At 38.8% G+C, this 72089-nt stretch overlaps 2 protein-coding genes across 4 annotated transcripts in view; both read left to right on the forward strand.

Annotated features, from left to right (window-relative positions):
- The first annotated feature begins 14171 nt into the window (after nucleotides 1-14171).
- LOC111159911 (eukaryotic translation initiation factor 3 subunit J-like) lies at nucleotides 14172-15904 on the forward strand. 2 transcript variants are annotated; one of them, XM_022522591.1, is made up of 2 exons: nucleotides 14173-14580; nucleotides 14722-15904. In XM_022522591.1, exons 1-2 carry the CDS (start codon nucleotides 14175-14177, stop codon nucleotides 14946-14948), a joined length of 633 nt encoding a protein of 210 aa, XP_022378299.1. In that variant the 5' UTR covers nucleotides 14173-14174; the 3' UTR covers nucleotides 14949-15904. The 2 variants fall into 2 exon arrangements, with proteins under 2 accessions (XP_022378298.1, XP_022378299.1); XM_022522590.1 differs by having other exon boundaries at nucleotides 14172-15904.
- Nucleotides 15905-66626: 50722 nt separating this feature from the next.
- Nucleotides 66627-72089, forward strand: part of LOC111159906 (zinc finger MYM-type containing 5) — a 36453-nt gene continuing 30990 nt past the window's right edge. For both annotated transcript variants that reach the window (XM_022522582.1, XM_022522583.1), the window contains exon 1: nucleotides 66627-66814. The gene's annotated coding sequence lies outside the window, so the exon portion shown is untranslated. The remainder of the gene's footprint in view (nucleotides 66815-72089) is intronic.

The following is a 72089-nucleotide window of genomic DNA, read 5'->3' on the forward strand; positions in this document are numbered from 1 at the left end:
AAGCCCCAACTGGGCTCCGCCATTCGGCCGAGGGGATAGCCCTTGATTCCAGCGTCTGCGCCTGAGGGGCCTTTGGAGGACGGGTGCCACGGTGGAGAGACCCAGACGCCGCTCCCCGCCTCCATCAACCAAGATGGAGGAAGCTGCTGGCTCCCCTGGAGCTGGGCTCCCGCCTGTTGGAGGGGCTGGAGCCTCCCCTCGGTGTGTCCTTCGGCGCTGCCGTCGTCCTCCTCCGCAGCCTCTTTCGGTTGCCCTCCCCCAGCCTCTACCCAGCCTCTCCAGTGCCTTCCACCACCTCCTGGTCCTCAACGGTTGATGGAGACTCCACTCCACAGTCGGCTCAATCGCTTCGCCCAACCAGGGCCCGCCCGATTGCGGGGAGCGAGCGAAGGTGCGGAGTGTTGCGGCGCGCCCCGGGGCGTGCCGGGGAAAGCCACATCGACGGTGGGGCTTCTCTTTTGTTCATCGTCTACACCTAGTCTTTGGCGCACGTCATGGTGCTGTGCAATTTCCAAGATTCCATGTAAAGATGAAAGTGAGGCCTCTCTCTTCTCACCCTAGCGGTTGTTAGTGGCATTACACTTGATGGTGTTGGGGAAAGAAATGGATGGATAAATGAGATTCCTCAATTTCATGGTTATCTAACACCACTGCCTATTAAGAAATAGACGTGTGAGGTTACAACTTAAAGTTTTAGACGATGATGAACATGAGGTTTTTAATGAATTAATCAACTCAGTAAAAACTGATATTGAACGGTTTTAGATGCCGCTTACACAATGTAATCCAGTAGAAGTTGAGATTCATTCATTCACTATGACTTAAAAAATCAAATAATCCTACCACCTAGAGCTAAATGCAATAAATATACTACTTTTTGTTTAAGTTGAAGAATATCCAACATGTATTTCAATGAGTTTTCTCAGAATGGTATTTTTCAGTAGATATTTTATTTCACAACAAAATTTTGTCAGTATTCTAATCCAATATCCTTGTAAGACTTTGTATTACACAGTACTGTTTTACAGTGACTTTTTTTTTTTTAAGGATTTTATTTATTCATCTGAGAGAGAAAGCACAATCAGGTGGAGCCCAGAGGGAGAGGGAGAAGCAGACTCCCCGCTGAGCAGGGAGCCTGACTCAGGGTTCCATCCCAGGACTCTGAGATCATGACCTGAGCCAAAGGTAGTCACTTAACTGAATGAGCCATCCAGATGCCCCTTACATTGACGTTTTTGATGTCACTATCTTCACAACAGAAATCTCCTCTATTACCAAATGCAGGGCAACATTGTAATAATTCTGTGAAAACTTGGACCATCCCTTTTTTCATCATATACCACAGCAGTAGGTATTGCACCTTGAATTTATAGTTGGAAGGCTTGAATAGAGATACTTCCCAATAAGCTCTGTCATAGACTTAAATGCTAAATCAGATTTCCACATGTTGTTCAGTTTGAGGAAGTTTTATGCTGCTATCGATTCCCTGGCATTATTGCCATTTTATAATAGATTAACAAGAATAATAATTACAGTAGAATACATTATTCACATTTTGTATCCCTTCTTTTAAGTCTTTGTCCTGGAAGAAAATGTTCACTGGGTTCCCTGCCTAATACCAGGGAGAAATCTAGTTGAGAGGTAAGAATGGGTAAAAAACAAGCCATATTTTTGTCATAATTTAAATAAAAATTACACTTTATTTTATACAAAAGTACTTAAAAAATAAGTATTTGGATGTTTATACCAGTATTATTCATAATTTCCATAAAGGTGTAAACAACCCAAATGTCCATTAATTGATGAATGTATAAACCAAAAGTGGTATATCTATATAATGAAATATTTTTTATTATTCATCCATAACAAGGAATGAAGTTCTGGTCCATACCATAACATGGATGAAACTTGTAGGCATTATTCCAAGAGAAATAATCAAAAAAGACCATTTTTTGATGACTGATTATGTGAATTGTCCAGGCTAAGCAAATGTATAGAGACAGAAAGTAGATTATTGGTTGCCTTGGCCTTGGGAGGTGGGAAGAGAATGGAGAAATAAAAATTGGCTAAAATTGGCTGTAGTGATGGTTGGACAACTCTGAATACAATCAAAACACTGAATCATTCACTTTAAGTGGGAGAACTGTATGGTACGGAATTATAACTCAATAAAGCTGTTATTAAAAATGTGTGTCTGTGTGTGTGTCTGTGAATAACCATAGTTATTCAGTACTAATCACAAAAGCATACTAAGCATTACAGGAAGGCAACATAAACAGAGCAGAAGACATAAACATGAGCAGAAGACCTGCATTTCAAATACTTGTTTGGCCACTCAAAACCTTGAGCAAGTTACCTTCTCTCTGAGCCTCAGTATAGTCACTTATAAAGTAATGCAGCACTATTTTAAGGACCAAATAACTTATGTGCAAGTAATTTTAGAATGTTAGAATTTGTTGGGGCTCCTGGGTAGCTTAGTCATTAAGTGGCCGACTCTTGGTTTTGGCTCAGGTCATGATCTCAGGGTCATGGTTTCAGTGTGGTGAGATCAAGCCCCACCTTGGGCTCTACTTTCAGTGCAGAGTGGTGTCTGCTGAAGATTCTCTCCCTCTTCCTCTTTGCCTCTTTCTCACCTTCTCCCTTGTCCTCTGCCCCTCCCCTTCCACCCTTCCCTCCCTGCTCCTCCACCCCACCTTGTGCTCTCTCTCTAAAATAAATAAATCTTTTTTAAAAATGTTAGAAGTTGCTAAAAAAGTATATCTTGAAAGTTCTTCTCACAAGAAAAACAAATGTGTAACTGTGTGGTCATGATATTAACTAGACGTATTATGATCATTTATTTCTTTCTGTACATATAAAATTACACTATATATAGTATAATTTTATTTTTATATTTATTTATATATAATATATATGTTATATAGTATAATTTCATTTATGTATAATTTTATTTTATATAATATATAAAAATAAAATTATATATAATATATAAAAATTAATTATATATTTAATATATATTTATATATTAATTATTAAATAAATTATAAATTATTTAAAATAATAAAATTATATATAATATATATAAATAAAATTATACTATATAATATATAGTATATAATATATAAATAAAATATAACATATTTATATATAAATAAAATGTAAAATATTTTTTATTTAAAAAATTTATTTATAAATATAAAATTATAATTTTATATAAAATATAAAATATATATATACTATATATAGTATAATTTTATTTATATGTACAGAGAGAGATAAATTTTATATATATATATGGAAACCAAGAGCTCACCAGTAATTAAGGTGCAATATAATAGCTCTTTGGAGCACAGCTTAGGAGCTATAATGCCCAAGTTTGAATTCTGGCTTTTTCCACAACTAGCTGGGTGATTTTAGGGACGTTTTAACTTTCTAAGCCCAAGACATCTGTGTGGCTCAATCCGTTAAGCGTCAGCCTTTGGCTCAGGTCATGACTGCAGGGTCCTAGGATGGAGTCCCAGATCAGGCTTCCCACTCAGAAGGAAATCTACTTCTCCCTCTGCTCCTCCCTGCTGCTCATGCTCTCTCTCTCAAATAAATAAATAAAATCTTAAAAAAAAAAAAAAAAAAACTTTCTACACCTAAGTTTTAACATGCATAAAATGTAGGTAATAATTTCACTCTCACAGAGTTTCTGGGTGGGGGGATTCAATAGGCATACACATCCAAAACTTGCACCTCACACTTATAAGGACCTCAAAAATGTTAGCTGTTTTTTATTATTGATAACTGACTTAGTGGAATTTTTTTTAAATTCTTTATAATATTTTGTGAGGAAGAGAAACATAATGATCTCTCTATCATCAGTACTATGCTAGTGTATAATCCAAAAAAACATGATCATAATAATCATTATCATCAAGCTTGGAAGAAATGTACTTCAAATCAAAGTCTTTTATTTTTCTTGGAAAGGAGTTTAGTATAATCTCAGAGTACATCTCATGTTCCCACTATGGATAGTAGGATATTAGAAATTCAGAAAGAAGAACTGTTTTGGGGCTGGGAATTGGAGAGCTAATGTAGACTAACATTTTAACTTTCATCATTGAAAAGGGGGAAAGAAAGCAATAGTTTAATCATTGAAGCACTGAAGAAAATTTTCAGTGGGAAAAGGATCAAAAACTGAGAGAAGCTCAACATGGCTAATTGCTATATAAAATGTATGCCTGGGTAGAGTGCTTCTAATATAATTAAACAAAAATAATATTAAATAAAAATTGTTAGTTTTAGCATGTTTGACTTTTAATAATTTGCTTATACTGAATGATATTTGATATAGCAATCAAAAATCTTAATAATGTTGTTCTGCCACTGTGAGAAAAAGGTGAAGTCCTGATAAATTAAAATAAGTCAATTTATACAGTTTTACTTAACAAATTGCTTGTGTAGTATTTACAGTGCCAGGAATTGTCTGTGTTCATTGTGAATAATAACATTATCTCTTAAAAACTCTATGAAGTAGTTAATATTACTGTCCCACTTTTACAGATGAGAAAACTGAAGTAAAAGAAGGTTACAGAGGCAGGGCACCTGGCTGGCTCTGTCCATAGAGTGTGCGACTCTTGATTTTGGGGTTGTGAGTTCAAGCCCCACATTGGGTGTAGAGCTTACTTTAAAAAAATAAATAAAATGAGTAATAATTTTAAGAAAGGTTGAGGAAATTATTCAAGGTCACGTAGCTACAAAGTGATGGAGAGAGACTCACAGCCCTAGGATTCTTGGCTCCATAGTCCATACTCTTAACTACCTCATCATGCTGCCTCACCAGGATAGTCCACTCCTAATTCTTCTCTTAAATATGTCATCTTAGATAATTGAAAACACAGCACAAAATAATACATTCTGGAGCAGTGGCTTATAAAACTTTTTGACCATGACAATAAATGGGATATGTGTTATAAGTGGAGACCGAGTACAAGCCCACCTATATTCATTAATAGATAACTGAAGTTACATAGAAGAATTATTTCCTTTATAACCTCAGATGGATTCCAATATTTTCTAGTCTATTTAAATCTAGTCTATACTGTTTTCTTCCCTTTTTAAAAAAATAAACAGTGGTTTCAACCCTCCAAATTGATTTCATGGTTTACAAGCTGTGGTTTGAAAAACACTATTCTAAAGAAAGCAAATCATGGATAAAATCAAGTTCTAAAACAGAAGTAAAAACACAAGATGATATCAGAAACTGAGTAATCTGGAATGAACTATAAGTTGAAAAACTCATTTTTAAAAATAGACATTTAAGCTGCCATTCTTCCTAAATATATGAGTTCCTTATTCCTTCCTAACAACATGCTTTACACTTCATAAAACTGTAATGCAGCCAATTAACAAATGTCTCTGGAAAAGCAATGTGATGATTTAGAAAAGAATGAAGAGTTGGAGTGGATACTGATTCCACCATTCCTTACCTTTGCGACCCTAGACCTTTTTGAGCATCAGTTTCTTCTTCAGTCAAATGAGGGAATTGTACATAATATGCCAGTGAAGGAAAATCCACTTTTCTTTCTTTATAGTCTTCTCATTCCCTGGAATCCCAACACCTCCAACGAATACTTTCTTACTTGTTCAGCTCATTATGAACATTCTTGTCCTCTCATCTCAGTTCCCATGACTATTTTATTAAACAATAAAATATGTTCACCCCTATATTCTTAAAAAAAATTGCTCTTCACTCCTCCTTAGCTCATTCACACTGGAGTATGGGGACTCATTATGTTCCTCATTTTATCTCCCAATAAGCCTTGCCAACTCAAGTGCCTTCTAAACTTTATAGAGGTACTCACTGGAAAATAGAAGAAATTTTTAAAAGAAAATATTATAAATATTACATTAGATGATTATGGAGGTCCTTTCCAGCAACTCAATTCTATGCTCTTATAAAATTATAAGCTGAAAATAATAATTTAAAGCTTAATTTTTGCCCATTATGGATTCCTCATATTAACAACTATTATTTTTTAAAATATTTTATTAATTTATTTTATAGAGAGAGATCCCAAGCAGGCAGAGAGGCAGGCAGAGACAGAGAGAGAGAGGGAAGCAGGCTCTCCCCTGAGCAGAGAGCCCAAATGTGGGGCTCCATCCCAGGACCCCGAGATCATGACCCAAGCTGGAGGCAGAGGCTTTAACACACTGAGCCACCCAGGTGTCCCAGCAACTATTATTTTTTAAGTTTATGTACAAGGCAGTAATTCTGCAAGACGTTAAAACCTAAAATTAATTGGATTTAATGTACTTATTACATTTTGAATTTATTACCATTTTGAATTTAACATATTTATATTTTTAATTTTTTTTCCTGTTTCCATGGACAAGAAATACACTCAGTGGAAAAAAACAAACAAATAAACATTTGAAAAACCTGAAAAATTCAAAGGAAAAAAATTCCAGTAATCCATACACCCAAGGATAGTTATTGTTTTTAAGATTTTATTTTTAAGTAATCTGTACACCCAAGATGGGGTTCGAACTCACAACCCCAACATCAAGAGTCACACACTCTACTGACTGAGCCAGCCAGGCGGCCCAAACCTTCCTTTGCTGTTATTGTTTTTAGGATTTTATTATTAAGTAACCTCTGCAACTAAGCTGGGGCTCAAACTCACAACCCTGAGAAGGCTAACTATCATTAACGTTTTATTCAACAAGCCTTAAATTTTTTTAAGATTTTATTTATTTATTTGACAGACAGAGATCACAAGTAGGCAGGGGGGTGGGGGAAGCAGGTTCCCCGCCAAGCAGAGAGCCTGATGTGTGTGTTGATCCCAGGACCCTGGGATCATGACCTGAGCTGAAGACAGAGGCTTTAACCCACTGAGCGACCCAGGCACCCCAACATACCTTATTTTTTAAAGCAGCTTTAGATTCACAGCAAAATTGAGCAGAAAGTGCAAAGAATTCCCATAACCCTCCTGTCCCCACACATACATAGCCTCCACCACTCAAAACATTCCACACCAGAGTGGTACATTTGTTACACTGGATGAAACTACATTGATGTATGGTACTCACTCAAAGTTCATAGATTACACTGAGTTCACTCTTGGGTTGTACATTCTATATGTTTTGCTAAATGTATCATGACATGTATCTACCATTATAGTATCATTTAGAATAGTTTCACTATGCTAAAAACCACCTGTGCTCCACCTTCTTATCCCTCCCTGCACCTTAACTCATGGCAACCTCTCACCTTTTTATTGTGTCCATAGTTCTGTGTTTTCCAGAATATTGTATGGTTGGAATCATACATTACTATAGTCTTTTCTAATTGGCTTCTTTCACTTAGCCTAAACATTTAATGTTTCTCCCTTTTTTTTTTTTTTTTCTGGCTTGATAACTCATTTCCTTTCAGCACTGAATAACATCCCATTATCTGAATGGACCACAATTTATCCATTCACCTACTGAAGCACATCTTGGTTGCTACCAAGGTTTGGTAATTAAGAATACAGCTCCTGTAAAGTCCATGTTCAGGTCTTTATGTGGACATCGGTTTCCAATTCATTGGATAAATACCAAGGAATGGGATTGCTACATATTATAGTAAGGTTAATTTTATAAGAATCTGCCAAAAGACCTTGAAAATTTGCACTTCCACCAGTAATGAATGAGAGTTCTTGTTCTATAACCTTACCAACAATTGGTGTTGTCAGCACTTTGGATTTTCACCACTCTCATTTTACATTGTTTTACATTGTTAACATTTTGATGTATCAATATTTTTCTACTTTATTTTTTCACAGAAAGTTTTAAAACATTTATATCAGGGGCACCTGGGTGGCTCAGTGGGTTAAAGCTCTGCCTTCGGCTCAGGTCATGATCCCAGAGTCCTGGGATGGAGCCCTGCCTGCATGGGGCGCTCTGCTCAGCAGGGAGCCTGCTTCCTCCTCTCTCTCTGCCTGCTTCTCTGCCTACTTGTGATCTCCATCTGTTAAATAAATAAAATCTTAAAAAAAAAAACATTTATATCACTGACAGAAACTATCTTTTGGTAATTTTTTTATTACGTGCCACAGATATGAAGAAGAGATTCTGTAAAGAGCTAATAATATCAGAGGAATAAAATTGTCTTTGAGAATAGGGTCATCATCTTCATTTTGTTTTTGTCAGATAGGTAAAAAGATGTTAAGAAAGATGCATAGAGGGGCACCTGAGTGGCTCAGTCCACTAAGCGTCTTTCTTAAACTCAGGTCATAATCTCAGGGTCACCATCTCAGGGTCCTGGGACCAAGGTCCAGAGTTGGGCTCCCTGCTCAGCGGGAAGTCTGCTTCTCCCTCTGCCCCTTCCCCTGCTTGTTGCCCTCCCCTGCTCTTGTACTCTCTTTCTTAAATAAGTAAAATCTTAAAAAAAAAAAAAAAAAAAAAGAGAGAGAGAGAGAGAGAAAGAGAGAGAAGAGATGCATAAAGACTAATATATAGCTAGGAAGAGAATTGCACTTTGGCTTCCTTCTACTAGCAAAATATGAAATCAAGCTCAAGAATCCACCCATTAAAAAAGGACACTTTGGGATAGGCTGAATATTCACAATAGGAAGCAAGATGAAAAACACTAGACATACTTATTTACTATGTGATGTGATATAAAATGGTTTATGGAAAACGCTTTTGAGACACTATGTCTATGGTGGTAAGGAAAAATTTTGGATTTAATCATCATTTTTTCAATGTAATAAGGAGGGGCACCTGGGTGGCTCAGTTGGTTGAGTGTCTGCCTTTGGTTCAGGTCATGATCCCAGGGTCCTGGGATCAACGGACCCCATACCCTGAACCCTACCCTGAGCCAGAGCATCAGGCTCCCCACTCAGTGGGGAGTCTGCTTGTCCCTCTACCCCATCCCCTACTTGTGCTTACACTCTCACTCTCTCTCTCTCCCCTCTCTCTCAAATAATAAAAATAAAATCTTTAAATGTAGTAAGGAAAAAAGAGTTATAATCAATATTAGAATTATCAAACTTGATATGAGAGAAAACTTTTATCAACTAATGTTTAATGGTGGTAATAAAAATTAGTCATTGTTACTCATTGACTATGGAACTTTTAAGATCTTTGTTCATTCATTCCACAAATACTGAGTGTATATGTTTTGCCAGATACTATGATAAATGCTAGGGATATAATGGTGAATAAGACAGATGTAATTCCTACCCTCCTGGAATATACAGCCTAGGATAGAGAGAGCTAAAAAAAATATGGAATCACCAAAATAAATAAAACAATTACAGTTGAGTGCTGGGAAGGAAATAAACAGAACTTCTTTTTTTTTTTTTTTTTTAAGATTTTATTCACTTGGGGCACCTGGGTGGCTCAGTGGGCCTCTGCCTTCAGCCAGGGTCGTGATCCCAGAATCCTGGGATCAAGCCCCACATCGGGCTCTCTGCTTGGCGGGGAGCCTGCTTCCTCCTCTCTCTCTGCCTGCCTCTCTGCCTACTTGTGATCTCTGTCTGTCGGATAAATAAATAAAATCTTAAAAAAAAAAAAGTTTTTATTCACTTATTTGACACACCGAGAGAGAGAGGGAGAAAGCACAAGCAGAGGAAGTCACAGAGGGGGAGGGAGAAGCAGGCTCTCTGCTCAGCAGGGAGCCCGATGAGAGGCTTGATCCCAGGACTCTGGGACCACAACCCCAGTCAAAGGCAGATGCTCAACCCACTGAGCCATTCAGGCACCCCTAAGCAGAACTTCTTAATAGAGAATAACATTGCAGACCTTTATTCATGATTATGGAAGATCTCTCTGAGGCAGTAACACTTAAACAGATCTGCCAAAGGAGAATCCATTAGAATAACCAAAGGAATATTGTCCTAAACAACAGGAAAGGGGCACCTGTGTGACTCAGTGGGTTAAGCCTCTGCCTTCAGCTCAGGTCATGATCTCAGGGTCCTGGGATCGAGCCCCACATCAGGCTCTCTGCTTGGTGGGGAGCCTGCTCCCCCCTCTCCCTGCCTCTCTGCTTACTTGTGATCTCTCTCTCTCTCAAAAAAAACCCCCAAAAAACTTAAAAATAAATAAATAAACAACAGGAAAGACAAGACAAGAATTAAACTCACCCTAGGAACTGGAAGATCAATAGGGTGGAGATCTATTGATCAAGGGAAAGAGTGACCAAAGACAAGTGTGAAGAGCTTTTAAATGATCAAAAGAGAAGTAGTAAAGAAAGACCTGATGGGTGTCTGGTGGCTCAGTCCGCTAAGCATCAGACTCTTGGTTTCCACTCAGGTAACAATCTCAGGGTCATAGGATCGAACCCCATGGGGCTTTGAGCTGGGCATAAAAGCCTGCTTAGGATTCTCTCTCTCCCTTTCCCTCTACCACTACCTGCCTCACTCACATGTACTCACTTTCTCTCTCTCCTCCCTGTCTCCCTTAAAAAAAAAAAAAAAAAATCTGAGACTTCCAAAGCTGCCTAAAGGGTATAAAACGCAAATTTCTTTTCATGACCATAAATACTTCACTATTTATCACTATTTACTCCACTAATCCAGCCTCATCTCTCCTCTGGTTCCTCTCAAACAACTGACACTCTAGGCACCTTGGATGATTTACTCTTCCCCAACAATTCTGCACACTTTTCATTGATCCTGACTTTGTGCTATATCCTCAAACTAGTAAAAACTTGCCTTCCATTCAATCTGGTGAGCTATTTCTTCTTTAAGGCAGAAACGTCACACTTGGGTACACATACCTCTGGGATTCACAAACACTTTCCAAACAGTGCAGGAGCAAGAACGGTTTCAGAGTAATCAATTTCCAGGTCCTCAAGTTCAGTTGTACTCTTTCCTAAGATTGACCTGCCTGGGAATTCCTTAAGGTAAAGCTGTGCTTTCACATCTACCTTCTCCCACTTTTGTGGGACGGGGGAAACAGGGACGGTGGGGGGATGGGCATGCGGGGAGGGGGGAAGGGCTAGAGAGAGAATCTTAGGCAGACTCCTCACAGAGCATGAACCCCGATGTGGGGCTCGATCTCACAACCCTGAGCTCATGATCTGAGCCAAAATCAAGAGTCCAACACTGAACTAACTAAACCATCCAGGTGCCCCTACTTTCTCCCACTTTAAAACAAAAGGCAGGCATGGAATGAAAAGATGATTTGAAATACTGCTGTAAGTTTTAATGTAAATTAGTGATTCTTAGGCTGAATAACAGCTTTTAAAAAATTCTTTATTTTCAACAAAACTGAGGGAAGACCCACTTAGGATGTCAGTTGATAAGTCCTTAAAATAACTTTTGATAACAGATGGTGTTTTGAGCTGAATTTTGTCCCTCCCTCCTAAAGATATGCAGATATACTAACATCCAATACCTTACATGTGACTTTCTTTGGAAATAGGGCCTTTCCAGAGAACCAGAAGACATATAGGGAGAAGATAGCCATGTGACTGGTATGATGCATCCACAGGGCAAGGAGCGCCAAAGATTACCAGCAAACCACAAAAGCTGGAAAAGGCAGGACTCCTCTAGAGTCCTCCGAGAGCTTGGCTCAGTCAACATCTTGATTTCAGATTTTTAGCCTCCAAAACCATAAGATAAAAAAATTGTGTTGTTTTATGCCACCCAATTTTAAGTACTTTCTTACAGCACCCCTAGGAAAAGAATACAGATTTCTACATATAGCTTTTAGCATGTAATTTCCAAAGAGTTCAAAATAGTTGAGAGACAGTATTTAAAAAACTCCTACTTTCATCTACTTATTTATGTTAACCAATTTTTTCATAACATCCATGAAACTAAAAAGGGGGGAAATAGGATTTGGTCCTTTGTAACAAAAAGTAATGTCCATCCAAAGATTTATAGCTACTTTTAAAATTCCTTCCTATGCCATTAAATGAGATATTTCTAAGAAATTCTACTTTATAAAAATTATTAATTAAAATGTAAAACACATTATGTTGGTATAGTAATTTATTAATAATAATTTATCAATTTATTAATCATTTATTTCATATTTCACTAATAAGAAATGTTTAATATTTAGTTTTATGGCCCTAGAAAATTTTTAATTTCAATTATTTATTTATTTACATATTTTTGTTGCAGGGCAATATAATAAGATGATCCCTAAAAGACGTTTAAGAATAAATATATATGGGGGTACCTGGGTGGCTTGGTCAATTGAACATCTGCTTTCAACTCAGGTCATGATCCCAGGGTCCTGGGACAGAGTCTCCATTGGGCCCCTGCTCCATGGGGAGTCTGCTTCTCTCTCTCCCTCTGCCCCTCCACCTGTTCATGCTCTCTCCCGCTCTCTCGTGTAAATAAATAAATAAATCTTTTTTTAAAAAGAATACATATATATTACATGAGGTTAAAATTTGTGGGGGAGATGAAGTCCAAATGAAAAGAGAATCATTTAAATTTCCTACTACTAAAGAATTTCTGGGGCGCCTGGGTGGCTCAGTGGGTTAAGCCTCTGCCTTCGGCTCAGGTCATGATCTCAGGGTCCTGGGATCGAGCCCCACATCGGTCTCTCTGCTCAGTGGGGAGCCTGCTTCCTCCACTCTCTCTCTCTCCGCCTGCCTCTCTGCCTACTTGTGATCTCTCTCTGTCAAATAACTAAATAAAATTTAAAAAAAAGAATTTCTTATTCTTGTACTTTTTAAAAGAAAGATGGAAAATGCCAAATCAATATATTATTTAGATGTGACTGAATACATTAGTAAAAGTGATTTAAGATTTTTATTTTTAAATGCATATGTTAGCACTATCTGGAAATTCTATTAGATGTTACTTTATACTATGTGAATGAGTTTATATTAATAAAAATTTTTCTGGAAAGCATGTGAGCCAAAGAAGTTTGAAGACCTTTGTTTTTATTTCAGTAGGCTTCATGCCCAGTGTGGAGCCGGTGAGGGCTTCAACTGACAACCCTGAGATCAAGACCTTGGTTGAGATCAAGGGTCAGATGCTTAGCTAACTGATTCACCCAGGTGGCTCTTGAAGACCCTTATTTTAAGGTCCATCTGAAACACTATTTCCTCTGAAAAGTCTCCCCTGTCCTTCCTTTCTCTTCTTCCTCAGAACTCATCTGCAGCTTGCTACAGCATATAAAATACTGTAATATAGGTTTAAAGGTTAGTTGTTTACCCCTTCTCCCTACTCCCTTGGAGGGCTGGAACAATATGTTATTTATCTTTGTGTTCTCATGCCTGCCATGACTATAAGTGCAGAATACATATTTACTAATTTATTTGAATTTATAAAGTTCATAAAAATTTTCCTGATATATCTCATGTCCTAGAGTTTACAGTGGGAATAGGTTATAGAATTTTTCTAGAAGAATATACATTTTAATCCCAAGTGCACTGAGAAAATGTCTGGTTCTACCTAGAGAAAATTAACTGAGGCCATGTAAATGACCCTAAGCCATTTGATACATATAGTCTAGTGGGTATCTCCTACAGAAACACCAGGAAAGCTAAGTAAAAATGTTAGAGAGTGATTTGGGACTAACTGATTAAAGAAACAAAAGCTTTTGCTCTTTTCAGGGAAAAAAAAAAAAAAGAGACCAAACCTGTAGGCTAGTACTACAAGTAGAGAACAGTCAGGAAGTTGGTGTGATAGTTAACTATTCATAGTGCAGTAAATATCAGATCACCTAATAAACACCAAGTCTGGGAAAGACTTAGTGATTTCTTTAAATAAACTAAGGAGGTAAGTTTGCTTTGAATGTTTCCAAATTCTGAGTAGATTAATAACACTACTCTCCTAACTATAGGAGATAACTCTCCTATAACTAACTCTCCTAACACTACTAGGTGAATGAAAATAACTGTTTTAACACATTGTCCAGCTCCTATTGTGGCTCACCATTAAGGATAAACTCTATTTCAAATTTCTTTACTTTTTTCTCTTCTTCCTCTTCTTTTTTTTTTTCTTTCTTCCTTCCTTTCTTTTAAAATTAGATATCAAAACATCAGTTGGAACCCTCTTCATAAGTCTTCCAAATCCAAATTATTAAAGGAATATTATTCTATACATGATTATATCCTTACACAGATATGTTTATATAAACCTTTATATTCTTAAAAATGTAACATGGAATTGTACTAATCAGTATCACTCTCACATTTGGATTTTTCAATTAAGAGTATGTTTAGAGGGTTCGAGATGGCGGCGGCGGCAGCGGCGGGGGACTCTGATTCTTGGGACGCGGACACGTTCTCCGTGGAAGACCCGGTGCGGAAGGTGGGGGGCGGCGGCACTGCTGGTGGGGACCGCTGGGAAGGCGAGGACGAGGACGAGGACGTCAAGGATAACTGGGATGATGATGATGATGAAAAAAAAGAGGAAGCAGAAGTAAAACCAGAAGTAAAAGTTTCAGAAAAGAAAAAAATAGCAGAGAAAATAAAAGAGAAAGAACGGCAACAGAAGAAAAGGCAAGAAGAAATTAAAAAGAGGTTAGAAGAACCTGAAGAACCTAAAGTGCTAACACCAGAAGAACAATTAGCAGATAAACTGCGACTAAAGAAATTACAGGAAGAATCAGACCTTGAATTAGCAAAAGAAACTTTTGGTGTTAATAATACTGTTTATGGAATAGATGCAATGAACCCATCTTCAAGAGATGACTTCACAGAGTTTGGAAAGTTACTAAAAGATAAAATTACACAATATGAAAAGTCACTATATTATGCCAGTTTTTTGGAAGCTTTAGTTCGAGATGTGTGTATTTCATTGGAAATTGATGACTTGAAAAAGATTACCAATTCACTGACTGTGCTTTGTAGTAAAAAACAAAAGCAAGAAAAGCAAAGCAAAGCCAAAAAGAAGAAGAAAGGTGTGGTCCCTGGAGGGGGATTAAAGGCTACCATGAAAGATGATCTGGCAGATTACGGTGGCTATGATGGAGGATATGTACAAGACTATGAAGACTTCATGTGACATTTTCTCTTCTCCTGGTGTCTTCTTTCTGTTGCCCACAATCCCTTCAACATGTAGCACAACTTCCTTTCCTTTCAGTTCTGCCAAATGCTACAATCAGAAGTGCAGTATCTTTTGTGCTGGTTATTTAGCCCCTTGACACTTAGGTGCTAATGTGCGAATGAGGGAACTTGGATCTTGCTGCCAAGGGGTTAAAATTGGGAACCTCAGTTGCTACTAAATCATAGTTTAAAAAAGAAAAAAAAAAAACACACAAAAACCTAATAATGTTGTCATTGTTGCTCTCTGATTCCATAGCAGCAGTCACTGAATTGGAAACAAAGGTTGCAACATGACAAAAATTGTGTAGTATTTACCAGCACCATTCAGTAATACAGCCTTAACCATACCTCCTTGAACTACTTCATAACTTGTCAAGAAAAGCAGTTTGCGGCAAGGGCATGTGGTGTGCACCTAGTATTAAAATTGCTTTGTCTTAAAATTGAGCGTGAGGATATTAAAAAAAATACATTGTGAAGAAGACTGCTTATCTCAGAGTGAAGATGCAACAGCTGAAAAGCACTAGCTTGATATTTAAAAATTAAATGACCAAACCCTCCAACTTTGAAGCTGAAGAAGGTAAACCTCTCCATTATTGCACTGCATTACAACTTGTGGAATCTCTGGAATGCATAGACTGTCTAGTTCCTATTTATCAGACTGTTCTACGGATGGAGTGCTTCAGTTGGGGGAGGGAAGCTCTTTACCTGTTTTATTTCCCTGATTTAAGTGACAATTCTCCTTTGTTCTCTTAGGCTGCAGTGGAATAACTTTAACAGGGTTTTGGCATTTCCTTTCCTTTATAAAACATGCTCAGCAAACTGCACCAGTTGACTACAGTTTGGTAAATTGTTATGTTAACAATTATGACATCTGCAATGTTTTATAAAAGCAACTAATTTAATAAAATCACTATTGTGAGGGGAAAAAAAAAAAAAGAGTATGTTTAGAGGGGTGCCTGGGTGGCTCAGTGGGTTAAAGCCTCTGCCTTTGGCTCAGGTCATTCTCAGGGTCCTGCGATCAAGCCCTGGATCAGGGCTCTCTGCTCAGCAAGGAGCCTGCTTCCCCCTCTCTCTCTACCTGCCTCTCTGCCTACTTGTGATCTCTGTCTGTCAAGTAAATAAATAAAAATCTCAAAAAAATAAAAAGAGTATGTTATATTGTTCCAAATCAATACAAATGGGTCCACCTAACTCATTTTTTTAAAAGATTTTATTTATTAATCTTAAAAAGATAGGTATAATGACAGTACTTATCACGTACAGTTGTAATGAGAATTAGAAGAGTTTACATATGTAAAGTGTTTAATATTGTTCTAAACTAAAGTTTTCAGCATTAAATTATATACGAATCTACCTCGGGGCGCCTGGGTGGCTCAGTGGGTTAAGCCTCTGCCTTCAGCTCAGGTCATGATCTCAGGATCCTGGGATCAAGCCCCCCATCCGGCTCTCTGCTCAGCAGGGAGCCTGCTTCCCCCTCTCTCTCTGCCTGCCTCTCTGCCTACATGTGATCTCTCTCTCTGTCAAATAAATAAAACCTTAAAAAAAAAAAAAAGCTTATATACGAATCTACCTCATTCTTTTTCATAGCAAATAGTAGGTATTCAATAATAAGTATATTCCCTAATTTGTAACTGTATATTGATTAATGTTTAGGACATTTCCAATTCTTTGCTATCACAAATTTAACTGCAATAAGTATCTGAAACAAAAATTATATAACATCTTTTTTTTTTTATTTTTATTTATTTATTCATGAAAGACAGAGAGAGAGAGGCGGAGGGAGAAGCAGACTCCCCACAGAGCAGGGAGCCTGATGCGGACCCCAATCTCAGGACCCTGAGATCATGACCTGAGCTGAAGGCAGTTGCTTAACCAGCTGAGCCACCCAGGCTCCTTGAAAATTACTATTTACTTTCTAATGAAACATTCAGCAACCCATCTACAACATTTTAGTAAATCTGTGAAATTGTAGCAATTAGTAGATACTAGGAAAGAAACTGAAGAGAACTTCCCTTCCTTGACTACCCATCAATTCTTAGTTTTTTTTCCTTTTCTTTTGAAAAAAAAATGTATACCTTTTCCTGACTTAGAAAATCCTCCATCTATAAAAATGAGCTTCTAAATACTAGTAATATTCACAGTTTAAAAAGAAAACAAGAATAAAATATTTTATGAACTAGACCCTTAAAATATGCTTTCTAAGGTCCATGCTATGAGGTTATTTAATGGGAAAAATTACAGACAACATAATCCTTTAATTCTGGAAAAGTCTGAAACAAACCCTCCTCATGATAAAGTGTACTCTTTAGAAAATAGTGTGACTATTTTCTATGAAGTATAGAACATATAACATATGAAGTTCTTCTATTCATATGTTATATCTTTTACATGTTGGGCTTGAAGTATTAATTAAAGGCCTAGAAAAGATGAAGATTTTCAAAAACCTTATTGTTGCTAGCTAGAGAGTCCCTTATTCCACCTAACAAGTATAAATCATGCTCAGAATTCTAAAGATTCTTGAAACTCTCCTTGTAATGTTTTTTGCTTACTAACATAGAAGTTGAAAAGTGTTATGGGGAGGCTAAAACTCTTGCAGTTCACACAGCTAATTGGTGTTTACTGATAGAGTCATTTTTTTATTTCAATAAAAAAGAACTCTAGGACAGATAGCCTGGACTTCTACATTATTTGATAACTTCCTAGGATGATACTCTATATCAATATAAGGCAAAGTAGCTGCAGATTATTGCGTAGTGACTCATACTCAGAGGAATGGTATGGAAAATCTCAGTCTAGCAGTCATTATTTTTTTAAAGATCTATTTATTTATTTTAGGGAGTGAGCACAAGCAGGGGAAGGGGCAGAGGCAATCAGAGAAAGAAAGAGAGAAGCAGACTTTCAGCTGAACACAGAGCCCAACACAGGGTTCTGTATCACGACCCCAAGATCACAACCGAAGCTGAAATTAAGAACCAGGTGCTTGACCCACTGAGCTTTTTTTTTTTTTTTTTTTTTAAAGAGTGTCTCTGGATTATTTATTTATTTATGTATTTGAGAGAGAGAGAGAGCACAAGAGTGGGGTGAGGGGCAAAGGGAGAAGCAGACTCCCTGCTGAGCAGGGAGCCCAGTGCAGGGCTTGATCTCTGGGATCATGACCCAAGCAGAAGGCAGATGCCCAACCAACTGAGCCACCTAGGTGCCCTGAAAGTGTCTCTAAATAGACAAAAATAATTTGTATTACGGATGATAAGCATTTGAAAAATCCAAAAATGCTTGCACTTGATCTTGATGCTTTCTTGATGCCAAGCAGCTGGAGAAAGACAACAAATGATACATGGGTTTCTCTTAAGATGGTAAACTAGTAGAGGATGCTGGCTTCCCTCACCACTATAATCAGTTTTGGAAGTATTTTAAGACACAAAGAATTTATTATTGGGATTATCTTGGCACCCTTATAAATCATTTGACAGTATATCAGTGGTTTATTCTTGGCTGTGTATTTTATTCCATTAGTTTATGTCTCTATGCCAGTGCCCCACTGTTTTAATTACTGTAATCTTATAATGAGTTTTGAAACCAAGAAGTGTGAGTGCCCTAGTTTTCTTCTTTTTTGATTGTTATGGCTATTTAGGGTCCCTTGAGATTGCATATAAATTTTTTTAAAGATTTTATTTATTTATTTGAAAGAGATCACAAGTAGGCAGAGAGGCAGGCAGAGAGAGAGGAGGAAGCAGGCTCCCTGCTGAGCAGAGAGCCTGATGTGGGGCTCGATCCCAGGACCCTGAGATCATGACCTGAACCGAAGGCAGAGGCTTTAACCCACTGAGCAACCCAGGCGCCCCATAGATTGCATATAAATTTAAGATGGATTTTCCTATTTCTTCATAAATCCTGTTAGTGTTTCATTGGGGACTGCATTGAATCTGTAGATTATTTTGTGTGGTATAGTCATCTTAACAATATTAAGTCTTCCAATCCATGAACATCAGATGTCTTTTCATTTATTCATATGTTCTTTAATTAATTTCAGTGATGTTTTATAGTTTTTAAAGTAAATTTTACTTAAGAAAGTAAAATTCTTTCATGTCCTTGATTGGGTTAATTCTTAATTCCTTAGTATTGTATTTTTATTGATGCTATCATAGAGAGAAAGAAGGGAGAGAGAGAATCTTAAGCAGGTTCCACAGCCACTGGACCCCAATGTGGGGCTTGATCTCTCAACCCTGAGATCATGACCTGTGCAAAAATCAAGAGTCAGACACCTAACCAACTGAGCCACCCAGATCCCCAGCCTGTTGGTGCTATTATAAATAAAACTGTTTCTTAATTTCTTTTTTTTACTATTCATGTTATTGTGTAGAAAACTGATTTTTGCATGTGATTTTATATTCAACTATTTTCCTGAATTTTTTCCTGATTGGAGAAGAAAAATTTTGAAACTATCACCATTACGTATGATGTTAGCTGTGGGTTTTTCATAAGTGACTTCTATTATGTTGAGATAGTTTCCTTCTGTTCCTAATGTATTGAGCACTTTTATCATAAAGAGGTGCTGAATTTTATCAAATGTTTTTTTCTGTATCAATTAAGATGGTGGATTGTTTTTTTTCCCCTTCATTCTTTTAATGGGATTAATGGCATTGATTGATTTTTATATGTTGAACCATTCTTCGTTTCAGAGCTAAAATCCCATTTGGTTATTTATTTAAGCTTTTTTTTTTTTTTTTTTTTTAGATTTTATTTATTTGACACAGCAAGAGAGGGAACACAAGCAGGGGGAGTGGGAGAGAGAGAAGCAGTCTTCCCCCACAAGCAGGAAGCCCAAAGCGGGGCTCCAACCCAGGACGCTAGGATCATGACCCAAGTCCAAGGCAGAGGCTCAATGACTGAACCACCCAGGCGACCCTATTTAAGCTTTTCAATATTTGTTGAATTCAGGTTGCTAGTATTTTGTTGAATATTCTTGCATCAATATTCATAAAGAATATCATACCAGTCTTTGTTTTTCTTTTCTTGTAGTGTCTTTGTTTGGCTATAGTATCAGGTTATGGTAGCCTTATTGAATGAATAAATTAGGAAGTGTTTCCTCCTCTTCAATTTTTTGGAAGAGTTTCGTGTTAGTTCATCTTTGAATGGTGGAATTCACCAGTGAAACTAGGATAGGGTCAAGAAAGACATCAGATTCTCGGGATTTAATTATATAGTTACAAGGGAGCCAAGTGAATTACTTTCACTAATTCTTGCAATTCTTATAGAAATGCAATATTGCTTTTAAATTATAATTTTTTTTCTAGATAGGGGTTCTTTGCCTTGTTTTTTCCCACCAAAATATCTCTCACTGCATAGCTCAGAGAATCAATAAGGGAGATTCAGCCAGTTACTGAATATGTTATTCCAATTATGCATTATGGAACTAGAGGAAAAACTAAGATGTGTTTGGAAAGTCACTGAGCCTACAGTGTGACAGACCTGAAGTAAAAGTCCTTTGATCATCTGACTTCCATAAGCTTTTACTCTGACTGGTCGACTACAGTGACATATTGAGTTTCTCAAAATTAGTGTCAGAGCCAGTGTCCGGTAGTCCCTGAAAAGTCTGATTATTTCCTTTTCTCCAAAATACAGTTTTCTGGTAAAAAGTCATTGGTTCCCTTGGTGAAGGCTGAAAGATTAACAGTATAAATTTTTGGCAGTATACTAGAGTCTTTCCTCACAAGGATCTGGCATCTCCCTTTTTTAAGAGGTTTGGGGAATTAAGGGGCTATGACTCTCTGATTTTATGATTCAGGTTAGACATTTATGTAATTGACCTAGAAATTTTCCAATTATACAAGTCAAGTAAGAATTTAGTAGGTTTTCCACCTATCTCATTTTTAAAAACACCATGGTCAGCTAGCCAATTCCATAGATTTGCTGAGTTAGACTATTCTGATTGTTGCTTTGATTTGGTGGTCCATTACAGTAACCATGCTCATCTTGCCTTTGACAATTGAAAGCCACCACTTGGCCCCTCCCAGCCTGAACCAACCTGATGTTCTTTGCACAATTTTCCCCCATGCTTAGTATCCATTCTCACATTTTCCCACCAGATTTCTGTCTACATATATTATATAGAAAACTCAGGTAGTTCTTTTGGAGTGCAGTGCACCTGTTCATAGGTCATGATTTTTACCTCATCTTTAGGCACCTGCTAGGACTTGAGTCTACTTATAGGCCTAAAAGCAAAGAATGGCATTGGGGGTGGATCCTAAAAGAAGCATCACCAGCTTGCATAGCCACTGTCTCAGGGGATGCCATTACAGTTTCCTCAGGCAATACAGATCTAATTCTCTCAGAAAGGGGTGAAGAGTCCAATTCTACTGTAGGTGAAAAGACTACATCCATTGGGTGTGTAAGGTCTCCATCTGTCAAAAAAGACTCATCATCATGTCCCCACCTTCATCAGGGTTTTCCCACACATCCCTATTCCAACTTGAAGTATCCCATTCTTCCAAAGCAGTTTCCTCATTTTTTTTTAAAGATTTTATTTATTTATTTGACAGAGAGAGATCACAAGTAGGCAGAGAGGCAAGCATAGAGAGAGAGAGGAGGAAGCAGGCTCCCTGACAAGCAGAGAGCCCGATGTGGGACTCGATCCCAGGACCCCGAGATCATGACCCGAGCTGAAGGCAGAGGCTTAACCCACTGAGCCACCCAGGCGCCCCCAGTTTCCTCATTTTAACAGCAGACACACTGCAAGGTTGTCAGTTCAACTTGCATTGTAACTCAACCAGATTGTACATCTGATTTTCAGTAATCTCAACCCTGTGGCTAAGAGATTAGGGTCTCCTTGGGGGCATACATAGAAGCCTTCAGGTTCCTATACAGCTCGTGAGCTGGGGATGTGAATCCCCAAACTCATCAATTTCTTTCGCCACTTTGTCCAGTAACATTAGAAGCAATTAGTCAAATCTCATTTTATTCATTGGTTTTTTAAAAATGCTCAAAGATATCATATATACAGTGATCTACCTTTTGCTTCTTATAAACAATCGATTATTTAGAGCATCCAGTAGAGATATTTTGTGTATCTGTATTGGCAGATCCTACCATGAACTTTGAGTAAGCTCTGTAGTCATTAGCATCTTTATATCTAATTAGATGGGAGAGCCAATTTCAGAAATCCTAGAACCAATTCAGAAAACTCACCCATAGCACTCTATTTCACTACAACCACTATTAGTCTCAAAATCTGTATTAATCAGGGTTCTCCAGAGAAACAGAACCAATGGAATATGTGAAGAGAAAGTTTAAGGAATTGGCTGATGTGATTGTGAAGGCTATTAAAAAACAAAATTCGAAGGAGTAAATTTGAAGACCTAATACGCTTTATTCAATGACTCATATGTTGGGCAGCATCCCACCCAGCAAGTATAAGGGACCTCCAAGGAGATATACAAAATGGAAGGATTTTATAGGCAGAAATAGGGCAAGATAAGGAGGTTAATCTGCAAAAGAAAAGATTGTTTCAGGCAAGGTCATCTTCTTTTAGGGGGTCTTATCATGCAGATTACCTCACTAGTACTGATCAGAGTATTCCAGATTGATGGGTTTAAAACTCCACTCTTGGGAGAAACTGAAACTGTAATTATCAAGCCTTGTGGGACTTTGCAAAAGACTCCATTTGGGGCCTGTTGTTTCTTTAAGAAGGTTGAGAATTTCCAAGATCTGCAGTAGGCAATCTGGCAATGCAGAAGACCCCATAGCATTGTTTCTCTGTAAGACTGAAGGCCTAAGAAGCAGGAGAGACCGCTGTGAAAGTCTAGTCCAAATCCTAGGACTGAAGAACAGGAAGAGCTGATGGTGTGTGTTCCAATCAGAGTTCTAGTCCAAAGACAGGTGAAGACCAAGAACTCAGCTTGAAGATAGCAGGTGGATCAAATTTTCCCTTACTTAGGCTTTTTATTTTATTCAGGCCTTCAGTGGATTGGACGGATTCACCCACACTGGGGAGAGCAATCTGCTTTACTCAGTCCACTGGTTCAAATATCAATCTCATCCTAAAACAACCTTAATGCCACATTTAAAATAATGTCTAACCAAATATCTGGGCAACCCTATGGCCCAGATAAGTTCATACATTCAATTAGCCATCATATGCTGATTTCCACTCCTCCAACCCTTCCAAAGGCATTAAAAGCATTTAATCCCTTATACTGAATCCTGTATCAGTGAGGGTCCTGATAAGAAACATGGCACATTGAAATTTCGTAATTGGGGGGGCACCTGGGTGGCTTAGTGGGTTAAAGCCTCTGCCTTCGGCTCAGGTCATGATCCCAGGGTCCTGGGATCGATCCCCGCATAGGGCTCTCTGCCCAGCAGGGAGCCTGCTTCCCCCTCTCTCTGCCTGCCTCTCTGCCTACTTGTGATCTCTGTCAAATAAATAAATAAAATCTTTAAAAATAAATAAATAAAGTTAAAAAAAAAAAAGAAATTTCGTAATTGGGGGACATTTAATAAAGGTCATATTTTAACAGATGAAAGGAAACTGCAAGGTAGAGGGAAACAAGAAGGGAGAGTGTAATAAATAGATCTAGAGATAATGTGTGTCCTGAAGAGGCTAAGACCCAAGCTAGACCCAAGACCTCACCGTTACTGCTCACCGACTTATAGTCACTAACCTTTGTCTTACATTTTTCCTTAAGCTCTCCTTTCCATCTTATCTTAGCTTATCCAAGGCAAATGACCTTATGGGCATAATATCCTGATAAAAACTAAAACAACTCTGCAAGCAATGACTGCTTGCTCCAGGGGCCCAGGCCCAGAGCAATTTGAGCTTAACCCCCAATTTGTGTCTGTGCAGATGGACCACAGAGTAACCTCTGGAATAACCTCTGGAATGACCAACAATTATCTTTACTTAGTTTTAACACTAAAATCTCCACCCAAGAAGTAGTACAAGGTTCATTTACATAAGATATAAAGTATGTATAGGCATGTTTCCTAAGGGGCATGAGCGACCTTATGCCTGCCTCTACATATGATGACAAGGCTGCCCTATCTAAATATTCATCCTAACCCTAAATAAAAGGAAGCCAGCCATTCACTATTGCTCAGGCAGTCACGGTTTTGGAAGTTATTCCCTGTGATCTCCTTATTGGCTACAAATAAAGTTTACTTTGCTCAACAATGCCTGAAGTTGTCTATCTGTGACTCCCCAAGAAGTGAACTCATGTTAATTGGGTTACCAAAACCCTAAGAAAGAAAACTGAATGGAAAAGCTCATATGGTAGAACGAAGACCATTGGTTAAAGGACACAGCCACACCACAGTGACCCTACAGAGATATTCCCACTTCACTTTCCTTTCTCTCTAGGGTTGTCAGATTTAGCAAATAAAAATACAAAAATGCTTCTTAATTTTGAGTTTCAAATTAAACAACAAATCATACTTTAGCTTAAGTGTGTCCCAAACTGGGTGCCTGGGTGATTCCATTGGTTAAGCGTCTGCCTTCTGCTCAGGAGTCCCTGGAGTCCCCGGATCCAGCCCCACATTGGACTCCCTGCTTGGCAGGGAGTCTACTTCTCCCTCTGCCTCTCACCCCATTCTCCTGCTCTCTCTCACTCTCTCTCTCTCTTTCTCAAATAATTAAATGAAATCTTAAAAAAAAAAAAATGTGTCCCAAATTTTGCCTGGATCATAGCTACATCAAAAAAATTAGTTGTTTATCTGAAATTCACATTTAACCAGATACTTTATTTTTTAATTTTTAATTTGTTTTTTAAGATTTTATTTATTTATCTGACAGAGAGACAGTGAGAGAGGGAACACAAGCAGAGAGAGTGGGAGAGGGAGATTCAGGTTCCCTGCTGAGCAGGGAGCCCAATGTGGGGCTCAATCCCAGGACCCTGGGATCATGACCTGAGCCAAAGGCAGATGCCTATTGACTGAACCACCCAGGCACCCCTTAATCAGATATTTTATCTGGCATCATTATTCTTCCCTCCAATTTCCTTTCAAACTCAACTCCAGGTTAGAGGGCATGGGAGACTGTATAATGTATTCCATGTAAGTTCACCTACCCAGATCATAGAGCAGGATGGAAAAAATTAGAGAATGGAAGTTGAGAGGCAAATACATGTATAGCACAATCTTTTCCTGCCTAGAATTCCTAGAAGGGTACCTGTTACCTTCATTAAATCCTGAATAATAAACCCTTTATTATGTTACAAAACTTCCCTTTTTTTAAGCCTTTATTTTTTAGTTTCAGATTCACAACAAAATTAGGTGAAGGAACAAAGATTTCCCATATATTTTCTGTCCCCTTTCATGTATATTATCTACTATCAACATCTCTCATTAGAGTGGTACATTTATTATAATTGATGAACCTATATTGACAGATATTATTACCCCAGATCTATAATTTACTTAAGGTTCACTCTTGGTTTGAATATTCTATGGGTTTGGGAAAATATATAATTATAGTATCATACAGAATATTTTCACTGACCTAAAATTCCGTGCTCTGGCTATTCATCGCTCTCCCTCCTGAATCCTGGCAACCACTGATCTTTTTACTGTCTCCATAGTTTGGCCTTTTCGAAAATGTCACATTGTCGCAATCATATAGCATATAATCTTCTCAGATTGGCTTCTTTCACTTTGTAATATGTTTAAGTTTCCGCCATGTCCTTTCATGGCTTTATAGCTCATTTACTTTTAGCACTGAATAATATTCCATTGTCTGGATGTACCAAAGTTTATTTATTTACTCACTTACTAAAGGACATCTTGGTTGTTTCCAAGTTTGGCAATTATGAATGAAACTACTATAAACATCTGTATGCAGGGTTTTTTGTGAACATATGTTTTCAGCTCATTTGGGTAAATATCAAAGAGCATGATTGCTGAATCTTATGGTAAGAGCATGTTTAGTTTTGTAAGAAACTGCCAAAATGTCTTCCAAAACAATGAATGGAAAATCCTATTACCTCACATTCTTGCCAGATTTGGTGTTGTCAGTGTTCCAGATTTTGGCCATTCTAATAGGGGTGTAAGGATAGCTCATTGATTTTACTTGTATTTTTTTTTAAGATTTTATTTATTTATTTGACAGACAAGAGATCACAAGTAGACAGAGGCAAGCAGAGAGAGAGGAAGGGAAGCAGGCTCCATGCTGAGCAGAGAGCCCCATGCGGGGCTCGACCCCAGGACCCTGGGATCATGACCTGAGCCAAAGGCAGAGGCTTTCACCCACTGAGCCACCCAACTGCCCCCATTTTACTTGTATTTTTATAATGACATGATGTGGAACATCTTTTCATACGGTTATTTTCCACCTATGTATCTTTTTGTGAAGTATCCGTTAAGATCTTTGACCTATTTGTTAACCAGATTGTGTGTTTTCTTATTGTTGTGTTTTAACAATAGTTTGTCTATTTTGGATGACATTCCTTTATCAGCAAACCTTTTGCAAATATTTTCTCCCTATCTGTGGCCTATTGTTCTCATACCCTGAGATTGTCTCTCCCAGAGCAAAAGTTTTTAATTTTAATGGAGTTCATCTTATTCATTATTTCTTTCCTACATTATGTCTTTGGTATTATATCTAAAATGTCATCTCTATACCCAAGATCACCAAGTTTTTCTGCTCTGTTATCTTCTTAGAGTTTTATAATTTTGCATTTTACATTTAAGTCTGTGATCCATTTTTACTTAATTTTTGTGAAGGCTGTGAGGGATTTGTACAGCTTTTTAAATATTTATTTATTTATTTATTTATTCACATTGAATGCCCAGCTGTTTTAGCACCATTTGTGTTGCTCCTTTGCTTTTTGCTGAAGGTTAGTTGATTTCTATTCATCAAGGTCAATTTTCTTTTTTTAAAATATTTTATTTTTAAGTAATCTCTGAACCCAACACAGGGCTCAAACTTACCACCCCAAGACCAAGAATCACATACTCTACAAACTGAGCTATTCAGGTGCCCCTATTCATGAAGGTCAATTTCTGGGTTCTCTATTGTGTTCCATTGATCTCTTTGTTTCGTCACTAACATCACATTGTTTAGATTACTGTGGTTTTTTAAGTGTTGAAGTGAGTTAGTAGCGTCAGTTCAACTTTGTTCTCTTTCAGTATTATGTTAGCTATTCTGAACCTTTTTGCCTTTCCATATAAATTTGAGAATCTATTTGTTCATATGTACAAAATAACTTGAGGAGATTTTGATGGGGATTGTATTGAATCTATAGATCGCATTGGGAAAAATTAGGATTTTGACAATATTAGTTTTCCTAATCATGAATATTTAATATCTTTCCATTTATTTCATTCTTCTTTGATTTTATTCATCAGAGATTTGTGGTTTTCCTCATACAGATCTTGTATATATTCTGTTAAATTTATGCAGAAGTATTTATTTTGGGGTTGTGCTAATGTAAATTGTATTGTGTTTCTAATTTAATTTCCACTTATTCATTGCTGCCATATAGGAAAGCATCTCACATTTGTATATTAACCTTTTATCCTACAACCTTTCTATAATAGCTTATTGGTTTCAGGAGTTAGAAACTTCCTTATTATTACTCATTGCTGGGATTTTGATAATTATGGCAATTTTTCAAAATACTTATTTTGAATCTATTGAAATGATTATGGGGTTTTTTTTTCTACTAAATTCATTCAATTTACTGATTGTGTTATGGTTTTCTAGGGGCTTGGGATGTACTAATAAACAAAACATAAAAATTCTAGCCTTCCTTCATCCCTTGGATGAAGTCCAAGGAGAGGACTCTTTCTTTTCCTCCCCAGCTTAGGGACCATGGGAAGACTATGGCAGGCCACATGGTTTCTGCTGGCTATTCTAGTGATCACATTTATCAAGCAAAGAAGAAAACCTATATGAGTGTCAAAGAAATGTTTGCAACAGAGATCAATGTGACTATCATGATGCTATTTGTGATCAACAAGTTCAACAGAGAAAGTAATAACAAGTACAACTTTCATATGGTCCAAGTCTTGGATCTACAGAAGCAGACTGCTGATTATATGTAATATTACATTTATACTGAAATATAATGGTCCACCTTTCAAAAGCTGGAGACTACTAACTGTGTCTTTCAGGAAAGATAACTTTACAAGAAAATCGAGTGCTACTTTTCAGTGTTATCTTGGCTTGAAAAGTACAAAATTCTGAACAAAAACTGCACTACCAGTGGGTAGCTGTCCTCGACCACACAGCTGTGGTTACTATGTTTGAGAGTGTCCTACAACAGTAATTCTCAATATAGTTTATACATGTGCATCAACGTGTTAAAAAAAAAAATCTTGCCCTCCAAATATATAGGCATAAAGCAGAATAGTGTTTACAAGGAGCTGGAGGTGGTGGGAATAGGGAATTACTGCTTGATAAGTATGGTTTCTCTTTGAGATGAAGAAGTTCTGGAGGTAGAGCGTAATAATGCTGTGAATGTACAGTCCATTAATAACGTAGTGATAACGTGGATGTACTTAATAGTACTGAAGTGTGCACATTAAAGTGATTAAAATGTTAAATCTTATGTATATTTTACCACAATAAAAATAAAATAAAAATCTGAATGGGCTTGATCCTCACAATCCTGAGATCATGACTTGAGCCAAACAAAAAAATCAGATGTTTAACCAACTGAGCCACCCAGGTGCCACTGACTTCACTTAACTCTCATTCCGCCGGATAGGTTCTATCTCCAAATACAGTCACATTGGGTGTTAGGATTTCAACATATGAATTTGGTATGGGGACACAATTCAGTCCATAACACAACTTATCAGTGTTCTAAAAGTTAACTTCTAACTTTATAATGTTGTAAAATGCCTGGTCCCTAATCATTTGTGAACAGTAAGTCAAGTCAAGTTACACTTCCAGAAGACATAGAAAGTGGTAAGCAGGCTATTCAATCATGTAATCATATTTTGTTGCTTCCAAATGTTGGAAAATATTCCTAAAACAAAATAGATTATGGATATCCCTCAGGTTAATTGACATGACTCTAATTCATTAAAATAGCAACATAATCAGTCCACAGTGTAAATGTTCTAGATAACCTAGTCCCCAAAACTGGGGGGTTTGCCCCCCCCACTTTTTACCAGTACAAACAATACTGTTTTTATATCCTTGTATATATGATAATTTTATTCCTATAAGATATAGTCACAAAGCAGAGATATCTAAATCAAAAGAAATAGATATTCTAATTTAAATGTTATTGCCATGCCCTTTAATATATTTTCCAATCTAGTTGGGTCAAAACAATCCTAACAGGATTGCAAATACTGATATCCTGTTGTTAGCTGTTGACATTCCATGAAAAGATGACAAGTATATTGCATGCCAAGAACTTAATGACAAAGACTGCTCAAAACCTGGATGTAAAAAATAAAACAAAAAAATAGTATCTTTATTGGTTCAGAGAAAAGGTTGATATTTTTCTGGTAAAAAAGAAAAAAGCCCACACAGAACTAGAATAAAAAATAAACAACACAAAAATTCTTGAAAAATATCTTCAATAAAATCAGGTGATAAAGCAATCCCATGAGCTCCAAAACATAGGCAGAAAGTAAGAAACCACCAAAAACTGCTAGAGATGAATGGTATCAATATCTGTGCAAGAGGAAACAGGGAAGAAACAGAGTACCAGAGAGAACTAAAATCCTCGATTACTAATAGGCACTCATTGGGCAGCTTCCATGAGCCAATTTGAGGATAAAATCTGAAACTCCAGCATTTTGTACAAGGTGTCTTCAGAAAGATAAAAAGGTAATGAGAGAGATAGTCTCATAAACTCTCAAAAATAACAAGCTAAATTTCTCTTTGTAAGAGTATTAAGATTTAAGAAGTTCATGGACAAACAACACAAGGAAAAAGAGTATACAGATAAAACAAGGTACAATGTAGAGACAGGATCAGAATATCTCAGAAAGCTAGCCACCATGTATTTTAATTTTTCATAAAAACAACAGAAGATGGCACTAAAGAGCTGCAAAATTAGCAAAACAAATTTGAATTTTACCTCTTAAGGTTTTGGGAACTAATTTAAAGTAAAAATAAATAGAGGGGCACCTAAGGGACCTATATAGTACATCATCAAATACTGACATATGCAGGGGTGCCTAGGTGGCTCAGTGGGTTAAAGCCTCTGCCTTCGGCTCAGATCGTGATCCCAGGGTCCTGGGATTGAGCCCTGCATTGGGTTCTCTGCTTGGCAGGGAGCCTGCTTCCCCATCTCTCTCTGCCTGCCTCTCTGCCTACTTGTGATCTCTGTCAAATAAATAAATAAAATCTTTTAAATAAATAAATAACAGAAACAGATTCATGTTAAATCTTACACAAAGTTAATGTACTTTGTTAGAATAGAGATTAGGAAACAGGTAAGTTCCTAAAAGAGTATAAAAAGACATTAAGAACATATGCTTGTAAAATAGATGGAAACAACAGCCTAATATTTCAGAACTAGTTAAAAGAGGGAAGCCTGGATGACCAGTGAGTTAAGGGTCTGCCTTCTACTCAGATCATGAACCAAGGTTCTGGGATAAAGTTCTGCATTGGGTTCCTTGCTTAGTGGGGAGCCTTCTTCTCCTCCTGCCTGCAGCTCCTTCTACTTGTGTTCCCTCTCTCTGTCTCTCTCTCAAATAAATAAAGTCTTTAAAAAGAAAACTGGCTAAAATACATTAAGAATTATAGAGAATTGAAAGAACAACATGGGAACCAGAAAAAAACAGAAATGAGGTAACAAAATTCAGAAAAGAATTGCTTCAGAAACAAAGAAAAAAATAGAAGAAACACAAAAATGCTTAAGCACTGTAAAATGTCCTAAAAAAAAGAAGAAGAAGAAAAGGAGAAAAATCAAACAGAAATGAAGAAAAAGAGTTAAAGAGTCTAGGATGGTGGAAGAGTAGGAGACCTTAATTTCCTCTAGTCCCAGGAATTCAGCTAGATAGCTACCAAATCATTCAGAACACCTGCGAACTCAACTGGGAATCAAAGAAAAAAATAGCTGCAACTCTACAATAGAAAAGCGACCATGTTCTCCAATGTAGGATGTGCGGAGAAGTGAATCTGAGGTGATATATGAGAAGATAAACCACAGGGACAGGGAGCCTACCTAAGGCTGCTACCAGGAAGTGATAGAGCAGCAGAATGCAAAATCAGAACTTTTAAAAGTCTGTTCCAGTGAAGGACTGAAAGGCACCCAGGTGAGGAAGCAGGCAGAATCCTAGGTGGGACAGTGTGGTCTCAAAACCCTGAGGTCACAGAAGGAGCGGGAGTGTCTGAGTACAGTAAAGTTCCTGGCATCAGAGTGGGGAAGCTGGCTATAATCAGTGAACCCAGGAATGGCCCCTCAGCTCGGGGTTGCCATAAATCTTGAACCACAGCATAGTTGGGTGACTGTCCTCTGAGCAGGGGCCCAGCAAGCAGCAGAAAGAGTGAGACCGGGCGCCTGGGTGGCTCAGTGGGTTAAGCCGCTGCCTTCGGCTCAGGTCATGATCTCGGGGTCCTGGGATCGAGTCCCGCATCGGGCTCTTTGCTCAGCAGGGAGCCTGCTTCCCTCTCTCCCTCTCCGCCTGCCTCTTTGTCTACTTGTGATCTCTCTCTGTCCAATAAATAAATAAAATCTTTAAAAAAAAAAAAGAAAGAGTGAGACCACCATTCTTACCCCAGAAAGAGCAACAGAGGTGTGCACCACAGGAGTCTGCAAGGTTTGTAGATGCAAAATCTTAAAATCTTAAAAAAAAAAAAAAAAAAATGAAGGCTCTAACTGCCAGGATAAATGGGGCAGAAGAGAGAATTAGAGATATAGAAGACAAAATGATGACAAATAAAGAAGCTGAGAAAAAGAGAGATAAACAACTACTGGATCACAAGGGGAGAATTCAAGAGATAACTGATACCATAAAGCAAAACAATACTAGAATAATTGGGGTCCCAGAAGAAGAGGAAAGAGAGAGGGGGCAGAACATACATTGGAGCAAATTATAGTGGATAAGTTCCCTCACATGGGGAAGGAAACAGGCATCCAAGTCCAAGAGGCACAGAGAGTTCCCCTCAAAAATCAGTAAAAATATGTCCATTATATGTCAGGTCCATACCCTGACATATAATAGTGAAACATGCAAATCTCAGAGACAAAGAGAAAAGCCTAAAAGCAGCTTGGTACAAGAGGTCTGTAACCTACAAGCGTAAAAACATCACACTGGCAGGAAACCTATCCACAGACCTGCAGGCCAGAAAGGACTGGTATGATATACTCAGGGTGTTAAATGAGAAAAACGTGCAGCCAAGAATACTTTATCCAGGTAGGATGTCATTCAAAATGGAAGGAGAAATAAAAAGCCTCCAGGACAAACAGAAACTTAAAAGAATCTGTGATCACCAAAGCAGGCCTACAGGAAATATTAAGAGGGATCCTTTAAGCAAAGAGAGAACCCCAAAATAACATAGACCAGAAAGCAACAAAGGCAATATACAGAAACAGTGACTTTCACGTAATACAATGGCACTACATCCATATCTTTCAATAGTTACTCTGAATGTAAATGGGCTAAATGCCCCCAATTAAAAGACACAGAGTATCATGTTGGATAAAAATGCAAGACCCATCAATATTCTGTCTGCAAGAGACTCATTTTAGACCCAAAGACACCTTCAGATTTAAAGTAAAGGGGTGGAAAAATATTTATCAGGCTAAAAGACATCAAAAGAAAGCTGAGATGACTATCCTTATATCAGACAAATGAGATTTTAAACCAAAGACTGTAGTAAGAGATGAGGAAGGACACTTTATCATACTTAAAGGGTCTATCCAACAAGAAGATCTAACAATTGTAAATATTTATGCTCTTAACATGGGAGCAGCCAATTATATTAGCCTACTAATAACAAAATTAAAAAACACATTGATAATAATACAATAGTATTATAATATAGGGGACTTAAACACCCGACACACTGCAATGGACAGATCATCTAAGCAGAAGATCAACCAGGAAACAACGGCTTTGAATGACACACTCGACCAGATATATTCACAAATATATTCAGAGAATTCCATCCTAAAGCAACAGAATACACATTCTTCTCAAGTGCACATGGAACATTCTCCAGAATAGATCACATCATGGGTCACAGATAAAGTCTCAACTAGTACAAGAAGACTGGGATCATTCCCTGTATATTTACAGACCACAAAGCTTTGAAATTGGAACTCAATCACAACAGAATACAGTATGGGAGAATAAATTTGCAAATGTCTTATCAGATAAAGGACTAGTATCCAAAATCTATAAAGAACTTATCATACTCAACACCCAAAGAACAAAAAAAATCCAATCGAGAAATGGGCAGAAGCGATGCCTGGGTGGCTCAGTTGGTTAAGTGTCTGCCTTTGGCTCAGGTCGTGATCCCAGGTCCTGGGATCGAGTCCTGCATCAGCCTTTCTGCTCAGCAGGGAGCCTGCTTCTCCCTCTGCCTGCCTCTCTCATTACTTGTGCTTACATGCTCTCTCTCTCTCTGTGACAAATAAATAAATAAAATCTTAAAAAAGAAAAAAAAAAAAAGAAGTGGTCAGAAGACAAGAACAGACATTTCTCCAATGAAGACATACAGATAGCCAAGAGACACATGAAAAAGTACTCAGCATCAAAAAAAAAAACACAAAAAAACAAAAAAACAAAAAAACTCAGCACCATTCCACATCAGGGAAAGACAAATCAAAACCACAATGAGAGGGGCTCCTGGGTGGCTCAGTGGGTTAAAGCCTCTGCCTTTGGCTCAGGTCATGATCCCAGGATCATGGGATCAAGCCCCACATTGGGCTCTCTGCTCAGCAGGGAGTCTGCTTCCCCTTCTCTCTCTCTGCCTGCCTCTCTGCCTACTTGTCATCTCTGTCAAATGAATAAATAAAATCTTTAAAAAAAAAACAACACAGTGAGATACCTCCTCACACCAATCAGAATGGCTTAAATTAACATGCCAGGAAATGACAGATATTGACAAGGATGTGAAGATAGGGGAACCCTTTTACACTGTTGGTGGGAATCCAAGCGGGTGCAACCACTCTGGGACAAGTATGGAGCTTCCTCAAGAAGTTAAAAATAGAGTTACCCTCTGACCCAGCAATTGCACTACTGGGTATTTATCCCAAAGATAAAAATGTAGTGATCTGAAAGAGCACATGCCCCCAAATGTTTATAGCAGCAATATCCACAATAGCCAAACTATGGAAAGAGCCCAGATGTTCATCAACACATGAATGTCTAAAGAAGATGTGGTATATATATACTATGGAATATTATGCAGCCATCAAAAGAAATGAAATCTTGCCATTTGCAATGACATGGACGGAACTAGAGGGTATTATGCTGAGCAAAATAAGTCAATCAGAGAAAGACAATTATCATATGATTTCTCTGATATGAGGAATTTGAGAGGCAGGGCAGGTGCGTTGTGGAGGGTAGGGAAAGAAAAAAATGAAACAAGATGGGATCAGGAGGGAGACAAACCATAAGAGACTCTTAATCTCACAAAACAAACTGAGCGTTGCTGGGGGTGGGGAGGTAGGGATAGGATGGTTGGATTATGGACACTGGGAGGGTATGTGCAATAGTGAGTGCTGTGAAATGTGTAAGCCTGATGATTCACAGACCTGTACCCCTGGGGCAAATAATACATTATATGTTAATAAAAATAATTTTAAAAAATGAAATCTTGTCACTTGCAATGACATGGATGGAACTAGAGGGTATTATGCTAAGCAAAATAAGTCAATCAGAGAAAGACAATTTTTTAAAAAAGATTTTATTTATTTGACAGACAGAGATCACAAGTAGGCAGAGAGGCAGGCAGAGAGAGAGAGAAGAGGAAGCAGGCTCCCTGCGGAGCAGACAGCCCGATGTGGGGCTTGATCCCAGGACCCTGGGATCATGACCTGGGCCGAAGGCAGAGGCTTTAACCCACTGAGCCACCCAGGCGCCCCTCATTTCAACTTTTGATATGCTCTAAGTCATTTCTCATATTTCCTTGCATTCTGTTATGACAAGATTTTCCAGGATCATCTTATACATTAAATGTCCCACACCTGATTCAGTCATTTTTCCAAGGAAGTTTCATTTTTTTAAATGGCAAATAGTAATTAGGGACAATAATCTGGGGAACTACCAGTGTTCCTTACTACTTAGTTGCTCATTGTTCACATGCTTTCCAGTACATAGCTAAGAATGAATATATTATGTTATGTTATATTATTATGTTATGTTGTTGTTATGTTATGTTAGGAACATAACATGAGTTCTTACTGAATGACTGGAAAACCAAGTTTTTTACTTAAACTCATTGATCTTATGTCAGTATTTTCTTTGTCTCATGTCAAAAATCCTGGTTCACGAAAACACAAACATAATTCTTATTTGTTTCATCCCACACATTGACACAATTATCACAGAACAACAATACACAGACTATCACCCAGAATATAATTACAGAAAATAGCTTAAAATTAGAGTAAAGTTACTTTTCTCTTAGAGAAAACTCAACTTAGCATTAAATTAATTGTGTAAAGTCACTTTGTGTTCCTTGCTAAATTGCTACATTGCCAACTGAACACACAAGCTTTACTTGTTTCATTTTACTTTCAATTTTTAGAGATTGCTTTTTAAAATTTTATTATGTTTTATAATTTATAAAATATTAATATAGAGTATATGAAAAAAGAAATTAGAGTTAAAATATTCAGAAGTTCTTATATTTTTCAAGAGAGGCATACATATAATTTAACTAGATATTTCTAAATCAATTATGTATTTTTAAAAATGTAAGAATAGCTACTAAAAGAATACAAAAATAAATATTAATAAGACTAAGGAAAACTTGAACAAACAAAAGGCAGTATATTAGCTACTCTTAGTGTATAAGAAATTACCCCAAAACTTAGTAGCTTAACAACAAATATTTATTATCTCACAGTTTCTGTGACTCAGCAATTCAGAAGAAGTTCAGGTGCATGGATCTGACTCAGGGTCTCTCATGATGTTGCAGGCCAAATGCAGGCCAGTACTATAGTCATCTAAAGGTTTGGCTGGGGCTGACCAATCTGCTCCAAGGCCCAGTCGTGTGGCCATTAGCATGAGGCCTCAGTTCTTCACTATCTCCACTAATTTGCACACCGTCATTTCCACTTTATTTGAGTTATCAAAAGCAAACAGCTAAGTTCGGTCCATACTTAAGGAGAGGGAAATGAGGTACCATCAATTAAATGGAAGAGTATCAGGAATTTGTGGACATATTTTAAAACTGTTACAGGTAGAAAGAAAGAAAATACATAAGCAAAGAAAAACTTAGTAAATAAGAAACACAAAATAAAATATAAAAATAGGTACAAAATAATGAGTAATTTCAGTGAATATGAATAGATTTATTATGTTCGCCTATTAAAAGAGAAATACGGGGGCTCCTGGGTATCTCAGTTGGTTAAGTGACTGCCCTCAGCTAAGGTAATGATCCCAGAGCCCTGGGATCGAGCCCCACATCTGGGTCCCTGCTCTGGAAGGGAGCGTGCTCCTCTCTCTCCCTCAGCCTGCCACTTCCCTTGTTTGTGCTCTCTCTCTCTCTCTGTCAAATAAAATTTTCAAAAAAAAAAAAAAAGAAAGAAAGAAAGAAAGAAAGAGAGAGAAATACTTAAAGCAGCTTTCTAGCAGCTTTCAATCACAGGTGGAACATTTGCAAAAACTGACCACCAATTAGGTCAGAAGAGACTTATTTATGAATATATTTTTTAAAGATTTTATTTACTTATTTGAAAGAAAGAGAGAGTGAGAGAGAGAGAACATGAGCAGGGTGAGGGGCAGAGGGAAAAGGAGACTCACTGCTGAGCAGGGAACCTGATGTGGGATTCCATCCTGGAACTCTGAGATCATGACTTGAACCAAGGACAGATGCTTAACCCACTGAGCCACCCAGGTACCCCAGAGACTTATTTACAAATATTTAATAATAGGTCTTATGCCGGGCGCCTGGGTGGCTCAGTGGGTTAAGCCTCTGCCTTCGGCTCCGGTCATGATCCCAGGGTCCTGGGATCGAGGCCTGCATCGGGCTCTCTGCTCAGTGGGGAGCCTGCTTCCCCCTCTCTCTCTCTGCCTGCTTCTCTGCCTACTTGTGATCTCTCTCTCTCGCTGTCAAATAAATAAATAAATAAATAAATAAATAAATCTTTAAAGAAAAAAAAAGAATAGGTCTTATGCCAACTGTAGCGCACACAAATGAGAACTTAATCAAAAAACAGAATAGGGGCACCTGGGTGGCTCAGTGGGTTAAAGCCTCTGCCTTCGGCTCAAGTCATGATCTTAGGGTCCTGGGATTGAGCCCCGCATTGGGCTCTCTGCTCAGCGGGGAGCCTGCTTCCCTCTCTCTCTCTCTCTCTCTCTGCCTGCTTCTCTGCCTGCTTGTGATCTCTGTCAAATAAATAAATAAAATCTTAAAAAAAAAAAAACACAAAATAATAACTGGGGAGCAGTCGGGTGTCTCAGTCAGTTGAGTGACCAAGTCATGGTTTCAACTGGGTTGTGAGATAGAGCCCTACTTCACATTCTCTGCACTCAGCAGGGAGTCTTTTTGAGATTCTCTCCCTCTGCTCCTCCCCCCACTCACTCTCACTCTCCCTCTCTAAAATAAATAAATAAATCTTTGAAAAAAAATAAATAATAAAATAGAAAATAGAGTAATACTTTAAGAAATTTTTAAGTGCTTATGTATATTAAATTATAGATGCAAACATGCATTTATAACTTTTTCAATTGTACTTCAAAACAGTTCATGGTCAAAGAAGAAATTAATAATGAAAATTATAAAAATTTGGAACAGAATTTAGCAGCAGTACCCAGCCGACTCAGTCAGTAGAGCATGGGACTCCTGATCTCTGGGTCATGAGTTGGAGCCCCATGTTGGGCTAGCAATTACTTAAAAAAGAAAAAAGAAGTTAGAACAGAATAAAAATTAAAATATTATATTTTAAAATTTGTAATATGAAGCTAAAGCATCTCATGTTGATAAATGTAAACATTACTGCCCTTCCTGGATAAAAAGTAAAACAGAAAATTAATGAATTACATATTGGACTCAATTGGAAAAAGAACAACATAACAAATCCCCCCCTGAAAAAGGAAGAGGAAAATATAAAGATCAGAGAAATAATTAACATATTCAAAGGCAAACATATACAGACAGAATAAAAGTAACTAAAATCTTTATTTGAAAAGTTTAATAAAGGAAACAAGTCATTGGCAATCTCAGTCATTACACCATAAAGACTATATGGAAAAACAGTAGCAGGAATTTCAAATAGAACTAACTGTAACACAGTTTCATATTTAAAAAAGCACTCTGAACAATTTTATGCCAATAAATTTCAAATATTAGGTAAAGTGGACTATTGCCAAAATTGGATTGTTAAAATCAATCGAAGAAGAAATGGGAATTTTTTTAAGATTTTATTTTTGTTTAAAGATTATTTTTATTTATTTTTAAGATTTTATTTATTTATTTGTCAGAGAGGGAAAGAGAGCACAAGCAGGGGGAGAAGCAAAAAGAGGGAGAAGCAGTTTCCCAGCTGAGCAAGGAGCCTGATGCAGGACTCAATCCCAAGACCCTGTGATCATGACCTGAGCCAAAGGCAGACGCTTAACCAACTGAGCCACCCAGGCACGCCAAGATTTTATTTTTAAGGGATGCCTGGGGGGGATCAGTTGGTTAAGCATCTGACTCTTGATTTCAGCTCAGGTCATAATCTCAGAGTTGCGAGACTGAGCCCTACATCGAGCTCTGTGCTTAACACAGAGTATGATAGACATTCTCTCTCTCCTTCTGCCCCTGCCCCTGCTCACTCTCTCTCGCTCCCTCACTCTCTCCCTCCCCCTAAAAATAAATAATTAAATCTAAAAAGATATTTTATTTTTTAAATAATCTCCATACCTAATGTTTTGCTTGAACTTACATCACTATTGAGCCAGCCAGACACCTTGAAAATAGGAATATTTTTAAAACCTTTAAAGAAATTAAAACTATAACCAAAAGTTTCCAAAAAGTAACAGATCCAGATATTTTTAAGATAATTTTTTTATTTTGAAATAATTTCAAACCTATAAGGAGTTGTATTTTTACAAAAATTTCCTGCATACTCTTCTACTCAGTTTCACTGATTGCTAACATTTTGCAACATCTGCTTTGTTCCTTTCTTTCTCTCTCTATATACACATGTTTGGTTTTTTTCCAGAATGATTTGAGTTAGTTCCAGATATAATGTTGCTTTGTCTTTAAATGCTTCAGCATGTGCTAAATTACTAGGGTATTCTCTTTCATAAATATAAAGGAAGTATCAAAGACATAGAGATGGCCAACAGACACATAAAAAGATGCTCTTCATCAGGGAAAGGCAAATCAAAATTACAATGAGATATCACCTCACACGTCTTAGAATAACTAAAATCAAAAACACAAGAAACAACTACTGGCAAATATGTGGAGAAAAAGGAATCCTTGTGCACTGTTGGTGGGAATACAAACAGGTACAGCCACTGTGGAAAACAGTATGGAGGTTCCTCAAAAAATTAAAAATAGTCATGATAAGCACAAGGTGATGTATAGAAATGTTGAATTATAATATAATGTACCTGAAACTAATACAACACTTTATATTAACTTACTGGAATTAAAATAAAACTTAAAAAAATTAAAATGAGAATTACCATATGGTCCAGGAATTCCACTACTGATATTTACCCAAAGAATACAAAAACATTAATTCAAAAAGATATATGCACCCTTATGTTTATTGCAGCATTATTTACAATACCAAGTAATGGAAGCAACCCAAGTATCTATTGATAGATGAATGGATAAAGATGATGTGAAGATGTGAGATACACACACACACACACACACACACACAATGGGATATTACTCAGCCATAAAAAATGAAATCTTGCCATTTGCAACAACATGGACAGAACTAGGGGATATAATACTAAGTGAGATAGGTCAGTCAGAGAAAGACAAATACCAGATGATTTCACTTATATGTGGAATTTAAGAAACAAATGACCAAAGAAAAGAGACAAACCAAAAAAAAAAAAAAACAAAAAAACAGGCTCTTAGCTATAGAGAACAAACTGAAGGTCACCAGAGGAGAAGGGGTTGGGGATGGGTGAAATAGGTGAAGGGGACTAAGAGTATACTTATCATGATGAGCACTGAATAATGTATAAAATTTCAAATAACCATATTGTATATCCAAAACTAATATAATGTATGTTAACTAACGAATTAAAATAAAAACTTAAAAAACAAATTAGCAATAAAAATAATAAAATAATACTATTATTTTTTAATAATATTTTATTAAAATAATAAAATAATACTATTATTTTTAAATAATATTTTATTAAAAATAATAAAATAATAAAAATGGGGTGCCTTGTGGCTCAGAGAGTTGAGTGTCCCAATCTTGATTTCAGCTCAAGTCATGATCTCATGATCCGGGGAAGTAGTCTGGCATCGGGTTCCGTGCTCAGCAGGAAGCCTGCTTGAGATTCTCTCTCTTCCTCTCCCTCTGCCCCTCCCCCAACTCAAGTTCTACTGTCTCTCTTTCTCTCTCTCAAATAAATAAATAAATGTTTTTTAAAATAAAAATAAACAAATAAATAAAATCATAATAATAAAAGAAATTTTCTCAACCTTCAAATATAAACTAAGAAGTATACAATCTTGTGCTATCACAGTTTTCATGAGGTCACTATTCAGCTAATAAATCAGTCTCTAAAAATATATATATAAACATATATATATGAGATATCAAATTCCACTGACAGAATATTATTATCAAGTATTCAAATTTTATCAGTTGTTCTAATATTTTCCGTTATGGCAAGTCTTCCTGCCTACGCCTCCCTCCAGGATCTGGTCCAGAAACAACTGCTGTATTTATTTGCCACATCTCTTTTCTCCTGCAATCTGTGAAGGACCCTTGGCCTTTTTGTCTTTCAAGACCTTGACAGTTTTGATGAGCCCAGGCTAGTGATTTTGCAGACAGAGAATGAATTTTAAAGAGGTTACCCTGGTGATTCTCATGCCCTCTGTAATTTGAGAACCACTAACTCAAAGGGTTTTTTTCTCGCAAAGCTCTACATTCCTCCCCAGCCACAGATGCCTTGGATCCTGTTGTTCTCAAGGAGATACAAAGGTACTGCTGGGTCCACATTTTACTTATCTGTGTCACTCACACTAGGCTCAATACGTGGCATCCTATAGTGACTTAATGAAACTTGGACTTGGGAGCTGCATACACAAGGGCTTCCAGCCTGTCTGTAGCAGTGACTGACCTGTGCAATGACTTAACCTCTCCAGATCATGTTTCCCATCTGTCAACCCAGTTGGGGGGGCTGAGGGTAGGTTGTTCTCTTAGGGCTCCTGCAAATGTAAACCTTGGTTGTTTACCCTCATATGGTTTAGCCCAGGACACCTATCCTCCCCTCTAGGAGCTGTACTGGAAATCATAGGTCTCCAAAGTCAGTCATTCTTTCATCATATACCTATGGATCATCTATGAGGGAGAACCTGTGACTTGAGTCTTAACAATAGAATATGGTAAAGGTGATGGGATGTTATTCTCCTGCTTAAGTTGCATTATATAAGGATCCCTCCTAGCAGATTGGAGAGAGATACTCTTTGCTGGCTCAGTGAAGTAAGTAGCCATTTTGAGGAAATCCACATGGTAAGGAACTGTGGGAAAAATCCAGGATTTTCAGTCAGCTTTCAACTGACAGCCATCAAAAAGCTGGAGTGCTCCATCACACAGCCTCAAGGAAATGAATTCTGTAAACACCTGAACGATCTTTGAAGTAGATTCATTCCCAGTCAAGCCTACAGGTGAGAATTCAGCCTGGCCCATACCTTAACTGCAGATTTGTGAGACCCTGAAGCAGAGGACCCAGCTAAGCCATGCCTGCATATCTAGCCCGCAGAAACTGGGAAATAAAAATTACATTAAAAATAGCAAAAAAAGAAATTAATTCTTTCATCATTCTGAAGGACAGAATTCGAAAGTCAGGTTAACTGGCCAAAGCAAGGTGTTAGGAGGGCTGTACTCCCTCCGGAGGCTCTAGCAAAAAATACATTCCTTACCATTTATAGCTTCTGATGGCTATGACATGTCTTAATATGCAGTGATATCATTCCAACATTAACCTCTATAACCACAATGCTTTCTCCTCTTCTGTGTGTCAAATCTTATAAAGACCCTCTTATAAGGATACATGTGAATGCATTTAGGGCCCACACTGATTATCCCATACTGTCCTTATCTCAAGATCCTTAATTTAATCACATTTGCAAATCTTTGCCACATAGGAAACATTTACAGATTTCAGGTATTAGGTTATTTAGGTTATAATTACGTTTACTAGGTTTCTTTTACACTATTTAAATTTCCTGTTCTTCTTGTATGAGTTTTGGCGGATTGTGTCTTTTGAGGAATTAGTCCATTTCACCTAGGTTATCAAAATTGTAGGCATAGCCATTCATAATATTCCTTCACTATCGTTTTGATGTCCATAGGATCTGTAATAAGTCCCTTTTTTATTTCTGGTGTTAGTAATTTGTGTCCTGTCTTTTTTCTTGGTTTGCCCGACTAGGGCTCATCAATTTGATCAAACTTTTCAAAGAGCTGGCTTTTAATTTCATTTATTTTCCATATTGATTTGTTTTCAACTTAATTGATGTCTGCTCTGATCATTACTATTTATTTTTTCTGCTTACTTTATGTTTAATTTGCCTTTTTTTTCTAGTTTCCTAAGATGGAAACTTAGATGATTAATTTTAGATCTTTTTTCTTTTCTAATATATTAATTCAGTGCTATAAATCTCCCTCTAAGTATATTTTCACTGTATCCCACAAATTTTGGTAAGTTGTATTTTCATTTTCCTTTTGTTCATAATATTTTTAGTTTCTCCTGAGAGTTCTTCTTTGACCCGTATGTTTGGAAGTGTGTTTTTTAATCTTCATGTGTTTTTGGATTCTCTAGTTCTCTTTCTGTTATTTAATTCTGGCTTATTTATACTGGGGTCTGAGATAAGACACTGTATAATTTCTATTCTTTTCAATCTGATAAAGTGTGTTTTATTTTTATTAATTTATTAATTTATTTTTATTATTTAAATAAAGATTTTATTTATTTATTTGACAGAGAGAGATCACAAGTAGGCAGAGAGGCAGGCAGAGAGAGAGAGAGAGAGAGAGAGGAAGAAGCAAGCTCCCTGCTGAGCAGAGAGCCAGATGTGGGACTCAATCCCAGGACCCTGGGATTATGACCTGAGCCAAAGGCAGAGGCTTTAACCCACTTAGCCACCCAGGCGCCCCTAAAGTGTGTTTTATGATGGAGAAGGTGATCTATCGTGGTGAATGATTCATGTGAGCTTGAGAAGAATACACATTCTGCTCTTGTTGAAGTAGACTATTGATGTTTAGTTGAGTGATAGTGTTGTTGAGTTAAACTATGTCCTTAGAGATTCTCTGCTGCTAGATCTGTCCATTTATTTTTTTTTAGGGGGTGGAGTTGTAGAGGGAGAGGGAGAAAGAATCCTAAGCAGGTTCTCTGCCCAGCATATAGCTGGACGTAAAGCTCAATCTCACAACCCTGAGTTCATGACCTGAGCTGAAATGAAGAGTCAGATGCTTAACCGACTGAACCACCCAGGCACCCCTGGATCTGTTCATTTGTGATAGAAGAATGTTGAAACCTCCAACTATGATACTGGATTTATCTATTTCTTTTTGCAGTTCTACCAGTTTTTGCCTCATAGTTCAGTGCTCTGCTTTTAAGCTCATACATGCTAAGGATTATTTAGTCTTCTCAGACAACTGACTCCTTTATCAATATGTAATACTTTTCTTTATCCCTGATAACTTTTTTGCTTTGAAGTTTGCCCTGCCTGAAATTAATATAGCTATTCTCACTTTATTTTGATTAGTGTTAGCATGGTATATTTTTCCCCATCATTTACCTTTTTTAAAAATTTAATTTAATTTAATTTTATTTTATTTTATTTGTTAGAGAGAGAGCATAAGCAGAGGGAGCGGCAAGCAGAGGGAGAAGGAGAAAGAGGTTCCCCACTGAGCAAGGGGCCCAATGTGGGACTCCATCCCAGGGCCCTAGGATCATGAACTGACCTGAAAGCAGGTGCTTAATTGACTGAACCACTCAGGCATTCCATCCATTCCATTTATTTTTTTAAAAAGTTTTTATTTTAGGGGTGCCTGGGTGGTTTAGTCAGTTAAGTATCTGTCTTCAGCTAAGGTCAGCTCCTAGGATGGAGCTGTCTTCAGCTCCTAGGATGGAGCCCCACATTGGGCTCCCTGCTCCACAAGGAGATTGCTTCTCCCTCTCTAACCATCCCGCCCCCCGCTAGTGCTCTCTCTCTCTGTGCGTGCTCTCGTTCAAATAAATAAATAAAATCTTTTTTAAAAAATCTTTTTTTCTTTAAAAAAAAGTCTTTAATTCCAGTATAGTTACATACAGTGTAATATTAGTTTCAGGTGTACAATATAGTGAGACAACACTTCCCATACAACACCCAGTGCTCATCACAGATGAAGAAGTACTTTTAACATTTTTTTAAGTAAGCTCTATACCCAACACAGGGCTTGAATTCATGACCTCAAGATCAATATTCACATGCTCTACTGACCGAGCCAGCCAGGCTTCCACGTTTACTTTTAATTTATATGTGTTTTTACATTTAAAATGGGTTTCTTAAATATGGCATGTAGTTGAGTTTTGTTTTCTGATCTGACAACTTCTCTTTTAATTGGCACAATTAGACCATTAATACTCAAAGTGATTATTGACGTATTTGGATTAATGTCTACCAAATTTGTCATTGTTTTCTATTTGTTGCCCTTGTTGTTTGTTCTTATTTTTGTTTTCAACTCCTCTTCTGTTTTTTTGTGGTTTTATTTTTTTTTTTAAGATTTTATTTATTTGACAGAGAGAGAGATCACAAGTAGATAGAGAGACAGGCAGAGAGAGAGGGGGAAGCAGGATCCCTGCTGAGCAGAGAGCCTGACGTGGGGCTCGATCCCAGGACCCCGGGATCCCGACCCGAGCCGAAGGCAGAGGCTCAACCCACTGAGCCACCCAGGTGCCCCTGTGGTTTTATTTTTTTTAAAGATTTTATTTATTTATTTGACACAGAGAGAGAGAGAGAGAAATAGGCAGAGGGGGAGGGGGAAGTAGGCTCCCCGCTGAGCAGAGAACCCTTTGCTGGGCTCGATCCCAGGACCCTGAGACCATGACCTGAACCAAAGGCAGAGGCTTTAACCCACTGAGCCACCCAGGCACCCCAAGATGTCATTCTTTTTGGTGGCTGAGTAATGTTCCATTGTCTATATGCCACATCTTCTTCTTTTTTTCTTTTTTTTAAAGATTTTATTTATTTGTCAGAGAGAGAGAGCACAAGTAGGCAGAGAGGCAGACAGAGGCAGAGGAGAAGCAGGCTCCCTACTGAGCAAGAAGCCTGATGCAGGACTTGATCCCAGGACTCTGGGATCATGACCTGAGCTGAAGGCAGCAGCTTAACCCACTGAGCCACCCAGGTGCCCCAGAAGACTTTGGACAGCTTTATTATTTTATTTTTATTTTAAAGATTTTACTTATTTGACAGAGAGAGAAAGAGCAAGAGAGAGAACACAAGCAGGAGGAGTGGGAGAGGGAGAAGCAGGCTCCCTGCTGAGCAGGGAGCCCAATGCTAGGCTTGATCCCAGAACCCTGGGATCATGACCTGAGCCAAAGGCAGACGCTTAACAACTGAGCCACCCAGGAGCCCCTTGTTTTTTGTGGTTTTAATTGAATATTTTGTATGATCCCTTTCTTTCTTTTTTTCTTTCTTTCTAAGAACAGGTCTTATCAAATGTCCTGAGCAAAACTGCACACATTGCTTGTTCTACCTCTGCCCAACACAGGGTGTTTGACCTGTTCTATGCAAGCCTTGACTGGGTCCCCCTTGCTTTAGACCACGTGGTATCCCCCAGGAGCACCATGTTGGTGCCACACTTGGTGCAGATGTCTACATTACAAAGTGACATATTTCCCAGTCCCTCAACATCCATGGTCGTGACCTCAGCCTTTCAGGGAGCTGAAATTACAGGCTTGCACCACTGTGGCCTGGCTTTCATTTCTTAACAAGTCAATTACACTTTTTTTTTCAATTACACTTTTTGTTTCAGGATTTATTTATTTATTTTAAAGGTGGGAGGCCAGAGGGAGAGGGAGAAAGAGAATCTCCAGCAGACTTCCCACTAACCATGGAGCCCCAGGTGGCATGCCATCTCATGCTACATGAGACCAGGAACTGAGGCAAAATTATGCTTAACCAATTGAACCACCCAGATGCCCCAATTATACTTTTTTAAAATGCTTTTTTAATAAAAGATTTTATTTATTTATTTGAGATAGAGAGAAAGAGCATCAGTAGGAGGCAGAGGAAGAGAGAGAAGCAAGCTCCCTGGGATCGTGACCTGAGCTGATGGCAGACACTTAACTGACTAAGCCACACAGATACCTCTAAATACTTCTTTTGAAAACTTTTTTTAGTGGCTACTCTAGAGTTTGCAGTGTACATTTTCAAGTAATCCAAGTCCACTTTCATACAACATAGTATCACTTCAGGGGTAGTGTGAATACTTTGTAAAACAATATAATCCAAATTCCTCTTTCTTATCTCTTGTGTCATTGCTGTCATTCATTTCACTTATATATAAGCATACAAAAGCATATTTTATATAGCTATATACACACATATACATACATATATGTACATGTACAAAGATATTTTCATAAGCATACATCATGAAATACACTGTCACTATTATTGTTTTGAAAGTTTGAAATTCTGTGAGAATTATCAAAATGGGCGCCTGGTTGGCTCAGTCAGTTAAGCATCTGACTCTTAATTTCAGGTCAGGTTGTCATCTCAGGGTCGTGAGATCAAGACCTGAGCTGGGCTCTGTGTTCAGTGGGGAGTCTGCTTGAGATTCTTTCCCTCTTTCCCTCCCCCTGTCATGCACACCCACTCTCTCTCTCTCTCTCAAATATGTCTTAAAAAAAAAAGTGACACAGAGACATCAAGTAAGCACATGCTGTTGGAAAAATAGCATTAATAGACTAGCTAGACTAAGAGTTGCCACAGATCTTTACTTTGTAAAAAGCAGTATCTGTGAAGTGAAAGCAAATCACAATAAAATGAGATAAGCCTCTAAATGACTTAAACATCATAGTACAAACATAACCCTGTCTTTCTCCCTTTCCTCAAACATCTAGATTCCCTGAGTTGCAACAATATTGAAATTAGGCCAGTTAATAACGCTAGAATGGCCTCTAAGTGTTCAAATGAAAGGAAGAGTCAGGCATCTCACTTTAAAGCAAAAGCTAGAAATGAATGGGGCACCTGGGTAGCTCAGTCATTGAGCATCTGCCTTCTGCTCAGGTCAAGTTTCCAGGGGCCTGGGATTGAGCCCTGCATAGAGCCCCTTATCTGGCTTCCTGCTCCACGGGAACCCTGCTTCTCCCTCTCCCACTTCCCCTGCTTGTGTTCCCTCTCTGGCTATCTCTCTGTCAAATAAATAAAATCTTAAAAAAAAAAAAAAAAGCTAGACATGATTAAGCTTACTGAAGAAGGCATGTTGAAAGCCAAGGTAGGTTGAAAGTTAGATCTCTTGTGCCAAACAGTTACCCAAATTGTGAATGTAAAGGAGAAGTTCTTAAAGCAAGTTAAAATTGCTCCTCTAGTGAACACAGAGATAATAAGAAAGCAAAACAGCCTGATTTTTGCTGATATGGAGAACATTTCAATGGTCTGAATAGTAGATCAAATCAGACGCAATATCCCTCAAACTAAAGCCTAATCCAGAGCAAGCCCCAACTTTCTTCAATTATCTGAAGGCTAAGAGAGGTGAGAAAGCTACAGATACGAGAAGATCGGCTCCTCAGGTTTAAGGAAAGAAGCTATTTCCGTAACAAATGGGCAAGGTAAAGCAGCAAGTACTGATGCAGAAGCTGCTGCAAGTTATCCTGAAGATCTAGCTTAGACATTAAAGGTGGCTACACTGAACAACAGATTTTCATTTTATACAAAACAACTTTCTACTCAAAGAAGATGCCATCTAGCATTTTTCATAGTTAGGAGAAAGCTTCAAAGCTTCAAAGGACAGGCTGTCTTGTTAGGTGCTAACACAGCTGGCGCCTTTAAGTTGAAGCCAATGCTCATTGACCATTCTGAAAATTGTAGGGCCCTTAAGAATTATGCTAAATCTACACTGCCTGTGCGCTGAAGATGGGACAAGGCCTGGATGACAGCCTATCTGTTTACAATGTGGCTTACTGAATATTTTTTTTAAAGATTTTATTTATTTATTTGACAGAGAGATCACAAGCAGGCAGAGAGGCAGGCAGAGAGAGAGGAGGAAGCAGGCTCCCCGCCGAGCAGAGAGCCCGACGCGGGGCTCAATCCCATGACTCTGAGATCATGACCTGAGCCGAAGGCAGCGGCCTAACCCACTGAGCCACCCAGGCGCCCCGGCTTACTGAATATTTTAAGTGAACTATTGAGGGGGAAAAAAAATTTTCCTTTCAAAATACTACTGCTCATTAACAATGCACTGGGTCACCTAAGAGCTCTGATGGAAATGTACATTAAGATTAAGGTTGCCTTCTTGCCTGCTGGTGCAATATCCATCCTGCAGCCCATGGGACAAGAAGTGATTTTGAATTTCAACATCCATTCTGTAGTCCATGGACCAAGGAGTAACTTTGACTTTCAAGCCTTATTTCAGAAATACATTTGGTAAGGCCATAGCTGCCATAGATAGAGATTCTTCTGATAGATCAGGACAAAATAAATTAAAAACTTTCTGGAAAAGATGTACTATTCTAAATGCCATTAGGATTATTTGTGAGGGCTCCTGGGTGGCTCATTTGGTTAAGCATCTGCCTTCAATGCAGATTGTATTTTTAAACTATTTTTAAATTGAGCTTGTGTTGTTTTTTGGCATAATGCTATTGCACAATTAATAGTCTGCAGTATAGTGTAAATATAACTTTTATACGCACTGGTAAGCCAAAAAATTAATTTGACTCATTTTATTGCAATATTTGCTTTATTGCAGTGTTCTGGAACCAAATCAAGAATATCTCCAAGATATGCCTGTATTTTTCTACTTACTTTTGATCTGGTGTTCTATACATTAATGTGAGTAGTGTATTGAAGTCTCCAACTACTATTGTACGACTATTTCTCCCTACCATCTTATCAGTTTTTGCTTCATATAGTTTGATGGACAGTCATTGGGTACATAAATATTGATAACTGTTGAATCTTGTTGCTGTACTGAACCTTATATTTATATATAACATCCCTTTTTTTGTCTCTTGAAAACTTCTGATTTCCAGTCTACTTTGATAAAAGTTTAGCCATTCCTTCTCTCTTTTGGTTACCACCTGCATGGAATATAATTTTGCATCCTTTTACTTTCAACCTGTTTGTCTTTGAACCTAAAATGAGTCTGTTGTAGAAAGCATATCACGTGTTTTTATCCATTTTGCCAATCTGTGTCTTTTGAGTGGTGAGTTTACACTTACATGTAAAGTAATTACTGATGAAGAAGGACTAAATTCTGTCATTGTACTATTTGTTTTCTATTTAACCTATAACATTTTTGTCCCTCATTTTCTGTATTACTGCCTTCTTTTTTGTTTAACTAATGTTTAAATTCATTTCTCATTTTTTGCTGTATATTCTATAGTTACTTTCTTTGTGGTTTTCATGAAGATTACATTAACATTCTAACACTCTAATTTGAATTTATACTAACTTAACTTCAATAACTTACAAAAACTGCTCCCTTACATCCACACCCTTTTCAGTTATTGATGTCACAAAATTACCTTTCTACATTGTGTGCCCCAAAACATAAACTAATGATTGTTTAAAATGCATCAATCTCCTAAATTATTTTTGATCTTTATTTAAATTCCAGGGATGCCTGGGGGGCTCAGCCAGTTAAGCGTCTGCCTTTGCTCAGGTCATGATCCCAGGACCCTAGGATAGAGTCCCATGTCGGGCTCCTTACTGGGTGGGGAGTCTGCTTCTCCTTCTGCCTGCACTTCCCCTGCTTGTACGCTTCCTCTCTCTGGCAAATAAATAAATAAAATCTTCTTTAAATAGGGGACATAGAGGGCACCTGGGTGGCTCAATGAGTTAAGGCCTCTGCCTTTGGCTCAGGTCATGATCCCAGGGTCCTGCATCAGGCTCTCTGCTCAGCGGGGACCTGCTTCTCCGTCTCTCTCTGCCTGCCTCTCTGCCTACTTGTGATCTCTGTCTGTCAAATAAATAAATTAAATCTTTTTTAAAAAATGGGATATAGAGTGGACGCCTGGGTGGCTCAGTTGGTAAAGCTGCTGCCTTCGGCTCAGGTCATGATCCCAGGGTCCTAGGAGTGAGTCCTGCATGGGGCTCCTTGCTCAGCAGGGAGCCTGCTTCTCTCTCTACCTCTGCCTGCCACTCTGCCTGCTTGTGCGGGCGCGTGCCCTCTCTCTCTCTCTCTCTCTGTCTTTCTGAGAAATAAATAAATAAATAAAAATCTTTTTTAAAAACAGGGATGTAGAAATCAAAATTATCTTTTTCTATCTTTATTTTTCTATTTTTTATTTTTTTAAAAACATATAATGTATTTTTATCCCCAGGGGTACAGGTCTGTGAATCGCCAGGTTTACACACTTCACAGCACTCACCATAGCACATACCCTCCCCAATGTCCATAACCCCACCCCCCTCTCCTAACCCCCCTCCCCCCAGCAACCCTCAGTTTGTTTTGTGAGATTAAGAGTCACTTATGGTTTCTCTCCCTCCCAATCCCATCTTGTTTCATTTATTCTTCTCCTACCTCCCAACCACCCACGTTGCATCTCCACTTCCTCATATCAGGGAGATCATATGATAGTTGTCTTTCTCCGATTGACTTATTTCACTAAGCATGATACCCTCTAGTTTCATCCACATTGCACAAATGGCAAGATTTCATTTCTTTTGATGGCTGCATAGTATTCCATTGTATATAATACCACTTCTTCTTTATCCATTCATCTGTTGATGGACATCTAGGTTCTTTCCACAGTTTGGCTATTGTGGACATTGCTGCTATAAACATGCGGGTGCACGTGCCTGTTCGGATCACTACGTTTGTATCTTTAGGGTAAATACCCAGTAGTGTAATTGCTGGGTTGTAAGGTAGCTCTATTTTCAACTTTTTGAGGAACCTCCATGCTGTTTTCCAGAGTGGTTGCACCAGCTTGCATTGCCACCAACAGTGTAGGAGGGTTCCCCTTTCTCCGCATCCTCGCCAGCATCTGTCATTTCCTGACTTGTTAATTTTAGCCATTCTGACTGATGTGAGGTGATATCTCATTGTGGTTTTGATTTGTATTTCCCTGATGCCGAGTGATGTGGAGCACTTTTTCATGTGTCTGTTCGCCATCTGGATGTCTTCTTTGCAGAAATGTCTGTTCATGTCCTCTGCTCATTTCTTGATTGGATTATTTGTTCTTTGGGTGTAGAGTTTGCTAAGTTCTTTATAGATTTTGGACACTAGCCCTTTATCTGATAAGTCGTTTGCAAATATCTTCTCCCATTCTGTCAGTTGTCTTTTGGTTTTGTTAACTGTTTCCTTTGCTGTGCAAAGGCTTTTGATCTTGATGAAATCCCAATAGTTCATTTTTGCCCTTGCTTCCCTTGCCTTTGGCGGTGTTCCTAGGAAGACGTTGCAGCGGCTGAGGTCAAAGAGATTGCTGCCTGTGTTCTGCTCAAGGATTTTGATGGATTCCTTTCTCACATTGAGGTCCTTCATCCATTTTGAGTCTATTTTCGTGTGTGGTGTAAGGAAATGGTCCTATTTCATTTTTCTGCATGTGGCCGTCCAATTTTCCCAGCACCATTTATTGAAGAGGCTGTCTTTTTTCCGTTGGACATTCTTTCCTGCTTTGTCGAATATTACTTGACCATAGAGTTGAGGGTCTATTTCTGGGCTCTCTATTCTGTTCCGTTGACCTATGTGTCTGTTTTTGTGCCAGTACCATGCTACCTTGATGATGACAGCTTTGTAATAGAGCCTGAGTCCGAAATTGTGATGCCACCAACTTTGGCTTTCTTTTTCAATATTCCTTTGGCTATTCGAGGTCTTTTCTGGTTCCATATAAATTAGGATTATTTGTTCCATTTCTTTGAAAAAAAAATGGGTGGGATTTTGATAGGGATTGCATTAAATGTGTAGATTGCTTTAGGTAGCATAGACATTTTCACAAAATTTGTTCTTCCAATCCAGGAGCATGGAACATTTTTCAATTTCTTTGTGTCTTCCTCAATTTCTTTCATGAGTACTTTATAGTTTTCTGAGTATAGACTCTTTGCCTCTTTGGTTCATTTATTCCTAGGTATCCTGCAGTTTTGGGTGCAATTGTAAATGGGATTGACTCCTTAATTTCTCTTTCTTCTGTCTTGTTGTTGGTGTAGAGAAATGCAACTGATTTCTGTGCATTGATTTTCTATCCTGACACTTTACTGAATTCCTGTACAAGTTCTAGCAGTTTTGGAGTGGAGTCTTCTAGGTTTTCCACATAAAGTATCATATCATCTGCGAAGAGTGATAGTTTGACTTCTTCTTTGCCGATTTAGATGCCTTTAATTTCTTTTTGTTGTCTGATTGCTGGGGCTAGGACTTCTAGTACTATGTTGAATAGCAGTGGTGATAATGGACATCCCTGCCGTGTTCCTGATCTTAGCGGAGAAGCTTTCAGTTTTTCTCCATTGAGAATATTTGCGGTGGGTTTTTCATAGATGGCTTTGATAATATTGAGGTATGTGCCCTCTATCCCTACACTTTGAAGAGTTTTGATCAGGAAGGGATGCTGTACTTTGTCAAATGTTTTTTCAGCATCTTTTGAGAGTATCATATGGTTCTTGTTCTTTCTTTTATTAACGTGTTGTATCACATTGATTGATTTGCGGATGTTGAACCAATCTTGCAGCCCTGGAAAAAATCCCACTTGGTCGTGGTGAATAATCCTTTTAATGTACTGTTGGATCCTATTGGTTAGTATTTTGGTGAGAATTTTCGCATCTGTGTTCATTAAGGATATTGGTCTATAATTCTCTTTTTTGATGGGATCCTTGTCTGGTTTTGGGATCAAGGTGATGCTGGCCTCATAAAATGAGTTTGGAAGTTTTCCTTCCATTTCTATTTTTTGGAACAGTTTCAGGAGAATGGGAATTAGTTCTTTCAATGTTTGGTAGAATTCCCCTGGGAAGCTGTCTGGCCCTGGGCTTTTGTTTATTTGGAGATTTTTAATGACTATTTCAATCTCCTTACTGGTTATGGGTCTGTTCAGGGTTTCTATTTCTTCCTGGTTCAGTTGTGGTAGTTTATATGTCTCTAGGTATGCATCCATTTCTTCCAGATTGTCAAATTTGTTTGCGTAGAGTTGCTCATAGTATGTTCTTATAATTGTTTGTATTTCTTTGGTGTTAGTTGTAATCTCTCCTCTTTCATTCATGATTTTATTTATTTGGGTCCTTTCTCTTTTCTTTTTGATAAGTCTGGCCAGGAGTTTATCAATCTTATTAATTCTTTCAAAGAACCAGCTCCTAGTTTCGTTGATTTGTTCTATTGTTTTTTGGTTTCTATTTCATTGATTTCTGCTCTGATCTTTATGATTTCTCTTCTCCTGCTGGGTTTAGGCTTTCTTTTTTGTTCTTTCTCCAGCTCCTTTAGGTGTAGGGTTAGATTGTGTATTTGAGACCTTTCTTGTTTCTTGAGAAAGGCTTGTACCGCTATATATTTTCCTCTTAGGACTGCCTTTGCTATGTCCCACAGATTTTGAACCGTTGTGTTTTCATTATCATTTGTTTCCATGAATTTTTTCAATTCTTCTTTAATTTCCTGGTTGACCCATTCATTCTTTGAAGGATGCTGTTTAGTCTCCATGTATTTGGGTTCTTTCCAAATTTCCTCTTGTGATTGAGTTCTAGCTTCAGAGCACTGTGGTCTGAAAATATGCAGGGAATGATCCCAATCTTTTGATACTGGTTGAGACCTTATTTATGACCCAAGATGTGATCTATTCTGGAGAATGTTCCATGTGCACTAGAGAAGAATGTGTATTTTGTTGCTTTGGGATGAAATGTTCTGAATATGTCTGTGATGTCCATCTGGTCCAGTGTGTCATTTAAGGCCTTTATTTCCTTGTTGATCTTTTGCTTGGATGATCTGTCCATTTCAGTGAGGGGAGTGTTAAAGTCCCCTACTATTATTGTATGATTGTTGATGTGTTTCTTTGATTTTGTTATTAATTGGTTTATATAGTTGGCTGCTCCCACCTTAGGGGCATAGATATTTAAAATTGTTAGATCTTCTTGTTGGACAGACCCTTTGAGTATGATATAGTGTTCTTCCTCATCTCTTATTATAGTCTTTGGCTTAAAATCTAATTGATCTGATATAAGGATTGCCACCCCTGCTTTCTTCTGATGTCCATTAGCATGGTAAGTTGTTTTCCACCCCCTCACTTTAAATCTGGAGGTGTCTTCGGGTCTAAAATGATTTTGTTGTAGGCAACATATTGATGGGTTTTGTTTTTTATCCATTCTGACACCCTGTGTCTTTTGTTCGGGCATTTAGCCCATGAACATTCAGGTAACTATTGAAAGATATGAATTTAGTGACATTGTATTGCTTGTAAGGTGACTGTTAATGTATATTGTCTCTGTTCCTTTCTGATCTACTACTTCTAGGCTCTCTCTTTGCTTAGAGGACCCTTTCAATATTTCCTGTAGAGCTGGTTTGGTGTTTGCAAATTCTTTCAGTTTTTGTTTTGTTTTCAGCTTTTAATCTCTCCTTCTATTTTCAATGATAGCCTAGCTGGATATAGTATTCTTGGCTGCATGTTTTTCTCGTTTAGTGCTCTGAATATATCATGCCAGTTCTTTCTGGCCTGCCAGGTCTCTGTGGATAAGTCCGCTGCCAACCTAATATTTTTACCATTGTATGTTACAGACTTCTTTTCCCAGGCTGCTTTCAGGATTTTCTGTTTGTCACTAAGACTTGTAAATTTTACTATTAGGTGACGGGGTGTGGACCTATTCTTATTGATTTTGAGGGGGGTTCTCTGAATCTCCTGGATTTTGATGCTTGTTCCCTTTGCCATATTAGGGAAATTCTCTACAATAATTCTTTCCAATATACCTTCTGCTCCCCTCTCTCTTTCTTCTTCTGGAATCCCAATTATTCTAATGTTGTTTCGTCTTATGGTGTCACTTATCTCTCAAATTCTCCCCTCGTGGTCCGGTAGCTGTTTGTCCCTCTTTTGCTCAGCTTCTTTATTCTCTGTCATTTGATCTTCTATATCACTACTTCTTTCTTCTGCCTCATTTATCCTAGCAGTAAGAGCCTCCATTTTTGATTGCACCTCATTAATAGCTTTTTTTATTTCAACTTGGTTATCTTTTAGTACTTTTATTTCTCCAGAAAGGGCTTTTATCTCTCAGAGAGGGTTTCTCTAATATCTTCCATGCCTTTTTCAAGCCCGACTAGAACCTTGAGAATCGTCATTCTGAACTCTAGATCTGACATATTACCAATGTCTGTATTGATTAGTTCCCCATCCTTTGGTACTGCCTCTTGTTCTTTTTTTTTGTGGTGAGTTTTTCCACCTTGTCATTTTGTCCAGATAAAAGTATATGAAGGAGCAAATAAAATACTGAAAGGGTGGCAAAGACCCCCGGAAATGCGCTTTAACCAAATCAGAAGAGACCCAAATCGTGGGAGGGAGAAAGGGGAAAAAATGAAGTTCAGAATTTAAAAAAAAAAAAAAAAATTAAAAAAAATAAAACAAATAAGGAAAAAATATAAAAAAGAAAAAAATATATATATATTAGATAAACTAGTTAAAAAACGTTAAAAAAGAAATGGGTAAAAGTTTTAAAAATTCGCAGAAAAAAAATAACATTAAAAAAAATTAAATTAACCGCAAGACTAAAGAATCATGGGGAGAAAGTCATGAGTTCCATGCTTTGCTTTCTCTTCCACTGAATTCTGCTGCTCTCCTTGGTAGGTGAACTTTGCCTTGGCTGGATTTCTTGTTGATCTTCTGGGGGAGGGGCCTGTTGTAGTGATTCTCAAGTGTCTTTGCCCAAGGCGAAATTGCCCCACCCTTACCAGGGGTCGGGCTAAGTAATCTGCTCGGGTTTGCTTTCGGGAGCTTTTGTCTCCTGAACGCTTTCCGTAGAGTTCTGGAGGACGGGAATGAAAATGGTGGCCTCCCAGTCTCTGGCCCTGAGGAGCCAAGAGAGCTCGGGGGCCCCACTCCTCAGTGCGCCCTCAGAGAAAAGAGCCCAATCAATCCCGTCTCCCGTTGGAGCCTCTGGCCGCGCTCTGAGCTCACCCAGTCTGCGACCGATTCAAGGTAACCCCGAGCTGAGAGCTCACTTCTCGGCTCTGTCTCTGTAGCCGGCTTCCCTGGTCTAATACCTGCGAGCTCTGCGACACTCCTGATCCTTTTGTGACCCTGCGGGACCTAGGGCCACACTGGCCCCGAGTGGACTTCAACCCGGTTTAGCCTCTAGAGCTATGTCCCTCAGTGGGGCAGACTTTTAAAAGTCCTGATTTTGTGCTCCGTTGCTCCGCTGTTTGCAAGGAGCTGGCCCCTCCCCCCGCGGTCTATCTTCCCGTCGCTTTGGATTCACTTCTCTGCCAGTCCTACCTTTCAGAAAGTGGTTGATTTTCTGTTTCTAGAATTGCTGTTCTTCTCTTCGATCTCCCGTTGGATTTGTAGGTGTTTGCAATGGTTTGATAAGCTATCTAGCTTATCTCCTGCTCCCTGATGTAGTCTCAGCCCGCTACTTCTCCGCCATCTTGACTCCTCCACCTCCAAAATTATCTCTTTTAAAAAAAAGAGTGTTTCTTGGTTTGCCTCTTTTCCCCCCTTTTGTTTCTTTCTTTTGTTTTTTAAATTTCACATAAGAGCTTAATCGTATGGTATTTGTCTTTCTCTGACTATTTTGCTTAGCCTGATGCTCTCTAGCTCCACCATGTCATGGAAAGGTTTAATTTTTTTTTTTTATGACTGAGTAATACTACATTGTATATTTATACAACATCTTTTTTCTCCATTTGTCAATCAGTGGACACTGAGGCTGTTTCCATAATTTGGCTATTGTAGATAAATCTGCTAAAAACATCGGGCTGCAAGTATCCTTCAAATCAGTATTTTATTATTTATTATTCTTTGAGTAAATACCCAGTAGTGTTATTGCTGGATTGTAGGGTAGTCTCATTTTTAACTTTTTAAGGTACCTCCACACTGTTTTCCATAGTGAGTGCACCAGTTTGCATTCCCACCAACAGTGCAAGAGGGTTCCCCTTTCTCCACATCCTCAGTAACACCTGTTGTTTCTTTTGTTGTTAATTTTAACTATTCTGACAGGTGTGAGTCAGTAGCTCACTGTAGTTTTGCTCTGCATTTCCCTGATGATGAGTGATGTTAAGCATCTTTTCATATATCTGTTGCCTGTCTGGATGTCTTCTTTGGAGAAATGTCTGTTCATGACTTATGCCTATTTTTTTACTTGGATTATTCATTTTTAGATATTCAGTTTTATAAGTACTTTACATAATTTGGATACTAACCCTTTATCTAATATGTCATTTGCAAATATCATTTCCCATTCCATAGGCTGCCTTTTAGTTTTGTTGATTGTTTCCTTTCCTGTACAGAGCTTTTTATTTTGATGTAGTTCTAATTGTTTATTTTTGCTTTTGTTTTGCTTACCTTAGGAGATATCCAGAAAGAAATTGCTACAGCCAATGTCAAAGAGGTTACTGTCTGTGTTTTTCTCTAGGACTTTTGTGGTTCCAGGTCTCTCATTTAAGTTTTTAATCCATTTTGAGCCTATTTTTGTGGATGGTGTAAGGAAATGGTCCAGTTTAATTCTTTTACATATTGCTGTTGAGTTTTCCCAAAACATTTGTTGAAAAGACAGTCTTATTCCCATTGGGTATTTTTTCTGACTTTGGCGAAGATTAATTGCATATGGTTGTCGGATCATTTCTGGGTTTCCTATTCTGTTCTATTGATCCATGTGTCTATTTCTGTGTCAATACCTTACTATTTTGATTATTACATCTTTGTAACTTGGAGTCTGGAATTATGATGCCTCCAGCTTTGCTTTTCTTTTTCAAGATTCCTTTGGCTATTCATGGGTCTCCTTGATTCCATACAAATTTTAGGATTGTTTGTTTTAGCTCTGTAAAAAAAAAAAATGTTGGTATTTTGATAGGGATTGCATTAAATATGTAGATTGTTTTGAGTAGTATGGACATTTTAACAATATTTGTTCTTTCAGTCTATGTGAATGGAATGTGTTTCCATAGTCCCCTAAATTATTTAGAAAACTACATTTAAAGTTACAAACCAAAGTTCCAGTGATACCAGCATTTGTACTAATAATTATTTATTTTCCTTGAAATTTATTAGTCTTTTAAATCATGTAGAAAACAAAGCCATGGTTTGTATACTAAAATACTAGCCTTTAAATCATCCATGTATTACCTGTTTTTTTTTTTAAAGATTTTATTTATTTATTTGTCAGAGAGAGTGAGCACAGGCAGACAGAGTGGCAGGCAGAGGCAAAGGGAGAAGCAGGCTCCCCGCCGAGCAAGAGCCCAATGTGGGACTCAATCCCAGGACACTGGGATCACGACCCGAGCCAAAGGCAGCCGCTTAACCAACTGAGCCACCCAGGCATCCCTGTATTACCTTTTTTGAGAGCTTTATTTCTCCATACAGGTGTGAGTTACAGCCTAGTGCCTGCTTATTTCACAGTGAAGGACTCTGTTGAGCATTTCTTCCATGGCAGGTCTAGTGGTCATGAACTCTCAACTTTTGTTTATCTGGGACTTTCTTGATTTCTTTCTCACTCTTGAATGTTTTTCCTGATATAGGATTCATGGTTGACAGTTTGTTTTTGTTTTTGTTTTTGCACTTTGACCATATCAGCCTACTTTTTTCTGGCTTCCAAGGATCCCACATATATGATGATATGCTTCCTAGCTGCTGCTTTCGGAATCTTGTTCTGTGTTTGATTTTTAAAAGCTTAATTATAATGTGTCTCAGTTTAGGCCACTTTGAGTTCATTTCAGTTGTAGTTCACTGAACTTCTTTTTTATATTCATGCCTTCATCAAATTTGAGAAGCTCTCAGGCATTTTTTCTTCAAATACTTTCTCTGTCCCTTTCTTTCTTTTCCTTCTGGAACTCCCACAATGCATATGTATTTTTTTTAAGTCTTTTATTTATTTATTTTTTTTAAAGACATGGATCACAAGTAGGCAGAGAGGCAGGCAGAGAGAGAGAGAGAGGGAAGCAGGCTCCTCGCTGAGCAGAGAGCCCGATGCGGGGCTCGATCTCAGGACCCTGGGATCATGACCTGAGCCAAAGGCAGAGGCTTTAACCCACTGAGCCACCCAGGTGCCCCTGCATATGTCAGTATTTGATGATGTACTATAGGTCCCTTAGGCTCTATTTGCTTTTCCTTAACCTTTCCTCTGTTTCTCAGCAGAATTCCATTGTCCTATCTTCAAGTTCACTGATTCTTCCTCCAGCCTGCTCAAATCTGCCTTTGAATCCCTCTAGTGAAATTTTCAATTCCATTACTAAACATTTTAGCTTCAGAATTTCTTTTGCTTTCTATTGAGATTGTCTCTTTTTCAATATTTATATTATTGTTCACACATTATTTTGTTGACTTTATGTCTTCCTTTAGTTTCTTGACCATCCTTAACATGATTATTTTGAAGTTTTGTCTATGTAGCTGCAGTTAATGTATCAACAGTTAATATTGACATTTTTTCCTTTGGGCTATACTTTCCTCTTTCTTTGTATGCTTTGTGATTTTTTCTTGTACACTGGACATTTCAATCCAACCATGTGATAACTCTGGAAATCAGAGTCTCACCCTTTGTCAGGGTTTATTGATTTTGTTATTGTTATTGCTTTTTGTTTTTGTAGTCTGTCTGTGTGCCAAGAATCAACCTGAGGTGTACACTTAAGGTCTTTTCATATTTTTTCTGAGCCTTCCCTGGGCATACATGGTCACTCTCTAATTTTTTCAGATAAGCAGTTGTTTTTTTAATATCTTAGTCTTTAATGTCTAGTTTCTAAAAGAGTAGAAAGTGAAACATGAATGGGTTGGGGAGAGTATGCTTGGATGTAACATAATTTTAAAAACTTGTTCCCTGTTGATAGAGATTTGGTTATTTCCTTTTATTACTATTATTATTGTTATTATTATTAACATATAATGTATTATTTGTTTTAGGGGTACAGGTCTGCAGTTCATCAGTTTTACACAACACACAGCATTTACCATAATGCATACCCTCCCCAATGACCATCACTGAGCCACCTATCCCCCCCCCCCCCCCCCACCTCTAGCTACCCTCAGTGTTTCCTGAGATTAAGAGTCTCTTATGGTTTGTCTCCCTCTCTGGTTTCATTTTTTTTCATTTTTCCCTCCCTTCCCCTATGATCCTCTGCCTTGTTTCTTAAAGTCCACATATCAGTGAGATCATATGATAATTCTTTCTCTGATTGACTTATTTTGCTTAACATGATACTCTCTGGTTCCATCCACATCATTGCAAATGGAAAGATTTCAAGTTTTGATGGCTGCATAATATTCTATTGTATATATACACCACGTCTTTATCCATTCATCTGTCAATGTGAACTTCTGGATTCTTTCCATAGTTTGGCTATTGTGGACATTGCTGCTATAAACATTTTGGTGCTGGTGCCCCTTCAGATCACTACATTTGTATCTTTGGGGTAAATACCAATTTAGTAGTACAATTGCTGGGTCATAGGGTAGCTCTATTTTCAACTTTTTGAGGAACTTCCATACTGTTTTCCAGAGTGGCTGCACCAGCTTAGATTCCCACCAACAGTGTAAGAGGGTTCCCCTTTCTCTGCATCCTCACCAACATCTGTCATTTCCTGATTTGTTAATTTTAGCCATTCTGACTGGTATAAGGTGGTATCTCACTGTGGTTTTAAAATGTCTTTCCCAGATGTGGAGTGACATTGAGCACTTTTTCATATGCCTGTTGGCCATTTGTAGGTCTCTGTTTCTGTCTTCACATGTACTTTTCCTTTGTCAGTTTTGTTTTATGGACAGTTGTCATTGTATTTAGGGCTCACTCTTATCTGAGATGAGCTCATCTCACAATCCTCAAGTAGGTGTACCAAGACCTTTTTTTCTGAATGAGATTAATTTTACATGTTCTGGGTGAACTTATATTTTGGGGAGGGCAACATTCAACCCATTGTAAGTGATATACATTAGGTTTATGTATGTATATGACAGTTGTACTTTATTACTTGGTGATTATAATATGCCATTATTTTACATACATGTATATACATTGATATATAAAAACATATACATGCATATATATGCACAAATGTATATAAATATGTATATCTCATGTCATCCCATGGATGGGGTGAGCAGCAGGGGAAGTTGTTAATTGGGAGTTGTAGTTTCTGTAGGGAATTTAAACACAATGATAAAATCTAAGAATTAGTCTTTTTTTATTATTACTATGTTCAGGCAATTTTAAATACTGTCAGTGGTAAAATACTTCTTAAAATTATCTTTTGCTTGTCTAGGTAGAAAATAATTACTGCAGGTACTGTTGAGTATTAATAATGAACTTGTAAACTCCAAATTAACATGATTTATTGCTTATCATTTAAAAACATTGTATTTTACATAGAGGTTAATTCCAAAAACTCCCAACACTATTATCACCCCACAGTACACATAAACTTATTTATACATATTTATTTTGAGAGTAAGTTTATAATAATTCTAAATCATTAGAGCTTGCATCATGTGCAAGTCAGGCCTATAACTTGTGGGGCACTACGTATTACTTTATTTAAACAACATAGGGACACTTAGGGGGCTCAATTGGTTTAGCACCTGCATTCAGCTCAGGTCATGATCTCAGGGCTCCTTGCTCATCAGGGAGCTTGTCTCTCTCTCTGCCTGCTGTTCCACCTGCTTATGCTCTCTCTGACAAATAAGTAAATAAAATCTTTAAAAAAAAACAGATTATAAGTAAATGATGACACAGTCATTGTAAAAAAACAGAATTTACATAACATTCATTCTGATATCATATGTGACCACTTGTGGTTTTTATGTCTGTGTAATAACTGTTTAAAAAGAAAAACAAAGCAATGTTATTACTTATTGATCTTTTACATTTTTATTTTTGGAGGGGCTAGGAAGGGGCTCAGGGAGAGAGAGAATATGAGGCAGCCTCTATCCCCAGGGCGGAGCCCATCATGGAACTTGATCTCACAACTCTGAGATCATGACCTCAGCCAAGATCGTAAGTCAGAGACTTAACTGACTGCGCCACCCAGTTGCCCCTAATTATTGATCTTTTGATTTGATTTACCCATGGAAAGGCAAACATTGTGACTAAGGGTACATTCTCTAGAAGCAAATTGCCTTTGTTTGACCTTAACTTTATCACCTGCTAGCTATAAGATCATAGGCAAGTTACTTAAACTCTCTGTGTCCATTTCATCATGTGGGTAAAAAATTAAAAAAATTAAAAGATAATTATAAAATATGGATTAATAAAAACACTTTAGACAATTTTGGTAGGATTTAATGAATAATCACATATATTACAGTTAGAATTGTACTTATAACACAGTAAGAACTTGATAAAGTTTAGCTTTTATTATTATTAATTCAGATTATTAATTCCCAACTGGCTCAGTGGTACATGAAGAAAAAAATTCTTCATAAAATTATATTTAATACAAAATTAATGCATATTATTGTAATACAAAAAGAAAATTATGATAACACAAAAAGAAAATATCTAGTGCACCTGGGTGGTACAGTCCATTAAACAAACAACTCTTGGTTTCAGTTCAATCTCAGGGTTGTGAGATCAAGCCCCAGGTGGGCTCCCTGCTCAGGGAAGAGACTGCTTAAGGCTCTCCCTCTCTGTCTGCCCCAACCCCACCCTTACTCTCTTAAATAAATACATAAATCTTTTTATAAAAAAAGATTTAATGTTTGGAATCAGTACATAAAATGAAGAAGCTGGAAGAAAATACACTTGAAACCAAAATTTACTTTTGGAAAATGGCTTAGTATTCTAAAATCATGATCCAAGTATTACACAGGATATCATAACCACAGATTAAAACATTTGTAGGGGTGAAGGACCAGTGAGAAAAGAGACGGAGGGAATTAATGCTTATCTTAATAAACTATTTACAACAAAACAAAAATGTATTTTAGGCAATAAAATGAGGGAAACTGGGAAAGAAGAAAGATTGAAAAGCTTAAATGGCTGATTGGTTTTTCAGTCTTTTTCCCCACTCTCCTAATAATATTCAAGATGAATGCTGTAATTTCCTACAGAACTTTTTGTCATGAAATATTTTGTTATCTATGCTGTCCAATATAGCAGCTATTAAAAGAGTTTAAGGAACTTATTGATAATGATAAAGATTCAAAGACAGGCAATTTGGGTCCAGAAAACATACTCTTGGTCACAAATGTCTATCTGCCTTTTCATGAGCACTAAGTCTTTAATTATCAAAATATCCATAATAAGTAACATTGTCTTGTTATTTATCAGTGTCACTATTTTTTTAATTTGGACCTTACAACATCCTAAATTATTTAATTACAAAATAGCAAGTGAGGTTGAAATGATCATGGATCTGTAATTAGAATGAATCTCAATTTCTACTGCATTACGTTGTGTAAGTGGCATCTAAAACCGTTCAACATCAGTTTTTACTGAGTAGATTAATTAATTAAAAACCTCATGTTCATCATCATCGTGTAAAACTTTAAGTTGTAACCTCACACGTCTATTTATTAATAGGCAGTGGAGTTAGATAACCATGAAATTGAGAAGTCTCATTTATCCATCCATTTCTTTCCCCAACACCATCAAGTGTAATGCCACTAACAACCGCTAGGGTGAGACGAGAGAGGCCTTTCATCTTTACACGGAATCTTGGAAATTGCACAGCACCATGACGTGCGCCAAAGACGTAGGTGTAGACGATGAACAAAAGAGAAGCCCCACGGTCGATGTGGCTTTCCCCGGCACGCCCGCCCCGGGGCGCGCCGCAACACTCCGCACCTTCGCTCGCTCCCCGAAATCGGGCGGGCCCTGGTTGGGCGAAGCGATTGAGCTGACTGTTGAGTGGAGTCTCCATCAACCATTGAAGACCAGGAGGTGGTGGAAGGCAGTGGAAAGGCTGGGTAGAGGCTGGGGGAGGACGACGGCAGCGCCGAAGGACACACCGAGGGGAGGCTCCAGCCCCTCCAACAGGCGGGAGCCCAGCTCCAGGGGAGCCAGCAGCTACCTCCATCTTGGTTGATGGAGGCGGGAGCGGCGTCTGGGTCTCTCCACCCTGGCACCCGTCCCCCAGGGGCCCCTCAGGCGCAGACGCTGGAATCAAGGGCTATCCCCTCGGCCGAATGGCGGAGCCCAGTTGGGGCTTCGCGGGGCCAAAGTTTCCCAGCCCACGGGGTTTGATTTTGAATTGGTCCCAAGTTCCCACAGCAGTCCCGACAAAATGGAGGACGTCGTCTCCTCCTGCAGCCATGACGGGAGGTGGGGGGACAATTCCCCACGGGGGTGAGGCGAGGGTGGAAGTGTTCCCACTCCCCTCAGCACATTCGGGAACTCACTTCACGCGCTGCCCCGACCTCCCACTTTGCCTCGCTCCAGCCCCTTGCCGGGCTCGCCCCTCATGGGGGGCTTCAGGCATTGGACAGGGAGGGCGTTGGGGACATCGAGGCCGCGTCGCTCCTCGGGCAGGGTCGTTTGGAGCGGCTCCAGGGTCCTGGGCTCCCAGGCCCGAGCTAGGGCAGGCGTCCACGGCCTCCGTCCCTCGGGCTGTGCGGGGCCCTGGAGAGCACCCTGGGCCCCCAGGTACCGAGCCGGAGACCGGCGCAGCTGGCAGCGAAACTCGGACTGCCTGACCGTGACGGACCTGGGGGTGGGGGCGGCCTGGGAGGCGGGGTTAAGGAAGGGAGGGGACGCGACCGAGGGGCGAGCGCGGGCTAAAGGGGTAGTTGAACGGCAACGCCGGGGGGGTGTGGTCTGTTCCTGATGGACGGCCCTCCGGACCACCCCCTCGAGGGGGAATTTCTGAAAGAAGGCAGACGTAGCAATGGACGTCCCCGAGGCGCCCCGGACCGCCCTTCCAGCCAGCCAATGAGGGTGCGGGGGGCGGGGTTTTCCCGGGCTCTGCCGCGCCACCGCCTCCTCCGCCTCCTCCGCCTCCTCCGCCTCCTCCGCCTCACCAGCGCTAAACCCCGGACTGGACAAGCGGAGCTGTGCGTGTTGCCGAAGTGGGGGGCGGGCCGCGGGAGGGGAGGTTCGTTCCGCGGAGCCGCAGCCAGAACCGGGTGAGGCTTATCCCCGCTGTCTTTCCAGTTCAGGTCCGACGATAGTGGGGGTGGCCGGGAGCAGCGCTGCCTCGGGAGGGGGAGGCGGAGGCGACTGGGGAGGCGGAGGCGACTGGGGAGGCGGAGGCGACTGGGGAGGCGGAGATGGGTGAGGGCAGCCTTTGGAGCCTCCCACCAACCCGGGGTTAATACCCCGCGGCGCGGCCGCCGTCGCCGCTTAGGTGTCGGGGCCTCGGGGGCTGCTCCGAGCTCCGCTCACGTCGCAGGCGTCTTCGCGTGCGGCCCGAAGGGCTGCGAGAGTGAAGGCGAGGCCGGGAGGGCTGGGTGAGGCGGACGCCAGAGGCGGGGGTCTCTCGAGGGGTGGGGGCTGCCCGGTTCGGGGCTATGGGAGGTCGCGGGGTATTTTTCCTTTCTTTCTTGCCGGAGCGGGGTGGGGGGGGCGGTGGCGGCGGCGGCGGTGGTGGAAAGTGGGGGGAGGGGCGCTTCAGTTCGTTCTCCCGCTCTCCGGGCTGCGCTCCCACAGGAGGTCCCGGGTTTTCCGGTCGCGGGTGCTGCGTCTTCCCCCACCCGGCGCCCTCCGTCGCTCTTCCCTTTCGTGGCATTTCGTGTCTTCTCTTCGCGTCTAATTCGTGCAAGTTTCTAATGGCGGACAAGCCGGGAAGTCTCGGAGTCATAGCAGCTGCTTGGGACAATTGTAAGAGATAGCAGCCCGGCGGAGACTTGAGCTTTCCCTCATCTCTGAATTGGTGCGGGGAGGGACGGGAATGACGCTGCGTGTGCAAAGTTAGGAGGGAATACAGTTCCCTTTTTGGCGTCAGGGTAACATTTGCCCTCCAACCACCCCGCGTCGCCCTTCTCTAGATCGAGCTTGCTGCCCTCCGCTTTCCATTTTGTAATTTAAAGAATGATATGTAGCTTTGTCTAGTCGTTGAGGTCCTTATAGTTTTTATTATTATTTTTTTTTAAACCTCGTCTCCCCACAGCATTGTGGGGTGGGGGAGGGTGGAGGAGGCACGGATACTCCTTGATTTCTTACTCTTTACTTCCTCCCTCTGGTATTTAGGAGTTGGTGCTGCTTCTAAAGTGGCTGGAACTAAATCATTTCTCATCCTTCTCTCCTGTCGTTCTAGGATCAGGAATCACCTTCAGACTTACCTGGTGAAACGTTGCCCGATATTAAAAGAAAACATACTCTTTGTGAGTAATGGCACCCTGATTTTTTACTTTATACACTTAGTGCGGCAGTTATGCGATTTATCTTTGCTATCTTGAAGGCAAAAAGCTAATTGCTTAGGTGGACCCTGTCCTCAGAGCCAAACCTGGGTAATCCCTGGGAAAGCACCGGTAATGCTTGCTGATAAAAACCACTGGCATTTTCTAGAGTTCCAAAACACGACTTAAGTTCGTTTCATTTTTAATACTTTGAATTTAACTTCTTGTTCTTTCACAATGGATAAAACTGTTTTTTTTTTCTTTGCTCTTGGATTAAAGAAAAATGTACTGAATTTTATGTTGTATTAAGGTTGACAGAGTATATTTTTTGTGTTTATCTTATGCTTGAAGAAGATTTGTATTTAAGTACCCTAACAGTCTTCCCAGTAAAAGTACATCAGGAAATATATAATGTAGTAGTTACAGTAATGTGGTTCTAAGATTGATCACTAAATTGGTAGTGACAGCCTGAAGTTAATGCGTCTTTTCCTTGTACCAGAAAGTAATCTATGTGATGTTTCATTTTGGTACAATAAAATGTCCAATTCTCTGTCAGATACTCAGTTAATGGCTTCTTAACATCAATCCTTGTCTGAATAATGATTTTTTGGGGAGTCTGAATAAAAATTTTATTGGGAATCTGAAGATGGTGAGATTTGGAAAAATAAATCACTATATCTATTACCTGAGATTCAGTACAGTGTTAGATCCTGCCTATTTTGTCCTTTAAAGCTGATCCAACAATTTTCAGTTGGTCATTGAAAAGAAACTTGAGATTAGAATAAATCACATTGTAGTATTCCTGCATTCCCCCTTGGCCTTGTTGCTCCTTACCAAACTTGACATTGCACTTAACTCTATTCTTCACAGTACACTATTTTAGTTAGTTAGACCTAGGACATGTGGCCTCACAATGTAGATTGCTATGCCTAGCTTTTGGGAATGGAAATTGTTTCAGTTAGGTAATTTTCTTAGGATCCTTGAAGTGATATTTCACATTCCGTGGAGTTTTGTGAGCTGGTGGGATGTAGGTATGGTTCTAGAGCTATGCTGGGCATTCACAGAGAAAGGCAACTACTGGGGACTAAGATTGGTAAGGCAACAAGTCACTGATTCAGTTATTATCACTTAGAAAAGCCATTTTTCTCAGAGTATTCTGAGGTATTTGCAGCATGATGTAGTACAAAAAAACTAGATTTTAGTACCAGCCAGAACGGTGTTCACATTTCTGCTATCTTGGGGCGCCTGGCTGGCTCAGTCGGTAGAGCATGCTACTCTTGACCTAGGCATTTTTAATGATCTTTTACTTATCACCCGTCTAGAGTACTGATAATTTTGTGGTTTTTCATTTTATTTTTGTTTCTGTTGGATTATCTACTTCTGTTTCCTTTTTTCTTTCCTTGTAATTATTATTAGAAGCTTTCATCAGATATTTATTTTTGACTGGTCTACTTGTGATTAAGAATTTGGAAGTAGAGAAAGCAGGTTAGAAAAATGTGTGGGGCTTTCAATTTGTGAGCTTCTCTGTAGGATGATTTTTCACCAAGTGGTGGGTAATCTCTTAAGTCAATATCTTCAGGTCTTTCCTTTTTTGCTGGTTCCTAATTCCACAGAGAAGAGTGTTTCTGAGAAAAAAGTTTTCCAGGGAAGAGGTACATGCCTAGAAGATCATGATCTGGTTGCCAGCTGTATGGGAATCAAGTGGGAGGAGACATTTCACATGCATGATATTGAACCATTTACCCATGTTTGGTGAACCCCAGACAAAAATCTTATGTTCTATCCAAAGAATAAAAGTCTAGAACTTGTGCCAGGGTAGGAAAAAACTTGTCATCCTCAACCTGGAGGGAAAGACTGGATCTGGGATCTCACAAACTCATTTTAGCTCCTCCTTCCCCTGTTTCAGGGTTATCTGGAGCTACTGGTTTCTGAGCCTATTGAAAATTCTGCAGCATGAATCAGGATGTTTCTCTCAGCTTTTCTACTCACTCTTAGAGTTGGTTTATCTCAGGCTGAGATCTAACTACTCATCCATTCACTATTAAGCTTGTAAAAATTTTGTTGCTTTGTTTCTTTTTGTTGCTTCTTTCTTGTTCTTTCTTTCCTTGGGAGTAGGAACTTTACCTTTGTTTATGGCTGTTAAAAAGGAAATGAAGGAATGAAATGAAGTTAGTTGTATGTGATCCTTCTATCAACTTAATCCCTTCAAGCTATTGATTTCTAGATAGTAATTTTATTTCTGATTAAATGGGAATGCTTGTGGCAGATACTAAACAGGAACTAAACATGAAGTTGGCTTTTGAGCTGAGATTATTTTCATGTAAATATATAAATATTTTTATAGTAAGAAAGACCTGTGTGACAGTGTAAGTCTGCAGAGATGCAAAAGGACATGTTTTAGGACTAATTAGTGATTAACAGTTTTTGTAACCTACCTCTTGATTATTTTTTATAGAGCTTACAGTTACAAGTGGCCAAAAAATGAACGTTTAAAACAATCTTTTTTTTAATGGTGTGATTTTTTTTTTTTTTTTTTTTTTAAGATTTTGTTTTTAACTAATCTATGCCTAACATGGGCCTCAGACTCAAAACCCCAAGATCGGGGCGCCTGGGTGGCTCAGTGGGTTAAAGCCTCTGCCTTTGGCTCAGGTCATGATCTCAGGGTCATGGGATCGAGCCCCACGTCGGGCTTTCTGCTCAGCAGGGAGCCTGCTTCCCTCTCTCTCTCTCTCTGCCTGCCTCTCTGCCTACTTGTGATCTCTCTCTCTCTGTCAAAGAAATAAAATCTTTAAAAAAAAAAAACAAAAAACCCCAAGATCAAGTCACATGTTCTAGCAACTGAGCTAGTCAGGTACCTCAATAATTAAATATTTCCAAGTACTTTCCTGTTGGTTTTTAATTTTTGAAGGTTCATAAAGTAAGTTAGTTTACCTTTCTTACCATGTGCTAATCTTGTCATAATCTAAACATTTCTATTTGAGCTAATTTTTTTTTTTTTTAACAACAGGTTCTTGGGGTGCCTTGGTGACTCAGTTAGTTGAGCATCTGACTCTTGGTTTGGGCTCAGGTCATGATCTCAGTATCTTGAGATCAGGCTCTCCCCCTCCCTGCCAGTTGGGCTCAGCACTCTGTGGGGAGTCTGCTTGAGATTCTCTCTCCCCTTCTGCCCCTCAGTGGCACAAATGCATGCATATGTGTGTGCGGGAGCGTGCTCCCTTTCTCTCTCTCTCTAAATCTATTTTTAAAAATCTAACAGATTCTTTTTACTATGTAGATTCTATGTAATTGTATGTATAAACATAATTGAATATTGAATGGCTAATGAATTATTCAACTAATAAGTATTTAGCCAGAGGGGCACCTGGCTGGCTCAGTGGGTTAAGCCTCTGCCTTTGGCTCGGGTCATGGTCTCAGGGTCCTGGGATCAAGCCCTATATCGGCTCTCTGCTCAGCAGGGAGCCTGCTTCCCCTTCCCCCTCTGCCTGCCTCTCTGCCTACTTGTGATCTCTCTCTCTCTCTGTCAAATAAATAAATAAAATCTTAAAAAAAAAAAAAAGAATTTAGCCAGAAACTTGCTAATTTTAAAAAACATAATCTCAGGGTGCCAGGGTGACTCCGTCTGTTAACTGCCTTTGGCTTAGGTCATGATCTCAGGTCCTAGGATCAAGTCCTGCTCAGTGGGGAGTCTGCTTCTCCCTCTCCTTCTGCCCTCCCCCCTTGCTTATGCTCACTCTTTCTCTCAAATAAAGATAAACCTTTAAAAAGTTTTAGAAACTGACACTGAATGTACACTTGAAAATGGTTAAAATGGTAAGTTTTATGTTATATGTATTATGCCACAAATTTTTTTTTCAAGTAGGTTCCACACCCATTGTGGAGCCCAGTATGCGGCTTGAACCCATGACCCTGAGGTTAAGACCTGAGCTGTAATCAAGAGTCAGCACTTGGGGTGCCTGGGTGGCTAAGTGGATTAAGCGTCTGCCTTCAGCTCAGGTCATATCTCAGGGTCCTGGGATTGAGCCCCACATCAGGCTCTCTGCTCAGCGGGGAGTCTGCTTCTCCCTCTCACTTTTCCCTCTGTGCTCTCTCTTAAATGGATGAGTGAAATATTAAAAAAAAAAAAAAAAAAAAAACAACACTTATCTGACTGAGATACCCAGGTACCCCTATTTTGCCATAGTTTTTTAAAAAGATAAATATATCGGGGCTCCTGGGTAGCTCAGTGGGTTAAAGCCTCTGCCTTCTGCTCAGGTCATGATCCCAGGGTCTTGGGATCCAGCCTTGCATCGGGCTTCCTGCTCAGCAGGGAGCCTGCTCCCCACCCCCCACCCCCGCCTGCCTCTCTGCCTACTTGTGATCTCTGTCAAATAAGCAAATAAAATCTTACAAAAAAAAAAAAGAAGATAAATATATCAACCTTCAGGAAATAAAAACAACTGATGTCACTAAAAGTAAATACAAAAGGGCAAAACTATTTAATCAAAGATTTTTATTTGAGAGAGAGAGAATCTGTGCAAGGGGAGGGGCAAAGGGAGAGAGAGAAGGGTGGGGTAAGAGTAAGGGTGGAGCAGAGTAAGGGTGGAACCTGACTGGGGCCCAATCCTAGGACCCTAAGATCACTATCCAAGCCAGAGTCAGCCGCTTAACCTACAGAGCCACTCAGGCGTCCCCAAAAGAGTCTTATTTATGTCTCTTATTTATTTAATTTATTTTATTTAATTTTTGAAGATTTTATTCATTTATTTGACAGAGAGACACAATGAGAGAGGGAACACAAGCAGGAGGAGTAGGAGAGAGAAAAGCAGGCTTCCCGCCAAGCAGGGAGCCCAATACGGGGCTCAGTCCCAGGACTCTGGGATCATGACCCAAGCCGAAGGCAGATGCTTAACTACTGAGCCACCCAGGCTCCCCTATATCTTTGTTTTAATGGTAACTCTTATCCTTACTCCTTTTTTTTTTTTTTTTAAAGATTAATTTATTTGACAGGCAGAGATCACAAGTAGGCAGAGAGGCATGCAGAGACAGAGAGAGGGGGCAGCAGGCTTCCCACCAAGCAGGGAGTCTGATACCAGGCTCAAGTCCAGGACCCTGGGATCATGACCCGAGCCGAAGGCAGAGGCCTTAACCCACTGAGCCACGCAGGCGCCCCTCTTTCCTGATTTGCTAAGTGGATTAAATTGTACCTACATTATGGGGCTGTTTTCGGAATTTTACATAAAACACCCATAACAATGTTTGGCAGTTTCTGGACAAAAACAAG

Source organism: Enhydra lutris, unplaced genomic scaffold (assembly GCF_002288905.1).
Source record: "Enhydra lutris kenyoni isolate GAN:26980312 unplaced genomic scaffold, ASM228890v2 scaffoldscaffold71, whole genome shotgun sequence".
NCBI lineage: Eukaryota > Metazoa > Chordata > Mammalia > Carnivora > Mustelidae > Enhydra > Enhydra lutris.

Excerpts from the sequence above, each read along its gene's own strand:
- LOC111159911 (XM_022522590.1), top strand. The coding sequence starts at position 14,175 with ATGGCGGCGGCGGCAGCGGCGGGGGACTCTGATTCTTGGGACGCGGAC.